Here is a 72,089-nt window from a genome sequence, read left to right on the forward strand (position 1 = left end):
TTCAATAAGAACGCATTACCATAAGTCAAATTGAGAAAAATTAAGATAATTGCTTGTAATTAAGATTCTGTGACAATGATTTATTTTCTGGTTACTACGATTATTCTTATACATATTATAATAATTAATCGGCTATAATTTATAATAAAAATTAAAAAATTATTTTTTATAAATAAATTAAAATAATATAAATATTAATATAACTATAACTAATAATTATTATAAACTTATTATACCAAGTGAAATTAATTTCTATTGTTATTAGTTTTAAATTTATGAGAATTAAAGTTTATAAAATTTGAAATTTATAAGTGGATGGTAATTTTATAATTAAATTTAAATTTATAGTGAATGATAAATTAATTTAACATTAATAAGAAAATTTTAATTCAGATTTATATATAAATACTGAAAATTTAAATTTATTTTTTAAAAAAAGTTAAATTTATAGCATAAAATTATTAAAATAATATATTTAAATATTAAATAATATTAAAAGAATAAAATATAATATATAAAATTTTTAAATAATAATAATTATATATAAAATAAATATATATTTATAAATATAATTTGCATAGAATTAACTCTCTCTCTATATAAATATATAATTATAAATATAATTCGCTCATATTATAAATTTGATCTATTAAATAAAAAAAATCTAAATATTTATCACTTTTCGTATTTATATTTTAATTTTTATTATTTTTCATATTTACATTCTAACCTTCAAATTTTGAATAATAAAATTAATTTTTTCATATTAATTTAATTTTAGTTATATATTTTAATCAATTTTGACAAAAAAAAAAAAAATAGTTCATATATGATGCTATATAGGATTATTTCTTGAAAAACCTATTGGATAAAAAAATTTAAATATTTACATTAATTCATATTCATATCCAAAATTTTAATATAATAAAATTAAATTTTTTTCAATTTATTACAATTATAATTAAAAAAATTAAATTAAATCTGAAAAGTTAATAGCAAATTATAATATAATCTCTAAAGTTTTATATTAATAAATATAAAGTCTTTTAATTTAAATTTTATATTAAAAATAAATTTACCTTATATTTAAAATATGTAATATTAAATAAACATTTATAATGTAATATTAAATAAATATTTATAACAAATAAATTTTTACTACATAAAATATCATATATAAATATTATATATTAAAGTATTTCATTAAAAATTTTATATTTATATTATAAATATATATGTTTTATATATAAAGTCATTTCTTTTATAACTTTTATAAAAATTTAAATATGTTAAACTATGTTCTTATAAATTATTTAAATTATTTAATATTTTTATTTTGCTTACTTATATAATAATTATATTTATCATATATATTAATTTATTGATTGATCCAATAAAAACAGTATTTTATATGAATAATATTAAATAAAATAAAATATTATATATTTTATATTATAATTTAAATTTTTATTAAATGACATTATGTGTATAAAAATGAAAATAAATAATGGGATTAAAAAAACAAAAATTATTGAAATAAAAATATGTATTTTAAAGATTATTTTATTAGTCAAATAAAATTTTAAGGATTATATTATAATTTTTCAATAACTTTTCATAATTGATTATAATTAAGATAAAATAAAAAAAAATTTAGTTTTATTATCTAAAATTTAAAATTTTAGATATGAATATGAATTAATATAAACATTTTGATTTTTTTTATGTAATATATCTTTTAAGAAATAATTCTAATGAATTAAAAATTTTTTTTGTTAAAATTGATTAAAATAGATGATTAAGATTGATACAAATATAAAAGGATTGATTTTATTGTTTAGAATTTTAAAATTAGCATATATATATATATAAATATAAAAAGTAGTAAATGTTTAGATTTTTTTAATAATTTTATAAAATTTTAGATAATATTAATTTTATATATAATAAATATATCCTTATAAATATAATTTATTCATATTATAATGAGTATTAAATATATGCATATTAATTAAGACTAATTTATTAAAATGTATACAAAAAGATGTTGAGTAATACATATATTTTACTGTGTGAGTGTTAAAAACTTCTCAAATTAACTAAAAATGCTATAATAAAATTTTATTTTATTAACAATAATTTTAGCACAATAATTTTTAATTTAAGTGGTTGTAAAAATTTAAAAATTTAATATTTAATTTTAAAAATATAAAAATTAATTTATTAATTATGTTAAATTTTAAAAATTAAAATAATTTATTAAATTTTTTTTTTTAAAAAAAAAAAAGAGAAGAAGAAGAAGAAAGAAAGATGGTCACGTTGAGCTCCTCTATTCTTATGCCTTCAATTATTTCAGATTCTCATTTTTCTTGATCTACTGCAGATTTTTCTCTTAAAAAGCAAAAAGTTGAGTCTGGTCCAACGCAATTATTGAGAGTACCGAATGGATAGAGGAGTGACCGCCCATGCCATAACGTCATTCCAGCTGTCGTGTACATTTTCTTTTTTTCTGGTGTTCTCAATTATTAATTTTCAAAATCTCTACTAAAACCATTGCCAGATAAGTAGAAATCTCTACTTACACGACGATAACATTATTTATTAATTAGTATAAGAAATTTAAGAACTTTAACAAATAAAGATGGGATTTACTTTCAACTAAATACAAAGTGAAGGAGAAAAGCAAACTTGCCAAAAATAAACAAGTGAAGGAGAAAGCAAACTTGCCAAAAACAAACACCTCAAAATTATTTTATGGGCTTCTTGATAATGTTAACAAAGGCTTCAGGCATGTTGTCCGTATGTCCAGTTGTACGTCAATTGAACAAAAATCCAATCAATTGGTGGTGAAGAAATCTCTAAGGCTCTTCTTAGAGATAGGGGAAGACAAACTGGGTTATGCATGCGAGTGCTAGCTCCTTCACTTCCACTTCTTGTGATTATAATTTAGCATATATTATATTAATAAAAAAAAATCTCATACATACATCAACCACCAATCTTATCAAGTTGTTATATAGCTCCCAAGACGCAATGTGCTTGTGTGCCAGGAACAGCTTCTGAAACACAGCCATGGAAAAACAGATAGCAATCATAGGAGCTGGTCTCAGTGGCCTTCTTGCTTGCAGATACACATTCTCAAAAGGTTTCCATCCCATAGTTTTCGAAGCAACAAGCAGCATAGGAGGCGTATGGACTAAAACTGTAGAGACTACAAAGCTCCAAACTCCTAAACCATTCTACCAGTTCTCAGATTTTCCATGGCCAGATTCTGTCACAGATGATTTCCCAAACCAGCATCAAGTCTTAGATTATATTGAATCTTATGCGCAGCGTTTTGACTTGCTTAAGCACATCGAGTTCAATACTAAAGTTGTTGGAATCAACTATGAAGGGCCTTCTCAGGAAGAGATGGAGTCATGGAGTCTTTGGGGTGGCACCGGCGAGCCCTTCAGCTCCAGAGGCAAATGGAAAGTACAAGTCCAAGACACTCAAACCCTTTCAACTGAGGTAACTGTAGCAGTGTTACTCAAAAGTTTATAACCACTATCGTACACCTGTCTTTGTAGTACTATCTTTTCTCTTTTCTCATACAAAAATTGACTGTAAATGCAGGAATATCTTGTGGATTTTGTGATCCTTTGCATAGGGAGGTTCAGCGATGTTCCTAACGTTCCGGAATTTTCTCCCGGAAAAGGCCCTGAGGCATTTCATGGGGAGGTGATACACGCCGTGGACTACTTCAACATGGATTATCAAAGTGCTAGGAAGTTCTTAAAAGGGAAGAGAGTTACTGTTGTGGGTTTTCAGAAATCTGCACTGGATATTGCATCGGAGTGCGCTGAGGCAAATGGTAAGACCATACGTGATTTATTATTTTTTATTATTTATTTATAATTTATAAACAGTTGAGCTAATAATATTTTTTAAAATACAAAAAATAATTTATTTAAAAAAAAAAGAAAAAGTCATGAAAATAGTTTCAATTTCACTTTGTTCTAAAAACTATTTTTCATTTGCTAATTATTGTGAATATTTCAAATATCAAAAATGAATATTTTAAATAGAAAATATATTTTCTATAAATCAAACTTGGGGTTACATCGTGCAGATATTGCCTCTAATACTACTATAAAGAAAAATGTTGCATAATTCAAATATGGGAATCATTTTGGTCGTACATCTTGTCTTGTCTTCTCTTGCAGTTGCTAGAAATGATATTATCACATCATCTTTATTGTTTTATACATAGAATTAACATGGTTTAATTATTAATTTCAATTATTTGATTTTTTAAAAGAAATATAATACTTAATTTTATAATATAAAAAAATTAATTAATTTTTTTTAAAAAATACATTAAAATATTTATCATTTTAAAAAATTTATTAATTAATAACTATTAATTTTAATAATTAAATATTATAAAAAAATGTAAAATATTTTTAATATGAAAAATTAATTAATAAATTTTTTACAAGTCAAAATTAACAGTAAAATTAATTAATAAATTTTTTAAAATATTAAAAAATTTTTGATGCATTTTTTAAAATTGAAAAAATTAATTAATAAATTTATTTATAATATAAAAAATAAAAAATAATTTTTAAATTAATTTTTCTTTTCTGATTGTGGTCGTACAAGACTGCTTGAAAATATTGACCAAGTATAATGTAGATTCAAAGTTAATATTGACTAAAATTATTGTTGTTGCGAAAGAATAATTAACTCCATCTGTTCTGATATAATAATCCTATTTTTATTTTTCCAAAATTTAAAATGGATATTTATGTTAGTTCAAATGAAAATTTTCTCTTATGTTTCACCTGTAGGACTATATTAATAACAATATATTTATTTTTTTTTGCAATTAAATACAAAATATAAAGGAGTAAATTCTTCATAAAAACTTCTCATATTTCTATAAAATTATGGAGATAAAACTAATTTTTTTAAAAATTTAGAAAAAACATTTATATAGTTTTTTAATATTCTAGAAAAATTTTAAAAATATACATATTTTAAAAATTAAAAATCGAAAATGAGACTGTTATATTTTGAAATGTTGAAAAAGGAAAGGTGAATTATCACGTTGAGACTAATGGAGAAAAATTATTTGGATTCTTATGATGTTGGTCTTACAACTCATTAATATCTTCACACCATCATTCATAGAGCCTTATGGGGAAGGGTGCAAAAGACTAAGATATTTTTTAAAAAATATCTCCAAAAAATTAATAAAGGAAAAAAAATATTATTTAAATAAAAAATTAAACCATTTGAAAATAAAGAATGTTATATATAAATTATTAATTCCTTTTAACTTTGAAATTATAATAACAATAAAAATAAATTATTTTATCAAAAATATTTTACATATGAAAATCTTGTTATGCTACCACAAATGAAGAGTTTAAGGTAAGTTTATTTTATAAAAAATATTTTTTAAAAAACAATTTATATATTTTTTGATGTTTAAAATATTCAAAAAATTTAATTAATAAAAATATTTTTATAATTAAAAAAATATTTTAATAAAAATGACATCATCTTTTAAAAATAAAAAGTATTTTTTATATAATGATATATTCATTAAGATTTTTTTATATAAATTTATTTTTTATATTAAAATTGAATAATGAAAAAAAGTTATTTTGTTAAAAAATATTTTTCATAAAAAATTTTTTAAATATAAATTATTTTTTATAAATAAATAAAATTTAAGATTCTACTTATTTTTCAACGTTAATCTATATAAAAAATATATTTTAAAAAATAATTAATTTTCAATTATTTAATTATAATATTAAAATGTAAATACCTTGATGTGTATTAATAGGATTCTCTGAAAGTTTAAAAAAAAAAAAGTTTTCCTTCACAAGAAATTTTATTTTGATTAAAAAAATTTATATTAATAATTTTTTAAATATTTTAGATGTTAAAAATATGGAAAAAGATATTTTCAATGAAACTAACAGTAGCACCTGAAGCAAGTAAAAAAGTAAATGATTAATCTTAATAATGGCGGACAACCGTTCGTTTTATCATCTTTACGACTTTCAGGAATTTGATGATCAACTGGATTTGATCTGATTTGACCAAATAAAGTCATGAAGATGATGTAATGAACATCCCGGTAACTATTAAATTTAATCATTTAGAATTTTTTACTTGATATAATATATTTAAATAGATATAATAAAAAAATATATTTTTTAATATATATAAAAATAAAATGATTAAAAATTATGAAATGAATGGATTATATCATTAAAATTAAAAAAATTATTTATTTTTTTAAAAAATTTGTTAATTTATTTTAATTTCAAAATACATAATATAGCACTTCTTTATCAGAAGAGAAGAGATTGAATTATGCAACTGAAAAGTACGGAACAGAAAGCAATAAGCGTGGCGGTAGATTTGTGGTCCATCCACGTAAAAGATGAGGCAGCCTGCATGCTATAGAAACCCAATGAGCTGGGCGATAGCATGTCATGTCTTAGTCCTGCACTGACAAACACCACCAACTCAACCCCAACTGTATGTCCTGTAGTATTTGCATGGCTCGCCCAAGGGGACCGCGCAATCCACTTAGATTTTTTTTTTTTATAAATTAAAATAAATATAATTAAAATTTATAAATGGCTTTTATAAAATTAAAACCATTATTTTATTTTATATATCTCTCGCCTCTTATTATCACTGGCATATATATATATATCAAATTAAATTTTTATAGATTTAATTAATGGACTTTTTTATTTTATTTATTTTAATTAGTCTTTTAATAATAATTTAAGGGTAAATTTTAAACTAAAATATAAAATTTAGTAATTTTTGATTCTACTATATAATTTTCGGATAAATTTCGCAATTTTGCGAATGAAAAAACCTCATCTATTACAATATATCATCTTGCACTTGCAGGGGTTGAACATCCATGCAGAGTTTTATACAGAACTGAACATTGGACTGTCCCTGACTACCTTCCATGGGGGGTGTCTTTAGCATATTTCTATCTCAATCGCTTCGCAGAACTCCTTGTTCATAAGCCTGGTGAAGGTTTCCTTCTCAGTCTTCTGCCAACAATTCTCTCTCCTTTGGTAACCTAATTTCTTCTATTTTCCTTCCATTTCCTCCAATGAGATTTCAGAAAGTTGCTAATCTAGCTTAATTTCCAGAGATGGGCATTCGCCAAATTTATGGAAACACACTGCAAGAATAAGCTTCCATTGGCAAAGTTTGGAATGGTTCCCAAGCACAGTTTCCTTCAAGAAATTAATTCTTGTACACTCTCAACAGTTCCAGACAAATTTTATGACAAAGTTGAAGAGGGAAGCATCTTGCTGAAGAAAGCTCCAAGTTTCAGCTTCTGCAAAGAAGGAATTAAAGTCGATGGTGAGGACCAACTCCTAGAGACTGATCTGGTCATATTGGCTACAGGATTTAGAGGTGATGAGAAGCTTAGGGACATCTTTCTGTCTAAATTCTTTCAAGAATGCATCGTTGGGTCCCCTACTTCAGCAATTCCCCTCTACAGGTTAGCCTGGTTATTTATAAATATCACATTCCAGTAGGGAACTTTATTCTTGTTTGTTTGGAAAGCCTAGAAACAAATAAAATAATTCATTTCAATTTTTAAATATTTTTTAAAATATAAAAAAATTATTATTTAATCCATACAATATATAAAAATTCATTAATTGAGATAATTTTGTTGTTCAGGGAATGCATTCATCCACAAATACCACAGCTAGCAGTGCTAGGGTTTTCAGAAAGTATTTCCAACTTGTTCACATCAGAGATGAGAAGCCGATGGGTAGCAGAGCTTCTCGATGGCACATTCAAGATGCCAAGCATAAAGGAGATGGAAGAAGATGTGAAAAAATGGGATCAATATAAGAAGAGATATTCAAGATCATACTACAGAAGATCATGCATTGGAGCTCTTCATATTTGGTACAATGATCAACTCTGCAAAGACATGGGATGGAACCCTAAGAGAAAGAAAGGATTCTTTGCTGAACTCTTCGAGCCTTATGGACCCATGGATTACGTTTCTCCTTCCTGAAGTAGCCATCGTTGTAGTTTTGATGTGTGTGTGCTTTACTTGTAATATGTGAAATAAGGAGATTGTTACTTAAGCAGAGACGGTGGTGTAAATTTTATGAGGCAATAAGTGAAACAATCTGCAGAAACAAGATCATGCCTATATATATCAAAATTTACTTTGATTAAAACAATAAAGGTAATTTACAGGGACATCCCTAAGATTTGGCAAAACTCACAAATTTATTCCTCATTAAATTTTGTATAACAAATTCTGACTTTTTTTCCCTCAAATAAAATTTTGTATAACAAACTCTGACCAATGAATATGTAATTTTTATCGGTGAAAATACTCTCTAAGTGGCAGGAAGGAGCAAATGCTTCCCAAAAAATACCCATGCTATATATAATTTATTAATTTCAATCTAAATATATTTTCAGCTTATGACTTTTACAATAAAAATTACAATTTAACGTTTCAAATTAAAACTTTTTGTCTCTGCCCCCTCTCTTCTCTCTCTCCCTCTCTCCCCACCTGCGGGCTTGACTCATATCCTATTCCTTCCAAGAAACGTATCTGATTGATCTGTTTGAAAGTTATTCTTTTAGTTAATTTGCACATCATCTACATGTTTTGATCTTTCTCTCCACTTCCTTCTCTCCAAACAGAATTTTGATTCCCATACTTTACTTTGAATGCACATAAGCTATTTGGCTTTGAATACGATTTTAATTCGACTCTTACAGGTTCTACTAGTAAGACTTAACTTGTTAATGCGGCTGGACTTGAAGAAAGGCATGAGGGATTTCTTTCTCGATTTTGAATATTTAGCTGAAGGACTCTGCAGGTATTTGTTGGAAGCTTTTAACTTTGCTGTTAAAGAATTTATTACTTTTTGCCTAATTTTCATATCTTCTATTGAGGGATTTATTGGGTTTCTGTTCTTCCAAATCTTGGTCTCCTAGATTCTTGTCTTATGCGCTTCTGCTGGTTGATATTGATATGAAACCTGGTAGAAAAGAGGAATTAGAAAGTTTAGTTCTTTAGTGTTGTGTAGATAAATTATTGATGTGAAACTTTCTAAACTAGTATTAGCAAGATGGATTCAATTCAGAATACTGTTCATTATTGTTGTGTATATAAGGGTAAACAGACCATATATGTGGGTATAGTGGGGGTAATCATGAGATTGAGAATTTGGTGGCATTGTCTTTGGAAAGAATTCCTGCATATGATAAGTGGTATTTTGAGACAATTGGTAAGAGCTCTGACTTTTGAGTTTTTGAGACAATTGCTCCACAAACTTAGATCCATGCTTGACCCATTTGTAATCCAGAATTGCTTTCAGTTCCACAGGATGTCTCGGTCAGCACATAGTGAAGGCAGCTCGTGAGATGCTACGGTGGTCTCACCCAGTTTTCACTTCAATAAGGATACATGGAATATGAGGTGGATGCAAGAACCAAGTGGTAGTGTGACATGAGATTTTTTCTGCAATAGGATATGGCCTGTAATATCTGCTTGCAAGCTTATGATAGGCACGTTTGAAAATAGTGCATTGGCAATGGAGCTTCAGGACCACCAAGTCACTGATTTGGAATTCAAGGTCCCGCCGTTTTGAATCCGCGAGTTGCTTCATATGATTATTGGCTGCATGAAGATTGATATTGAGCTCTTATAAGAGGTTGTCCTACGAAAAGAGGTTGCAATCTACCTCGTTAACTGGACAATTCCCTTCAACATAATGAGGAAGGACAGGAGGAGGTCATCCATAAAGAGCTTGGAATAGTGTCATCCAGGTGGAGGCATGGTAAGTTGTTTTATACCAGTATTCTATCCATGTAAATAAAAGTGCCACTTTCAGGGATTTTGATAGAAAAAGCTACAGAGGTACTGTTCTAGGCATCGATTGACTACCTCTGTTTGTCTGTCAATTTATGGATGGTGTGTAGAGCTTTTCTTTAATTGTGTTTCAGACCGTTTAAAAAATTCATGCCAAAAATGGTTGATAAAAATGGAATCTCTATCAGAAATAATGGACTTGAGTATTCTATGAAGCTTTATAATTCCTTCAATGAATTTCTTGGCCACCACTTTTGTTGTGTACGGATGAGTTAATAGCATAAAATGTGCGAATTTTCTCAGTCTGTCGACCACAACCATTATAGAATTCTTTCCACTGGAGGTTGGCAATCTATTGATGAAATCTAACGTGATATCATCCCACAGTTGATGAGGAACAAGTAATGGCTAGAGTAGTTCGACAGGTGACAATGTTTCCACATTTGTCTGTTAGCAGACTTCACAAGGAGCAACATGATTTTTCACTGTTTTATGCATGGAAGGCCAATAAAACTACTGAGCTAGGCACTTATAGGTTTGAAGAACACCCGAATGGCCCCCAATAGGTGAATCATGGAATTCTTTGAGTAGTTGAGTAATAATATATGACTTGGGAGGTACCACTACCTGATTCTTGTAACAGACTAAGCCATTATGCCAACTGTATGGTTAGCCAGGATTTTCAGTCGCTAACCTGCCAGATTCTGCATGTATGGATCACTACTTGTTGCAGCCTTGATTCATCGCATATTCCATATTGGGACACGAAAACTACTTCCAAAATTGGGCTACTTGCACTCGCAATAATGCATAAGCAGTCATATTATCGTGGCTTGGTTTATAACGAATTTCATAATCATAACCGAGTAATTTGGTTACCCATTTATGTTGCTTTGGCTTGACAATTTGTTGTTCCAGCAGATGTTTCAGGCTACGTTGATCAGTGTAGAATTTTCTTCTTAGTAAATAAGGCTGCCAAACTTGAATAGTGTGAGCAATTGCTAGCATCTCCTTCGCATATCCTTCGCATAAACAAACCATGATTGTTTGGTAACACGTAAGGCTCAGCTCATGAAGGCAATGGTCTGCCTTTTTGGGTTAATACTACTCCAATTCCACCCTCAGATGCATTGATGTCTATGATAAATGGCTCCTGAAAATTAGGGATAACCAAAATTGGTATAGTGTTTATAGTTGTTTTCAATGCTTTGAAGGCATTTTTGGCTTCTTCTGTCCTCCCAAATTATCCCTTTTTTAAAAGGTTGGTTAAAAGGTGAGCAATCAATCCATAGTTGTGAACAAACTTGCAATAATAACTTGTAAAGCCCAAAAAACCACGCAATTCATAAATGCCAGTAGGTCGTGGCCCATTTAACATGGCAATAATTTTGCCTTGGTCCACCTTAACATCCTCAGCAGCAACAATGTGCCCAAATATTCAAACTCTTGTAATCCAAAAGCACATTTGATAATTTCACATGGAATTGATGTTGCCTTAAAATTTAAAAAGCCTGTTTGACATGCTCAAGATGTTGAGACCAATTGGGGCTATGGATTAGAATATCATAAAAAAAAAAAAATGAATTGGTAAAAATAAAGACGAAATAAGGAGTTCATTCTTACTTAAAATGTGAAAAGAGCATTGCAAAGTCCGAGAGGCATGACTAAATATTTATAGTGACCATTATGAGTGCAAAAATCTGTTTTGTAAATTGTCAGGAGGGTGTATGCATATCAAATGATAACTTTCTTGCAGGTCTAGCTTAGTAAAATAGATAGCTCCCTGGAGTTCAGGGAGTATGTTATCTTTTTTTTTTTCAACCACTAAAACATGAGAATAAAAAGGACTTATGCTAAATTGAATTAGCCCGCTATTGTAATATAGCTTGAACTTATTTTTCATTTTAACTTTTTGAAAATAGGCATACATATATGATCGTGTATAGGTTCAGTGCCTTCCTTCAAAGTAATATGGTGGTCTATTGCTCGTGGTGATGGAAATTGTGTATATTCTTGAAATAAGTCTTATAATTTTTTCGAATAGGTTAGTCATCTTAGCAGGAATCTCGATATAGATGGTTGTGGCTTGTAGACAAATTGCAAATAAGGAACTGCCTTGCTTGGCATCCTTGGATATAATGGCAAGTGGTACCGACTGGATGGCAGGTGCCTGGGTAGCTTTCAACTTGTATAATATATCACACCACCTAAACTCCATGGTCAAGTTAGACTAATGACAAGTCACCTGCCCCAATTATGCCAGCCATTGAATTCTGAGAACTACATCCAACTCGGTAATAAGTAAATCATAAAAGGTGAGAATAAAATTGATATCTTATATATGGATTTTTAACATCTTCAAACAACTCTTAGCACTTCAGAGTTGTGCCATTTGCTACTTTGACATTGAAGGACTCTGCAAGCGTCACCAGTAGCTAGAGTGCATTTTGCAAGTTTCTTACTAATGAAATTATGGGTGAATCTACTATTTATGAGAGCCACTGCTTTAAGAGTTACAAAATCTGCCAATACCCACATTGTCTCAGGAATTGTCCATCCCGTAATTGATTGAAGCTATATCTCAGTTTGGCAGGAATGGTGGTTTTTGACATCCTCTCCTTCATACCCTTCCAGTAACTTGAGGTCTCTTGCACTAATGGCCTAGTAAGAACTTTTTATCAAAATTAAAACATAATCCTTATGAACGTTGCCGCTACATTTTTAGTGATAGACTCGGATTGGTGATAGAATCGAATCAGTGGTTGGCCTTCCACTTGAACGAAATAACTTTTGTTGCCTTATTAACTACTCATCCCTCATGTGGGCAAAGCTAATTGCCTCTTTCACAGTTTTGGCTTAAAAATATATATGCCTTCAGCAATGTCGAGCCTGAGTCCTCCAATGAAAGTCCCAACTAAAGCCTTTTGGGACCACCCATGCACTTTATTACACAAACGTTTCAAACTCCTATTGATAATCCCATAATGAACTGAGCTGTCAGATCTTAGAAAAAGCTTCATCGAATTCTACACGCTCTGTTGGACCAAACCTTGCCCATAGTTCTTCTTGGAACAACTCCCGCGTTATCTCCTGGTGATCGGCCTGACACATGCAGTGTAGCCATTGCCACCACTGATTTGCTTCTCCCTCCAAATGAAAAGAAGCCAATGGAATTTTCTTAGCCTCTATTGTATGTTAGTACTCAAAGAATTATTCGACCTTCATAAGCCACGCTGTTGGATCTCTCCCAGAAAAAATTCAAGTTTAGCCAATTTGGATAAAGACCATGGTCACCCGCCCTCGGTTTGAGTTTGTGATGTAGGCTAGGAGAGGGAGCGATTGGTTCAGTAGTGAAGGAAGTCACATGATGTGAAACTAATAAATATGAAAATTTGCTAATTAACGCTTCTAGCTAGTGCAACTTATTTGTCACTCCTTCCAATCGAGTAAGGCTGGATTGCAATCCTCTAAAACTAACCTCCAAATTTTCGATTCATTTTTTGTTGGTAGTAATAACTTTGATACCAATAATAGGTTCAGTCAAAGTTAATCGGATTTGCTTGAATAAAGTATTCTACTCAGGGTGGAATACCACACGTTTGTTATGAATTGTTCTATTCTTTATTAATAAAGCTTTGGTATTTAAATACAAAAAGAATTCCTTAACTCTAGAGCAGAAACATGAATGCAACTACGTAAAGCAAATAACAAAAACATGTAACCCATAAAGCCCTATTCTTCCACTATTGACATCGCATTTCACCTGCATGGCCATCACCCCACATTAAATGCATATTTTCTTTTACCACTTGGTTCAGCCATCACATTTGGGATTTGGTTTGGAAACTCATGTGGTCCTATGTGGCGTATCAATCATGGTCTTGGAACTATGGCATTGAGTTGCTACACTATAAGAAATTAGATTTGAGCCTCCATTAATAATTTAATCTTTTGACATGATGGTAAGTACTTGATCCTACATATTCTCCGCAACAACTAACCAACCATGAGATGATCCTCTAAACACCTTAAATTGAGCCTTACCCAAATCAAGGTATTACATTTTCTTTTCTATTATGTTGAATAATTCATGTGATGCTTAGGTGTTGCTTGGATCATTCGCATGCCAATGGAGCCAACAACTATGGAATTTCAAAAAATTCATAATTTATCTATATAAAGATAGATATTCGCGACTTTCATATATAATGAATCGATCCATGTTCAGTATAATTAATTTGTGTAACTTTACAATTCTAAATTTAATACTATTATTAATTGTTAAATTTGCTAAAAATTAAACATCATTTCCATTAAATTGTTAATCCGAAGAAGAGAATTAGGAACCCTAAACTTCGTGAGATTAGTAAACTTTCTCACAGCTAGTGATGGAAATCTTCACAGCACAAAAAGAATAGAGTCTTAGCGGTTAGCCCTCTCTATATAAAATAAAAAGCAATAAATCCTTACCATTCTCATTCGAAGTTCCGTAATTAATGTCTCCTGTCATGTCACACAACTACAGTATTCATATCTCTATAATCTATGTGTTCAAGGCAAAACATCTGTATTTCAACCCGTTACTAAGATGTTCTATATCCAATTGATTAGTTGTAGTTTGACATTATTTTTCATATATTTTAAATATTTAAATACATTATTTAAAGGCTATTATTTATTTTTAGTGTTAATTTAATTAAAACTCAAGTAAAAATAAAATTTATGAAACTATATTATTATGTAAATAAAAGTATAATGTAGTTATAATTATGAGGTTTCTATTGCATGTAAGTAATGTCTCTGAAATATTTTTCATCAATGTTCTTATCACAATTGGACAATGATGTTATTGAGACTAGTACATATTATATTCTTTTCTTTTAGAGAAAGCAACTGATCTCATAGGTTAAAATATGTGATATATCTATAATTAATATGTATGTGCTTATTTTATAAATAAATACAGTAAATTTAATCTATATGGAGAATAACCTATGTATGTGAATTACTCAAGTGATGATTGTATATGTAATTTTTTAACTTAAAATCAATAAATAGTCTTGTATAGGGACTCTTATATTTTAATTCATGTTACACGTTACTTAGTTCATGAGTAACCAATGGAAATGTATTAGATATATTAGAAACTATATGAAGCGTTTATGTGATTGAGATATGATTCATCACACTAGCTTAAATTTGGGAATGACCCATTTGTTCTCTATTAGCATTGATCATGAAATTCTTGCGCAAGATGAAATAAAATTAGCAAATGAGATTTGAAATTTCATAACTAATATTTAACGTTGCAAACATACTCTATGTATTAATTACACTGAGATATCATGCGCTGAAAAGTTAAGTTAAACCACTTTTAATATTATGAATATTTGGGTGGTTTTAACATGTTGCTAGATAATATTCTTGACTTTTAAATTAATTAAGTAGTTAGTTATATTTGTTACTAATATATTAGGAATCTAATGGCTCACACATAAATAATTAAATGAGAAAATAAAATAAAAAATTAAATAAGTAAGACTTAACTGCATATAAATTGGTATTGAAATAAAATTGTAATTTAAAAAAATTATGATTTTTACCTAATTAATTACTGAAGTAGAGACTTAATTAAAATTATTTAAAATTTATATATTCTGTTTATCAAAATTTTAGTTTATAATTATAATTTATTTATTTAACTTAAATAAATAAATATTGTATATACTGAAGCTCTAGAGTTTTTATATAAAAAAATCTCTTATTAAATTTAAAAGAGACTTTTGAGAGCTTTTAGAACTTTTAGAAAAAACAAAGTGTGAACTAGCATCTATAATTAGATATTAAACACTTTTTCTGGTTTGCGATAATTTAATTAATTAGAATAATTTTATATTTTTCGGCAAAGAAATTAAAATGTATTTATTTTATTTTTAATATTATTATATTTTTATTTAAACGTCATGTATATAAATAAAAAAAATTTAATTTTTTATTTTTTTCAGCATTTAATCCGATTGAAATTTAACATTAATACTAGAATCCATTTAAACTGTTAAATTATAATAGGTAATTATATTTATTATTAAGTTAATTGAATTAAATTTTGTGTGCTTGATAAAATTTGATGTTCTTCAAAATCCTTCCAGATTTATTATTGTGAAATTGATCTTATCAAGAAATTAAACAGTTTTCATCTTCTGATTAAATTAATTTTAATAATTTTTTTCTTTGCGACAGTGTTCATGAAGAACACCGTCGCGGGCCATCTGCGGCGGGCAATGCGAAGAGTGTCTCCGCTGCTACCGGCGAAGAGCGACTGGTCCTTCAACCATTGCGAGACTGGCCGGTATTTGCTGCCTTGACCGCAGAGGCCATGAGAAGGTCGTGGAGGATGTTGCACTGTGGAGATCGAAGCCCGAGATAGTCTCAGTTCGAGGTCCCCTCGCGACCTTCAAGGCACGCTGCCGCCTGGCCCGCCTCGTGCACTTGTTGCGCAATGGCGGAAGGCGAAGTCTCGCATGGCATGGCCGCCATGCGTAGGGCCGTCGCGCATCGGTGGGTGTCTCAGTTTTTCTCCTTCTCGCGAATTTATCGCGAGAAAGAAGGCCACCCCGACACCAGCGATCCCGTCGCTGCAGGCTGGCCAACTGGAGTGCGGTCAGTGTGTCGTGCTGGTGGCCTGCGCCAGCGGCTGGACTGGCGATGGCTACTGTGGGGACTCCTCATGCAGCGGCTAAGGCTTCTTCCTAAGGAAGAAGATGACTTTTGCAAATTACAGTTCAGTTCCTGTTTTTTTTGAAAGTTTTCAAAAAAAGTCCTTTTGGGTTGAAAAATTATTTAAAAATATTTTATCTATAAATTAAATAGTTATTTAATTTAAAATAGTTTTTATTGATTTGGGCCATTTAAATATTTTGACAGTAATTAAAAATTAATTTTAATTTATTCTCTAATTTGATTAAAAATATAAATAAAGTTATTTATTCATGAAATTAATTTTAAAAATTAATGGCATTAATTTAATTTTATAATTTACTTTTAAAATTAATTTTCTAATAGGATTAGAGGTTGAATAAACTTTTTTAAGATAATTATAAAAAATTACTTTATACTTGAGTAATGTCCTATATTTTAATTTGTAATAAATAAGATCTTATACTTTTATGTTGTCAGCAAAGCGAGATTTTCTCAAAAATACCGTTAGATATGACTATTAAATTATAATTTAATTTTTGATATTTAATATAAATTATATTTTAATCTTTATATTTTTAAATTTAATCCATTAAATTTTATTTAATTAATAAAATAATTTTTTAATTTAAATTTTATATTTTTAATTGAAATTAATCCCTTTATTTTTATAAATCAGTCCCTAAATATTCTAATCACTAATAATTCTTTATATTTATAAATTAATCTTTATGTTTATTAAATTTTAATATTTTTCCTATAAAAAATAATAAAATAAAAAATTTTATATTTCATTTTTGTCCTAATTAATAAAAAAAATCATTAAGAAGGAAAAAGTTAGACTAGAAGAATTTTTTAAACTTAAATTTATATGCATATTGTGTTAATATTCTTGATTTAATTTTTATTTATTAATTTATTTTAAGATATAAAATTTAATAAATATGATATTAATTTAAAAAAATTTAAGTAATTATTTATAAATAATTATAATATCTAGGGACTAATTTGTAAGAATGTAGAGAACTATTTTTCATTATAAAACAAAATTTTATAATTAAATTTATAAATATCGAAATTAAATTATATGTTTTATAAAAATTTAAAAATTAAAATATAATTTATTCTAAATAAAAATTATTTTTAAATGCCATATCAACATTTATTAATGGTGTTAAACAAAAAAATCTTACTTTATTAAGCGAGTGAAATCACAAAATTATTTTTGTCATAAATTAAATTACAGAATTCTACTTGAAAAAGTTATACATGATAGTTTTTTTGTAATTAGTTTAAAAATTTTTATTCACGATTTATTTTTCATTGACATGAAAATTAAAATATTAAAATTATTTAATTTTTAATTTTAATATACAAAACCAATAATAAATATAAAATAAATTAATGATTAATTTATATGTATTTAATATAATTTATTTGCATAACGGATAGTTATAGATAAATTTTAGTAATTTTTAAATAGAATTTACATGACATGCCTTTCCTTCTTATTCTAGATAGTAAAATTATCTTTTCATCTAACTCTTAAGATTTCCTTTCAAAAGTTATGTAATTATTATGTAATTAGAATATGTAGATAACATTAATGCGGTGCATTGAGGAACACTTTTTTACTTTTAAAGATTAAAGAAGTTGCTATCTATATTTTTAAACTATCAAGTTGCTTTTATGGTTTAAGGGAATTGTTTTTAAAATTTTCATAATCATCCAATTAGGATGGCATATTAGGAGTGAATGTTTATGTATGTGATATGTATGCTATACAACAACAATGTCTATGCACAAAACCTTAATAGAAATTTTAGAATTAAAATCCCTAGTTAAAATTTTAAGTACATGTTAAGAATTTAATGACTTATCACCTATTGTTATAGCATAAAATTAGAGTTTAATTTTTATTAAATTGTTGGGCAAATTCAAGATTAATTTCACCCGAGTATGTTTCATGCTATGAAATATTTGATTTTTTTAAACAATAATTCTACTTAACTAAATTACTTGATTTTGATAACTCATCATAATATAAGTTTAATATAAGAGTTAGACATAACATATAACATATGATAAAGATAAAAAGTTGTCACTTAACTGATTTAGGAATCATGTAAAGATGCGATTGATAAATTAGATTATCTACCAAATTTAATTTGTAATAATTTGTTGGGTAAATCCAAGATTATTTAAATTAAATGGAATCTTAGTCTACTAGAAAATCTACTACTGAATTTTTCAAATTAATAGATAGGACTATTAATTTGAATAAAATAATGAAAGACTAATTAAAAATAAAAGACCTTATTTAATAATATAAAAAAATACATTATACTAGTGATTATTATTTCTGCATTTATAGATTTTTATCCACCATAAGTAATAACCTATTCCTGCATAGGATACTTGATGATAACAAATAAATTAGACTGAACTTCTTATACTGGTATCGTAATTTGAAAATTATTCTCAACCATAAAGGAATGAAAAGTTTGGACAGATGGAACTGGCAGAGCTACAGGTTCTGGAATAGGGATATTATTACAGTCTCAAACTGGTATAAAGCTTCGGTATGCGGCAAAACTCATTTTCAATGCCACAAACAATGTGGTCGAGTACGAGGCTGTGATAATAGCTCTGAGAATCATCAAGAGTTACTTCACATACTGTGGGTATATAGAATCACTCTCAAAACAACTACAGGAAAAATGTCCTTTTTCCTTATATATGGGGCCGAGACAGTCATCCTCGTGGAAATCTAGGTAAACAACTTCATCATGCAACACCAAGAGATTTCAGGAGATCCCGAAGAGATACAATTCAGTTTGGACCAAGCCGAGTTTCTACAAGAAAAGGCCGCAATCAAAATGGCGCTTTACAAAAATAAAATGTCCATAATGTTCAACAGCAAAGTCAGGCCACAAGCTTTTAATGTGGGTGACTTGAACATATATAACAAGTGGCAATGCCAAGCCTAGTAAGTTGGGCAAGAACTGGAAAGTATTGTTTAGGGTCCCGAAGATTATTTATCCTGGATCATATGAGCTGACCAAGCTAGATGGACAACTCATTCCCCATGCATGAAATATTTGTAATTTGAGAAAGTTTTATCAATAACAAATTATCATGGTATTTCTTTCACGTGTTTGTATTCTTCAGTGATAAGGAATGATGGGATTGCCTTCTCGAAAAATTTTAAGACAATAAGAGGTCATAAGGCAGGTTCTACCAGGCTAGATCACAAGACAGGTTCCATTAGACCATCCAGGTGTTGGTCCCACTAAACAAGGCCACAAGGCGGGTTCAGTCAGGTCAGGTCATAAGGCAGGTTTCGCCAAACCATCCGGGCATTGATCCCACTAAATAAGGCTACAAGGTGGGTTTCGCCAGACCATTCGGGTGTTAATCCCACTAAATAATGCCACAATGCAGGTTCTGCCAGGCCAGGTCACAATGCGGATTCGACAAACCATTCGGGCGTATGTCCCACTAAACGAGGCTACAAGGCGAGTTCCAGTGGATCACAATCCAAGTGTTGGTCCTTGTAAACAGGTCATCTATGACAGACAGCCACGAGGCCGGTATACCAAATTCCCAAAAAATGAAGGTGCCAATTAAAAGAATAATGTCGATGAAGTGAGTCTTATAGCCAAGAAGCAAGATGAGTAACTGAGTAAAAGTCCCTTATTACAAAATCACCTTAAGGCGTCTTATGGAGGAAAGGCAGGAGTCCACCAGGCCATAGGCCCAAATATTAATTCTATTTTGTAGAAATTCAATAATTTATTTTATATCTGTTAAACTGGACATTAAGTCCCGCGTAGTGAATATGCTTTAGTCCCATTCTTTGCACAAAAAAAAATTAAAAAAAAGGGTCACCGAATTTGTAGTTTAAGACATAGGCCCCCGATTAAATCGTTGGTAGTGACAATACACCCAAGAAAAGATATATAAAATATGCATTTTTCATTATAAAAAATAACAAGGAGATAAAGTGGACTTGGACAAATCTCTACTACATCAGAATCTTCTAAAAATATTTTAGCAAAGACCCAGTTGAAGGAGTTTTCCTTAGCTTCTCGATCTCATCCTCCGGAAAGATGTCACCTAACTAGAGAAAGCCACATGAAGGACTGCTTTTCTAACTACATTCTTGGCCTGACCCTCGGAATCAATTTTTGTGCAATCCAACTCATCTCCCTGGGATCATATCGCTAAAAAACCGTTATAGTTAGATTGGTTGCAATCCTCAGAGCCTGAAGACTCACCTTCAGCTGCTCTTCGTAAACCACAATAATATTCTCCTTACAGATGTGGTCATTCTTAGAAAAAGAAAATGACCTATTCATGTCCTCCATAGACGGCAGTTGTAAATTAAAAGAAGAGAAAAAAGGGTTCTTATATAGTGGCAAAATCGACAAAACTTTAAATGTGGTTCAAAAAATAAAGTGACCATTATAACCAAAGAAATAAACTGTCACTTTCGAATATAAAGAATAGAAGACCAGCGGGGGACCTCTGATGCTACACAACAATAGCTTAAAGTAAGTCATGAGCTGTCACTACGAGATAGGTCTACGTTGCAAGGATCTAGTAAATGAGAAATGTGGTCCAGCCCAAGGAAAATAAGATCCGGACACCTTAACACACGGTGCATCATTAAGACTCACTCTTTTCTCGATAGAGCAAGTCTCGGCATGAAGTTACCATTAGTAGGAACGGTCCAGCGTATTCTCATTACATCTAAAATCGCAGGATTTCCCACCTATTAGCTAAGGATAACCCTTACCAAGTAGTCGACAACATCATTGTTGTTCATCCCCATCTTCTTACAATATAAAAGGAGAAGAATCACAGAGACAGAGGTACTGCTATTCTTGAACATTACTCAAGTTTTAAGTAATTCAGTGTAATCTCTTTATTTTTTAGCATACTGATTTGAACGTCGGAGTGGCTGTTCCATCTTACCTTATCTTCCTTGCAGAACTAGCTTAAAATATCCAACTTACTGCGACTTAATAACATCTGCAATTTAGCCCCCTCACTTAAATTTTATACCTTTTTTTAACACAAATCATTCTTTAATCCTTAAATATTATAATTATTTACAAATATATCTTACAATTTTACTAAATGACCTCTAAAATTATGCTTACAAATAAATTTTTATATTATTACAAATTAACCCCCTAAATATTAAAATTATTTACAAATAGTCGCTTATATTGTACAAATTGGTCCTTATGTACTATAATTATTTGTAAATAACTCTTATGTTTTAATGAACTAATTCTTAAATATTATAATTATTTACAAACAAGATTTTATTCTGCAAATTAATTTGTAAACAATAATTACAAATTGATCCTAAATATTGTGATTTATACAAATATAATATTAGGGATCAATTTGTTAAAATATAAGCCTTAGTTGTAAGCAATTCTAATATTTAAGGTCAATTTATAAATCTAATTTATAAATTTAAGAATTAAATTATAATTTATCCTATAGTAATTTATCTCGTACGTTCTGCACCTTATATTAGCTCAAGCCTAGTGACAGCCTGACTAATGAGACTGAATTGTGACATAAATCGATTAATGATAATTAGAATTGAATATCTAATATAGTATACTAATTATAATAAAACTCTAATCATTTTATTTATGTATATTAATTTTCTTTCTAAAAAAATAGTAATGTAATTTATTAGAATAACAATGTTAATTAGGTTGTAAGTTTCATTGAAAGAAACCATAATCATAATTTATTTTATTAATGTTAATCAATATTTAGAAACATATTAATTTTTAATAGGCGATTATTATTGAACTATACTGTAAAGTTAGTTATATATTTGTGGGGTTGGATATAGATGGGCTAAGCTCCTATATTTTTTATTAAAGATAAAAAAAAAAAAAATAAGACTATGGGACGGTACACTGAATTATTTTTAAAATGAAATCAATTTTAATAAAGTTTTTTTATTTAGGAGTAAATATTTGATGAGATTGATTTAAAATTAAATTAAATCAGATAAATTAAAAATTAAAATTTTAATATTTATGAAAATTAAATTAAATCAATTTTAAACAGAAATCAATTTGAATTAAATTATTTTTTTATCATTTTTTATTTGATGAATATATTTTTTTATTTTTACACCTTATTTTTAATATTTTTAAATTTAATTAAAATATATTTTAATCATAATTTAATCACCCTATATTATTTATAAAAAAATATAATATTATTCGCTAATAAATTTCATTTAATTTTACTAATTTTTTCTAATTAATATCAAACTAAATTGAAATAATAAACATTTTTAAAATTAAAAATCTAAACACTAAAAAAATAAAAAAATCAAACCACATTTTTAAATTAATTTAATTCAATTAATTTTTTTATTTGAATCAAATATTCACACTAATATTCAATTACATTTTAAATTTTTCATCAGTTAAACTCATTATTATAATTAAAAAAATAGAAAAAGAAAAAACTCCCTGTTGTGATTTTTCAAGATTGTAAGCGAGCTAATCACCTCACTAAAAAAGTCCCTTTTTTGTCAAACCAAATTAAACTAACTAATTTTTCAACATTTAAACCTAAAAGTCAAATCAAATTTTTAAATAAATTTAATTCAATTCAATCGATTATTTTGTTTTGAATTGAATATTACTCGCCTTTTATTTTGAAAGGAATATTACTCACCTTCACTAAAGAATAAAGTGTTATATTACCTATCTTCACTAATGAGTAAAGTACTTCCAATATTAGATTAAAGAACCAAATCCTTTGACATCTTTAATCGAATGTCCAACCACTCATTTTTATCACTTAATTGGTATTTATTACCAGACTTTTGTAGTCCTAGATTGTACCATAATTTTCCACCTTTTCCACAATTATGCAAGTTTTATTGTAAAAATATTTCTACATGCTCACAAGCCCCTTTTTCTTTTAAATTCTGGAGTTTATTCATATTTAGATCTAGAGTTTTGTAATTTAAAAAAGTTAAAATTCTATTCCTCTCCTATCTTGTCATATTTGATTTGCATTATAAAAGAACTTCGACAAAAGAGGCACCATAAACAAACGCATAATGAAAAGCCATAAGTATATAGCTTATATCTAAAACAATATTCTTAGATAAAAATCAATAATCAAAAGATATCAACTAATTAAAAGATGGCTTTTTCAAAAAAAAAAAAGAAAAAAAATGGAAGAATTCTTTCGACATCGTTCAATTATGCTGAGGATGTAGTCAAAACAAAAAATAAATGGAGGAATTCTTTCACCATCCTTGAATTATGCCAAGGATAATAGTCAAAATCGTTGACCAATCAATGAGGATGATACTCAAAGCTTTACCAACCTGAGAGTATTACCTGACAGTCTATCAATTGATTGTAGCGTTTAAATCTCTTCCTACAAGCTGGAAAAATAGTATATAAATAAATAATGAGATTTGAAATTATAGTATAAATTGAAAATGCTAAATTCTCAAAATTGGCAAGTTGAAAATCGACTAACTTGAGCACTGTGCAAGTCTTTGTGCAGGAACCACCATGGACCAGATTTTGAAAGTAGTCTGAAAAATATGAATAAACAAGAGTTAACAGAGAAGAAAACTGAACAAACAGTGTCTACTCTTTCTATCCATTAGTTCAAGATCATGAAAGCAATCTGTTTATGTGCGTAAACTCAATTAGGTACAATAATAATACTACATCATCAACTAGCAGAATAAGCAGAACATGCTTTCACATCACTTTTATATTGAAATAACAATACCATTCTACTATTCTAAGCACAGGAAATAGGTTCTTCAAGAAAAAGCACGAACACGAACAAAGACAAATAGTTTCTTTTAACAAGATTTCCTTGTTTTCAACCTATAACGAGATCTTATTCAAGGGAACAAAATAGTTGAAAATAAGGAAACTCACATTGAGATTGAATTACTTGCAACCAAAAGAACCTAAGGGGCTCTAATACCAAATTAATATATAATCAATAGAACACAAAGGAAAAGAGAAACAAATCCTCAGAACTTTAATAGTTCTTGATATCAATAATAATCATAATAATAGTGTACTCTGTACAGATATGGAGAGTTAATTATTTATCTTGTTACTGTTGTAAAGAGTAGTTGAGGTAGCTTTGCTTTACTGTTTTCAACTGTGACTATAAATACTGTCTTCTTGGCTTGTATTACTCTTTTCTGAGATGAAATAAAGCTTAATTTTTCTAGCAGTTTTTAGAATTCTCTTTCTTGATTTCTACATGGTATTAGAGCATGTTAGGGTTTGATTACCAGTTACTAGATATCTGCTTTTCATTTGTCATCAACGGAGTGAATCTGTGCAAGTAGTTGAGAAAGAGAAAGAATGGTGGAGTCGTCCACACAAGCAGGGTGTTCTCAAGGAGATATGAACAGAAATAGTGATCGCAATGCTTGCGAAGATCTGATGGATGGAGATCCGATGAAGCTAAAAAGCTACAATCATCCAGGTATAATCCTAGTGTCTACATGTCTTGTTGGAACAAACTATCGTTCCTAGTCGAGAGCCATGAGGATCGCGGTAGGGGCGAAACAGAAGCTAGGGTTTGTGGATGGTAAAATAAACTTACCAGAAGCTGAATCTGAGGGTTATAAGGTCTGAAAACGATGTGATTACATGGTCATATTGTGGATAGTGGATACTGAATACAATATCCAAGGAGTTGGTAGAAGGGTTCATCTATACACATCAGCTAGAGATTTGTAGTAAAAAATTGCTGAGTGCTGTGGTGAGTGCAATGGGCCCTTAATCTATCAACTTCAAAGAAGAGTTTCTTCTATCTCGCGAGAAAATGCTTCTGTGTCTCTCTGTGCATTTTACCATACTAAAGCAACTGTGGGATGAGTTAAACGCTATTGAGGTTTTGCCATACCGTACCTGCGGGTCTCAAAAATAATAAAGGGAATGTATAATAGGCAAAGGGTAATGCGATTTCTAATGGGACTAAATGATGCTTATGAGCCCATACAAGAAGTGCTAATGATGGATCCACTGCCATCAGTTAGCAAAGCCTATTCTATGGTGATGAAATTTGAGGCTTAGAAACAAGTCCTGTCTACTTTTTCTGAGGATTCTGAGTCGGTGCCTTAGTTTAATAAAACACGGTCACAGTTTCAAGGAAACAAAAGGGAAAACAGGAAATATAACTCCAGAAAGGGTTGTTGTACTCATTGCAACATGGATTGTCACACTAGAGAGAGGTTGTTTTAAGTTGATGGGGTATCTTGATTGGTGTAAGTCCAAAAACAAAATCCAAGGGCAAAATCTGGGTAATAAGCAAAGCGGCCAGGGTGCACCAGTGGCAAGCTAGCTGCTGTAGCAGAGACAGTGTGTGAAACACCTCTTGAATTCTCTGAAGAGTAGGGTACTATGCTGAATACTCTTCAGTTTGAGCTTAATAAGTTGATCAAAGGCAAAGGACCTGCTGGAGTGGGATCTATTCAAGGGTAGAATTCTCAGAACCTAGCTGGTTTTGCTGGTAATTCTCACATGGCTAATGTTCTTGCTGCCAAAGTTTATGATATTAGTTCATGGATAGTATTGGTGCCATAGATCACACGTCACCAAATAAACACTGTGTTGGTCCTCAACTTTCCCGACAACCCCTGTTATAGTTCATCTGCCAAATGGTATAACCACCACTGTTTCTCAAATTGGAAATGTTGTCCTGAATTCAAATCTCATACTATATGATGTCTTGCATATCCCAAGTTTTCAGTAGCTGAGTAAGCTCTTGACAAATACACAAATCAAACTCACTTTTTATCCAACATGTTTTGTCTTCCAAGATCAACAGATTGACACTGTTACCGCAGTTGGAAGGGAGGAAGCTGGTCTTTACAGATTGGATAAGTTGAGTTTCTTACTTTTTTATAAATCAAAGTTTACAGAATTTACAAAATATGTATGTTGCTCAATCTTTACATCCTCCTTCTATACCATTTGTAAATACCATGCTTTCTAGTCCTCATTTTGCCCGAAGCACAATCTGTTTCCAAGCTTCAATTTTCTGTTTTACATGATAGGTTGTTACATGTGCCAGGAGTAAATGTTGATGTGGAGAATGATTTTAAATGCATGACTTGTCCATTAGCTGAGCATCACATATTACCTTTTTCCTCTTCTCAAACTCATACTAATACACCATTTGCTCTCATTCATATGGACGGACATATGGGGATCATATCTAGTGCAATCAATTACTAGTGCTAAGTATTTCTCAACTGTGGGCGATGATTATACTAAAGCCACTTGGATTTTTATGATGCAACAAAAATCTCTATGTCCCAATTACATAACTAAGTTCCTGTCTATGGTTGTTAACTCAATTTGGAATGAATGTTAAGGTGATTAGAAGTGACAATGGTAGGGAATTCCTCAATAAGCAGTTTGAGAACTTAATTGCAAAGAAAGGGAAATTTCATCAAACCATTAGTCTCTATACTCCACAACAAAATCTAGTGAAAAGAAAAAATAGACACCTTTTAGAGGCTGCTAGAGCTTCCGGAATTCATGCTCACTTGCCAAAGAAGTTTTGGTCTGAATGTGTGTTAGCTGCCGCACATATAGTCAATAGGCTACCTGTTCAGAGCCTCAAATGGTTAACTTCCAATGAGCTATTGTATGGTAGAAAACCAACTTACAATCATTTAAGGGTGATTGGATGTTTACCCTTTGCTTATAATGTTGCTCCTAGAAGGGAAAAAATGGAAACTATGGCTATAAAATCTGTGTTGTTGGGGTATTCAGATTCTCAAAAAGGTTATAGATTGTATAATTTGGTTACTAGGAAGTTGTTTGTGAGTAGAGATGTGAAGTTCTTTTAGGATACTTTTCCCTTTTAATCAATTGAGAATGTTTCTTATTCTAAACCTTCATTGCCTTAGTTTCCTACTTCATCTGAATTTTCGGAAACAGATTCTTTCTCACATTCCAGTTCCTGATTCTACTCCATCCTCTGCTTCAAAGTATACTGAATCTTCCTGTTCCTCTCCTCCTCCTTTATTTTGGCTTAAGGATTTTGTGCATCAAGCTACTTTTATACCAGTGCCTCCCTCACATTCTTCGACCTTCACACCTGCAAACCAGTCTTTTGTGCCGCTTGTATCTAATATCCATGAGCCTACAAGATATACTAAAGCAGCTTGAGATACTAATTGGATCATGATAATGCAGCAGGAGTTGCAAGCTCTGGAGGACAATAATACTTGGGTTTTGATCACTTTACCCAAGGGTAAAAAGGCTAGGCTCAAAATGAGTGTATAAAATGAAATATAAGCCCACAGGAGAAGTAAAAAGTTTTAAGGCAAGGTTGTGTTACGTATTATAGGAGAAATAAGAGAAATGTAAAGGAGAGAAATATGTAATTAGACTTGAGGGTAAATTGGGTATAAATTCATAAAGTAGTTCGACAGCTGGAAGGTTGTTATCCAGCTAGATTTTCTGTTAAAAAAAACATTATATATGTGTGCAGCTTATTGCAGAGAGGCTATCCAATTCCAAACACATTAATACAAAATGCTACTCTCCTTGCCTCTCTAATTTCTGTTTCTCATCTATTTCTTTTCCTTCTCTACTCATAATTCTTCTTCTTTCTCTCCCTTAATTCCTTCTTCAGTACTGTTTGGCAAATTGTTATAGCACAGTTGGTATCAGAGCTATATTTCGAAATAGGCAGTAAACAATTCTGAGTGGCAATATGACCAGATTTATAGTTGTGGGTGTTGATGTTGTTAGATTGGATGGATTAGAGGAACAAATTGGGGTATACAAGAATAATCTAGGAGAAATATGAAATTGCTGAGAGAAGAGATGAAACAAAATGCTGCTGAGACAAAAAATTCTATTATAGAGGAATTTCAATCCCTTCCCACTGGAATTATGAATGTTAAGGGAAAAGGGATAATTAATAAAGAGAGTGCGACTACGGGAGACACTAGGAAAATCAGGGGAAGAGGGATTTCACCCACACCTGAGGAGAATATGAACCAAAAACAAGATTCAGGATCAAGCAATGATAGTGTTGGGGGAGTGTTTGGGTCAATAATGGATCCTGAGGGATTGCAAAAATATCTCCCTACAATTGAGTTAATAGCTTTTGATGGGAAGAAACCTAGAGTGTGGATAAGAAAATGCATTAAATATTTTGAAGTTTACAAAGTTCCAAATGGGAAGAAGGTAGAAATTGCTAGCTCATTTTTTATTCATATAGCTGATTCTTCGTATCACAATTGGATTAAGGGTAGATGGTCCTCACTTTTGGGAGGACTTTGAGAGGGAACGTGTGTGAGGTTTGGGGATCAAGGCATAGAAGATATAATGGAAGAATTTATGACGATGAGGCAGAAGGGAGTGTAGAGGAGTAACAAGTTTGAAGATATGAAGATTAGAATGGAAAGTGTAATGCCTCAATTAGAGAAAGACTTATGGATTTATTGAAGGACTAAAAGATGAAATTAGGCCAATGGTTAGAATGTTAAACCCACAGATCTTGCACATGACTTTGAGATTGCTAGATTCCAAGAGCAACTATTGAGCTGTGCTAAGAAAACCACTTATTTTTCTAAAACCAATCAGTTTTATTCCAATCAAACAGTTATACCAAAATTCTTCTCCATACAAATTCAGCCAAACAACCCATACTTCTCCTTACCTACCAAAACCACACAATTTAGAAGCTACAACTCCTTCCAAAACACCTCCTATAGCCACCAAATCTCAGCTCAACAGTAGCCAAACACCAACCAACCAAACACCAAACAAAGTCACCTTAGATCCAAACCGGGGATGAGACAACTAAAGCCCTACTATAAATGTGGGGAAAAGTATTTTACTGGATATCAATGCAAACTGAAACTCTCATGGCCTTGCAAGGTGAAGAGGGAGATGCAAGAGAAGGAGATGAAGAGTGGGATGATGTGATGGAAGGGGAAGAAGAAAAGAATTTGGCAGAAACTCTATCCTTAAATGCTATAGAAGGCAGTGAAGGAGTTGCTACTACAAGGGTGTTGGGAAAATACCAGATAGGCAACTAGTAATTCTTGTAGACAGTGGCAGTACCTGTAGCTTTATTGATGCAAAAGTGGCAACCGAGCTTAAATTGTCATTACTAGAGGTCCCTGAGATGACTGTTACTACAGCAGATGGCAGAAAGCTAACCAATATTCATGTCTATCCAAGATTTACATGGTGGATTCAACACCACAAGTTCACATTTAATCTCAAAATTTTGGAGATGGAGTTTTGATATTATATTGGGAGTAAACTAGATGCAGGTGTTTGATCTTGTTTTGTTTGACTTCCATAATGCCATAGTGACTCTTAGGCAATAGGGGATACATGTGGTTTTGCAAGGCAATAGCTTCCAATTCTAAGCTATTACCTTGCAACAGCTCCAAGCCCTTGATGCAAACGAAGGGAATGGATTTCCAATGTCCTCTGACCTGCATTTATGTCTCACCCACTGAGGAGAATCAAGTCCTTTCTGTGGAGGATGATCACTGACTGGCAGCTGCAAATTCAGATAATAATTGTGCTGAATTAGAGCTTTTGTTAGACAAATACTACAGTGTTACTTCCTTACCCCTTTTAGAAATTATAATCATTTTATTCCTTTGATACCTAATGTCCAACCTTTCAGCATAAGACCATATAGATATCCTTATTTTCTAAAGAATGAGATTGAAAATCTACTCACTAAGATAGTAAGATGTTGGAGACCTCTATAATACAGCCTAGCACCAACCCATTTGCCTCTCCAGTGATATTAGTTAACAAAAATGATGGCTCATAGAGGTTTTGTGTGGATTATAAAATATCAAATCACCTTACTGTCAAAGATAAATTCCCTATCACAATCATAGTTGACCTTTCGGATAAATTATAAAGGGCAATTGTTTTCTCTAAAATTGACATTACAGCTGGGTATCAGCAAATTAGGATGGACCCTCCAGACATACTCAAAACTGCTTTTACAACTCACTACGACCATTTTGAGTTTAAAGTGATGCCATTTAGGCTCAAATGCCCCTGCCACCTTCAAAGCTCTCATGAATAGCTTATTTCAACCTTATCTCAAAAAATTTGTACTAGTATTTTTTGATAACATACTAATTTATAGTTGCAATTGGCAAAAAAATTTGCAGCACCTAACTACTGTTTTTGAAGTTCTGAAACAACAACAACAACTGTTTGCCAAATTCAGTAAATATATTTTTGGCAAATCAAAAATTGAGTACCTAGACCATATTATTACTGGAGGAGTAGCCACTAACTCTGCTAAGATTAAATTAATGAGTACGTGGCATGTACCTAAGTTTGTGAAAGAACTCAAAAGTTTTTTGGGCTTAACTAGTTATTATAAGAAGTTTGTGCATTATTATGGTATTATTTGTTGACCTCTTACTGTTTTGATAAAAAATGATGCATTCTAATGGGGTGAAATCCCAAAGGTTGCTTTTGAAGCATTTATAACAGTCATGACACAAGCACCAGCCTTAGCTCTCCCAGATTTTAATCAACCTTTCATAATAGAGATTGATGCATGCAATGCTAGTATGTGGGCTATTTTGCAGCAAAAGGGCTACTCTATTGTCTATGTTTCTAAAGCTTCCGGGGCTAAAGGCCAAGGGTTATCAATTTATGAGAAAGAGCTGTTAGCAATTACGTTTATTGTTACTAAATGGAGGCACCACTTCGAGTAGAGTCTATTTTATATCAAAATTGATCATAAGAGTATAAAACATTTACTAGAGCAAAGATTGCACACCAACCTACAAATGAAAGCATTTCTAAATTATTGGGATTAAATTACAACATTCTCTATAAAAAGGGGATTGAGAACATGGTAGCTGATGCTCTTTCAAGAAAACCTTAGGAGGAGGAATGTTTAACTATGCAGGCTACTTCTCAATTGCAACCCACCTGGATGTCATCTCTAATTGCCAACTACGAAGGAGATGATTTCGCTAGCGCTCTCTTGTCCCAATTTGCTTTGGATAATCAAGCTCATGCAGGGTATTGTATTAAGAGTAAACTGCAGTTTAATCCCTCTGGTCTAATGAAATGTCAATTTTAGTCTTTGTATTTTTAAAAAGCTACAATTTAATCCTTCACATTTGAAAAAAAAAAAATTAGTCTCTACTGTAAAAAATCAGTTAACTTGCCATTTATGTTAATAAAAATAACTAAAATACTCTTTAGTATATATTTTCATTCTAAAGCAATAAAGTCCTTGAGGTTTAATTAGACATACAATAAAGTCCCTACAATTTTTTAAATTGATAGTCCCTCAAGAAAGGAGGAGGAGGAGGAGGAGGAGGAGGAGGAGGAGGAGAAAGAAGAAGAAGAAAGAAGAAGAAGGAGGAGAAGAAAGAAGAAGAACGGGAAAGGAGAAGAAAAGAAGAAGAAGAACGGGAAAGGAGAAGAAGGAGATATGTTTGGTTGGGTTTTTTTAATTAAAGGGCATTTTGACCATTTTTTTAAAAACGGTAATTCTAATTTTAACAATGGGGACTAAATTGTAGTTTTTTTAAATATAAAGAATTAAATTGTAGGTTTTTAAAAACACATAGATTAATTAAAGTAGATATTTCATTAAACCAAAGGGACTAAACTGCAGTTTACCCTTGTATTAAGAAAGGGCTGTTGTATCATAAGGAGTGGCTGTATGTGGGTTGTATAGGCACTTTCGACTCAATTGCTTGCTTTATATCATGACTCTTACCTTGGGGAACATTCTGGGGTTCAAACAGCCTATCCAAGATTTAAAAGACATTTTTATGGTCAAACATGTTTAAAGCTGTATTACAGTGGATCAAAAGATGTGATGTTTATGCCAGATGCAAGCCTGAGCACTGTGCATCACCTAACTTGCTGTAACCTTTGCATGTGTACTCTCAAGCATGGCAGCACATCACCATGGATTTTGGATTTTGTTGAGCAGTTGCCTAAGTCTAGAGGAAAAGATACTATTCTGGTGGTCATTTGCAAATTCTCCAAGTACGCACATTTCATCTCTTTAACCCACCCTTTCTCTGCTACTAAAGTTGCTAAGTTTTTCCTAGACTCCATTATTAAGTTGCATGGGTTCCTCTCTCTATAGTTACTGATGGAGACAAAGTTTTTACCAGCATTTTTTGGAATTAATTATTTAAATTGCTAGGCACTTCTCTCTGTTATAATGCTTATCACTCACATAGTAATGGCCAATCTGAAAGGCTGATCAATGTTTAGAGACTTAAGGAGCATGACTTTTACAGCTCCATCTAAATGGAGTAAGTGATTGTCACATGCAGAATGGTGTTATAACACCAACCACCACAATGCAATAGGCATGTGATACGGTCCCTAGCGTAGGATCTGGTTATGGGTCTTTGGAACAAAGGGTCAGGTTTAGAAGATGAAGGAGAAGAAGGGGTGTTTTTTCTTCTGCCTATGTTTACAGACTTAAGGAGAATCTGAAATCCTTGAGTTTTAAGTACTCAAAACTTTTGATTAATTTCCTGATATCTTTATTCAATATGAGCTGTTTGTTTAAATACAACAAGTTTAACAATAATCTCCTAAAAATAATGAAAAATATACTCCCACTAACAAAATAAAAAATCACAACTGAAATAAAAAGATTCCTAAAAATCCGAGAAAAAATAGCAGCAGCTTATTGACCAAGACTAAGTCAGTCTTGTAACTTCCTCAAGCCATGACTGTATCTCTTGTATACTTTTAATTGTTGTTGGTTGCTATCATTACTCCCCCCCATTTTTACGTGCTTGTCCTCAAGCACAGTGGCTGGAACTGAAGTAGCAAAGTACTGGTATGGAATGGTTTGAGCTTCGAAACATGAAAGACTGGATGCACTTGAGTATCGGAAGGAAGGTCTAATTTGTATGCCACCGGACCGATGCGCTGGAGAACAGTATACGGACCAGAATATTTGGGAAGAAGCTTCTGATGACGTCTAGCAGTAAGTGATTTTTGACGATAAGGCTGCAGTTTAAGCAAAACCTTGTCTCCTTCCTTGTACTGAACATCACGATGCCGAGCGTCATAGAATAACTTCATTTTCTGCTGGGCACCTAACAAGTTAGTGCGCAAAGAAGAAAGCAGATCATCACGAGACTGTAGAGCAACGTCTAAGTCATCCAAACTGGAACTTCCAGGAGAATAAGAAAGCAAACGCGGGGGCGGCCTGCCATAAACAACTTCAAATGGGGTAGCCTTCAAAGAAGAATGGTAGCTGGTATTATAGCAGTATTCAGCCCAAGCTAACCAATCCATCCATTTGGTGGGACGATCACTTGTAAAGCAGCGAAGATACAATTCAATAGTACGATTAACTACCTCAGTCTGGCCATCAGATTGGGGATGATAAGCCAAACTAAAGGATAGTTTAGTGCCGCACAAGGTGTCCAAAAAGCACTTGTAAAAAGCACATCACGATCACTGACTATACTTTCTGGAAGCCCATGCAATTTAAAAATGCAATCAAAGAAGAGTCGGGCAACACTCACTGCTGTGTAAGGATGTGATAGAGGCAAAAAATGAGCCTGTTTAGAAAATCTATCCACCACCACTAATAAAACGTTTTTGCCCCTAGATGTAGGCAAACCTTCAATAAAATCTAAAGAGACATCAGCCCAGATTTGAGTTGGAATAGGCAAGGGTTGCATAAGACCCGCAGGATGAAGATTGTTGGATTTATGGCGCTGGCAAACAGAGCAAGCACGAACAAATTCTTTAACATCTTTTTTAATGCCCACCCAATGGAAATCTCTAGTGATGCGATACAAAGTTTTCTGATAACCTTCATGGCCTTAATTATGTACAGCAGACAGCACAGCCTGAATTGAAGAGCAAGAGCTGGGCAAAAAAGCGCGGCCTTTGTAGAGCAAAAGTCCCTGCTTAAAACTCCATGGTAATGCTGCAGTTCCATTATTAACATTAGTGATCAAGTGCTGAATTTCAGAATTCTGCAATTGCTCTCGACGGATTTCGTCAAATAAATTCAGATGAGGAACTGAAATTGCCATAAGAGCCGTAACATTTTCATGGCAACGAGAGAGTGAATCCGCCACTGTATTATATTTGCCAGCTTTGTACTCCACTGAAAAAGGAAAAACCCATTAGTTTGCTAAACCAGCGCTGTTGGAAGGGAGAAAGTACCTTTTGCTCCAACAGGTATTTCAAGCTGTAGTGATCAGTCCGAACAACAAATTTGCACCCCCAAAGATAAGTCTTCCATTGTTTGACTGCCTTCACAAGACCAATTAATTCCTTCTCATAAGCAGGCAAATTCCTGTGTCTGAGTGGCATTGGTCGACTGAAATATGCCACTGGCCTGTTGTTTTGGAGGAGGACAGCCCCAATGCCCGCATCAGATGCATCACATTCTACCGTGAAAGGTTGAGAAAAATCAGGCAAGACAAGTACTGGAGTTGTTGCCATAGCTTGCTTCAGTGCCTCAAAGGCTGTTCGAGAGTTTTCAGTCCATTGAAAGGAATTTTCTTGAGCAAGGCTGTTAAAGGGGCTGCTATGATTCCATAGAAAGGAACAAATTTCCGATAGTACCCTGTAAGGCCAAGGAACCCACGAAGACCCCGAATAGAGGAAGGTTGAGGCCAATCTAGCATAGCTGAAATTTTTGAACGATCAGCTTGAACCCCTGTAGCAGAGATGACATGTCCCAAATATGCTACCTGTGTTTGAGCAAAAGAACACTTGGATTTTTTAAGGAATAGCTGATGTTGAGCAAGGAGCTGGAAAACAATTTGTAAGTGTTGGAGGTGCTCTTCCCAGGTCCTGCTGAAAACCAAGATATCGTCAAAAAATACTAAAATGAATTTCCGTAGATATGGCCCAAATACCTCATTCATAAGAGCTTGAAAAGTGGAGGGAGCATTGGTGAGGCCGAATGGCATCACTAGAAATTCAAAATGTCCATGGTGTGTGCGGAAAGCTGTTTTAGTAATATCCATGGGAAACATTCGAACTTGAAAATAACCAGATCTTAGATCAAGCTTCGTGAAGAACTTAGCTCCCCCTAATTCCTCCAATAATTCATCAATCACCGGTATTGGAAATTTGTCTTTGATAGTCTTGGAGTTCAATGCCCGGTAATCCACACAAAGACGCCATGACCCATCAGCCTTGGGAACCAAAATAACCGGGGAAGAAAACGGTGATCGACTTGGACGAATGATGCCCTGCTGTAACATGGCCGAACACTGCTTCTCAATCTCTTCTTTTTGGATATGAGGATAACGATATGGACGCACCACAATTGGCTTAGTATTTGGTTCCAAGATAATGCGATGGTCGCAATACCGACGTGGAGGCAGTGTGGTGGGTTCATCAAAAAGAGATGAGTATTCTGCCAGTAACTGAAGCAAGTGCTCATCTTGATCAAGTTGGATGGAAGCTAATGTGATTGGAGAAGGCTGAATTCCCTGCAACTGAAACTTATGATGGTGTTTAAAAAATAACATTGTCATGTGCGAAAAGTCCCATAAAATAGGTCCCAGAGTCTTGAGCCAATTAACTCCAAGAACCACATCAAATCCAGTTAAGGGCAGAATTAATAAATCAATATTGAAGGAGTAGTTCCCCAGTGTAAGAGGAACATTTTGACAGGTACCTGGGCTCTGTAACTGTTCTCCATTAGCCACCGTCACCCGCAAGTTTGATCGTAGCTCTGTTTTGTTCTTAATCGTTGCTGCTGATTCAGAAGAAATAAAACTATGAGTGCTTCCCGAATCGATCAGAATTAGGATTTTCTGACCATTCCAATTGACCTCCAACCTCATAGATTGTGGGGCACCAATTCCTGTGATAGCATTGAGAGAAATTGCAGGGGCTGAACCCGGTGGCGAATCGGTGCTAAGTTCCATGTCATCTTCGTCCTCCATCAAATCCAACCAGAAAAGCCTTTTACACTGATGGCCCCGGACAAAAGGTTCCTCGCAATTGAAGCAGAGTCCCTTTTGTCGGCGTTCCTCCATTTCTGTCCGTGACAACCGTTTAATCGTCCTGGCAGGTACTGAATTTGGGGTGTAATTCCGGCGGGCATCGGACGACCATGCAGGTTTCAAAGCAATTGCCTCTTCTCATATAAACGGGACATGCTCATAGCGGTTGCCAAATCGGTGGGGTTATGTATTTCGACCTCCGCGGCGATGTACTCCTGTAACCCGCTGATATATAACTGAATTTTTTGCATGCGAGTTAAACTTCCAGCCCTAGCAATAAGAATTTCAAACCGGTTTTGGTAATCTGCCACCGACCCAGTTTGCTTCAGTTTGGCCAATTCACCCAGCTTATTGGACTGAACTGTAGGCCCAAACCTTAGATTGCATTGATCTTTGAACTCAGCCCATGTTGGATCAGGATAGTCATCCAGGAACTGCATAAACCAAGGTTGTGCAACGCCAATCAAGTTATAAGAAGCTAATTCGAGCTTTTCCTCTTCCGGAGTGTGTTGATGGCGAAAGAAATGCTCACATCGACTTAACCACCCAATCGGGTCTTCAAGGCCATTGTACTTGGGAAAGTCTAATTTCGTGACTTTAGGAACAATGGTTTTCCCAGAAGAAGCCTCAGAACCAGTGGAATTGGCTGGTTCCTTGCCTGTTATTGCTTGCCTCTGTGCGCTACTTCTAGTGGAAGTAGTAGCTTCCTTAACACTCGCCAAATCAAGGGTAAGCGCTTCTAATTTGTTGTTTAATTCGTCCTGGCGTGCCTTATTGGCAGCCTGTTCATCAAGGAACATTTTCATCATTGTCTCAAGTGTTGGCTTAGGATCCCCCATAACGCCTGGCTCTGATACCAAAATGATACGGTCCCTAGCGTAGGATCTGGTTATGGGTCTTTGGAACAAAGGGTCAGGTTTAGAAGATGAAGGAGAAGAAGGGGTGTTTTTTCTTCTGCCTATGTTTACAGACTTAAGGAGAATCTGAAATCCTTGAGTTTTAAGTACTCAAAACTTTTGATTAATTTCCTGATATCTTTATTCAATATGAGCTGTTTGTTTAAATACAGCAAGTTTAACAATAATCTCCTAAAAATAATGAAAAATATACTCCCACTAACAAAATAAAAAATCACAACTGAAATAAAAAGATTCCTAAAAATCCGAGAAAAAATAGCAGCAGCTTATTGACCAAGACTAAGTCAGTCTTGTAACTTCCTCAAGCCATGACTGTATCTCTTGTATACTTTTAATTGTTGTTGGTTGCTATCAGCATGTCTCCCTTTGAAGCTCTTTATGAATACTCTCCAGCCTCATTGACATTTTTGCCCACTACTGAGACATCTGTGACTACTGTTTTTGAGTTTTTCCAAAAAAGACAGCATATATCTCAGTTGCTTAAAGAATATTTGCAGGATGCTCAAGTCAGAATGAAGCAGCAAGCTAAGATTGGAGACTGGGTGTTTCTTAAGCTGCAACCTTATAAACAGACCTCCTTAGCTGTCAGGAACTCTCCTTAAAACTTTCAACTAAGTACTATGGGCCATCTCAAATTATTGCCAATATTGGGCAGGTTCTAAAAGTGATGTCTTTTCTTGTTTTCAATCTTTTCATAAGATGGTTTGTACTCAATTTGATACTAATGTGAAAATTTTGAGAACTGACAATGGAAGAAAATACATGGATAGTACATTTTCTGCTTATTTGGAGAGTAATGGGATAGTACACCAAACTAGTTGTCCTTATACTAGTACTCAAAATGGCATTGCTAAGAGAAAAAATAGGTATCTATTGGAGGTAGCTCGATCTCTTATGTTCACCATGAATCTACCCAAAGCATATTGGGGAGATACAATCCTTGTATCTGCTTACCTTATAAATAGAATGCCTCTCAAGACCTTTAACTTTATGAGTCCTTTGGTGGTTCTACAAGGGAAGAATTCATGTGTTGTTTCACCAAAAGTATTTGAGTGTGTTTGTTTTGTCCATACTAGGACAGCAGGGAAATTAGACCCCAAGGCCCTTAAATGTGTGTTTGTTGAGTATTCTCCGACACAGAAGGGATATAGGTATTATCACCCTCCCTCTACAAAATACTTGGTTAGTATGGATGTTACCTTTCGAGAAACTGAACCCTACTTCAATACCACCCACTCACCTTTTCAGGGGGAGAATAATGAGCAAGAAGAGATGATCCTGAATTGTGTGATTCTGGATAATATGGTTCAACTAGAGAGTTTCAGTTCTAATCGACAGGGGGAGATGTCCAATCAGGGAGAAAGAATTGGTCGTTTGGACAAACCAGATTTGAGAAGGTATTCAAGGAGAAACAAGGCAGAAGAAGCCATTATGCAGTCTACTCAGAGTCAAGAATCTTCTTCTAGTGAGTTACTCACAACTCTTGAATGCTTCAATGATTTAGATAAACCGATTGCACAAAGAAAAGGAGTCAGATCTTGTACTAAACATCCTATTTCTAACTTTGTTTCTTATGAATCCTTGTTTCCTTCCTATAGAGCCTTTGCCTTGTCTATTTCCTCTGTGTCTATTCCACAAGATTGGAAGAAAGCTCTTGCAGAACCTAAATGGAAGGAAGCAATGATTGAAGAGATGAAAGCATTAGCTAAAAATGAGACCTGGGAGCTTGTCATTCTTCCACCTGGAAAGAAACTCGTTGGCTGTAAGTGGGTGTTCACAGTGAAACACAAAGCTGATGGTACAATCAGACGATTTAAGGCCAGATTGATTGCTAAAGGTTTCACCCAAGCCTATTGAGTGGATTATCAAGAGACATTTGCCCCAGTTTCAAAAGTGAATTCAATCAGAGATCTGTTATCTTGCGCGGCCAACTTGGACTGGGACTTACAACAGTTTGATGTGAAGAATGCTTTCCTCCATGGAGATTTAGAGAAAGAAGTATTCATGGAAATTCCTCCTGAGTTCGCTGATGAGAGGACACAAGAAAAGGTGTGCAAGTTAAAAAAGGCTTTGTATGGGCTAAAACAATCTCCCAGAGCTTGGTCTGACAGGCTTAGCAGAGCCATGATGTCCTTTGGTTACCAACAAAGCAATGATGATCACACTCTGTTTATCAAACATCATAAGGGTAAGATCACCTTTCTTATTGTGTATGTTGATGATATAGTGGTGACAGGTGATGACAAAGAAGAAATGGCTCAACTAAAGAAGTTGTTGGCTCAGGAATTTGAAATCAAAGATCTGGGAAAACTGCAATATTTTCTAGGTATCGAAGTGACTAGATCAGAAAAAGGAATTTTCATCTCCCAAAGAAAGTACATTCTGGATCTTTTGGAAGAAACAGGTATGATGGGGTGTAAACTAGCAGAATCTCCCATTGAAAGTAATCACAAGCTGAAAGCAGGAACTGGTGAGTCCGTGGATATTGGAAGATATCAGAGATTGATAGGAAGGTTGATTTATCTCTCACACACTCGACCGGATATAGCTTATGCTGTTAGCTTAGTCAGCCAATTCATGCATGACCCTCGCGAGACTCATATGCAAGTTGTAATTCGCCTCTTGAGATACCTAAAGTCTGCACCAGGAAAAGGACTTCTTTACTCCAAACATGGTCCCCTCCGAATTGAAACTTTTACAGATGCAGATTGAGCAGGATCTCTCGATGACAGGAGATCCACCTCTAGTTACTGCACAGTTGTGGGGGGGAACCTTGTCACTTGGAGGAGAAAAAAACAAAGTGTTGTTGCTTGGTCAAGTGTGGAAGCAGAATACAGAGCAATGGCCGAAGGAGTGTGTGAACTCTTATAGTTGCAGAAGTTATTGGAAGAGTTGAGATTGTCCGAGAGAGACAAGATAACCTTGTATTGTGACAATAAAGCTGCTATAAGTATAGTACAAAATTCAGTCCAACATGACCGAACGAAGCACATTGAAATTGATCGACACTTCATTAAAGAAAAATTAACAGATGGTGTCTTGAACTTAATTCATGTGACTTCTACTGAGCAACTTGCGGATGTGTTTACTAAAGGGCTTAACAACAAGATCTACCATAATCTGATTTGCAAGTTGGGCATGTGTGACATCTTTGCACCAACTTGAAGGGGAGTGTTGACTTATTTACTAATCCTAGCTGATTCTAGGGATTTGATTTGATCTGATTAGGATCCTTAATTATCTCTGTAATTATTATTTGATTATTTGCTTCCTGTTTAGATATGATTCTTTGTATATAAATAGTCATGTAGACCAATTATAAAAATTAAGAGTGAAATACAAAAATACTCAAAATTTTTCCTAAATTCTTCATGTCTGAGGATAATTTTGTGGTAGCTCTAGAAAGTATCCTCCAAAGCAGAACTATTTTGAGGAATGGTCAGAGAGTTCAACAAGGTTTCATCAAATGGGTCAACTTCTTGAAGATGCCACTTGGGAGGACCAAACTTTCTTCTCAGCTCAGTTCCTTGATTTTACACCTTTTTGGGACAAAAAGGTTCTCATGGGGGTAGTGTTATGTATTATAGAAAAAAATAAGAGAAATGTAAAAGAGGAAAATATGTAATTAGACTTGAGAGTAAATTGGGATAGATTCATAAAATAGTTAGATAACTGGAAGGTAGTTATCCAGCTAGATTTTCTGTTAGAAAAACAATATATATGCGTGCAGCTTATTGTAAAGAGGCTATCCATTCCAAACACGTTAATACAGAATATTATTTTCCTTACCTCTCTAATTTCTCTTTCTCACCTATTTCTTCTCCTATTCTCCTTACCTCTCTAATTTCTCTTCCTCACCTATATCTTCTCCTTCTCTGCTCATAATTCTTCTTCTTTCTCTCCCTTAATTCCTTCTTCAGTGCTAATTGACAAATTGCGACAATACAGGTTGGTTGCTAAAGAGTATAACCACATTGAGGGAATAGATTTAAAGATCATTTTTCTCCTGTGGCTAAGCTAACCACAGTCAGAATTTTCTTGTTACCCCTTCCACAGTTGCAAAACCAGGAATCAGCGCTTCCAATTAAATGCAATTTTCATCTCCTCCATGGAATTTTCCACAGATTTGACTGAATACTTGGTTTCTTGCAATTCTCTCGTCATCCTGTCCATATTTTGCTTCACTCCCAGTTGCAGGTTCTTGACATCAGATTTCAAGGCTTCCACATCCTTTCTTGACCCATGAAACTCTGACTGAAAGGCTCGGCACTGTTCCTCTATTTCCACCAATCTTACAGCTTCATTGCTCACCATAGTGGATCTCGCTGTCATCTTGAGTACTTCCACAGCTCAGTCTCAACACAAGCTCTGATACCAATTGTTATGAATGAAATTCCTAACAGAAATTGAAAGAAATAGAAGAGACGAGGATCAGGGAAAGGAGAGAAAGGGCGAGAAGGAAGAGAAAAAATTTAGGGAGAGAAAGAGATTGTATTCATTCTGAACTCTTCGATGAGTATACAATCTGTTAGAGAAAGAACCACAAGGCTGTCGTTTCATAATTGTTTTAAGGAATTTCCCTCCAGAACTCAGCTAACCTTTGTTGACTTTACAACATTCCTTTCACACTACTCATTCTTATACTTTCTTCTATAATATGTGACATATTTTAACATGTAATTCTAAATTTAAAAGGAATCCATTTCTTTTAACACCCATATTACACAAATTCTCATCAACAAATGAAATAGCCATTAATCCACATGATGGCCTATAAGTGTTGTGAACAATCACAGACTTTGCTTATGAAATATGCTGTTCAATGTACCTGATAAATCCTGCTGCAGTACGCAAGCCCATAAAGAGAGCCAAACCATACCAAACCCCACGAATGCCGATAATTGGTGGAGCATATAGCAAAAAGATGGAAGATAGTGCTCCAACCAACATCTGCACATCATTTACAAATATACTGACCAAAAATAAGGACATTGAAGAAAATAAAAGAAGTTACTGAAAAATGAAGACAGTTTAGGTTTCAGCTTACCATAGAACATGCTGCATATGGGAAGTCAGAAACACCATAATGAAGGCCATCAAAAATAAATGCCAGAGCATTCATAGGTTGACTAACACTAACAAACTGAAACAATTTTAGATCGCTTCTTTAAGAAAATATGGAGTATTCCGAAAAAATAAAACTATACATAAATTGAAAGAAACACATGCTAACCAATACTCCCATTCTGACAATTCCTAATACTTCATCATCTTTGGTGAACAGGGTGGCTATGGAACCAAAAGATACACCCAGAATTGCAGCCAAGCAAGCACCAGTGAGCAGACCAATCTAAAATAGCAAGCACATCAAGCTGTGAGCAAATTCTAATATTATAAGAATAGATTTCCTAGCATGATGGAAACATGAGACCAACTACTGAAATAAAAATACCAGAAGAAGAAGAAAAAAGACAAAAAAAGGCTACCTTCAACACAAAGTTTGCAACTTCTTTCACATTTTTGTAGTCTCCTTTTGACAAATAACTCGCAGTTAGAGCCTACAAGACAGATAGAATGTTGGCCATCAACTAGACACCAATTTATGTGCAGCCGCATGCAACATATGACGTGATAATGAACCATATATAAAGAGCTTTACTCAAATAGAAACCAGGGAGCTTTCTTGAAAGAGTTTACATTACATGCCAAATCCACTGATTAAATATTAGCATTAAAAAAATCCTTAGATGTAAGAATATCTTTCCTGCCATTGTACTACTGTTTAAACTATCAAAACACTGGTTGAGGTTATCCACATGAGCTTACTCTTGCTTTAAACAACAATTTATATCTGGTTGACTTAAATTATGAGAAACCCAAATTTATTCATCCACATTTTTAGAATTTAAAGGAGAAAGTAGAAAAAGGATAATATAAGGGGAAAAAATAAGTTATGGTGATCTGTTAACAAGATTAATTAAATTAAATAAACAATAAAACCAATTGCACCCAAGTAAAGTAATTCATTACTGTTTTTACTTTTTGGAAGCCCTAGAACAAAATGATAAACTAAAAATGTCAAAAATTTCAAATCTTTCAACTTTTCTTCTAATTTCTATACACTTTCTCCACCAAATTCACCTACAATTCCACGTTGCTCAAAGTCCACATTTCAAGCAATCAGAACAAGATAAATTAAATGGAGAACTCTGTACCTGACCCGATGCTGCCAGTGCATCTGTAAGAAGAGATACAGCCAACCACACTTGCATGCATATTTGATGTGCAGCCATGGCTAGAGGACCTTGGCGAGCAGCCATTGAAGTTGCTAATGTCATTGTTGTTAATACAGCAAGAGTTCTTCCAATAAGAAAACCACCTATAAGATTTCACCAATTATAAGTAAACAAAACAACAATGCCAAGAATCTCAACAAAACAATTAAAACCTATACATTAATTAGTTAAAGGACATAACAAGTGCAATAATATGCTATTGAGCTCAGTACAATGCCACAGTATGACTATCACAATGGAATAGGATTGCAGGTGTTATTTAGTTTCAGTTTCCTTTTTAGATGAAGTAAAGAAATTACCAGATTTCAAATAGACACCAAATTGCAAGGATCCCATCTTTGGAGGCAATAATACAACCCTCTTATTTAGATTCCAAATCATTAGGAAGGCGACTATATATCTACAAGAAAAAATTTTAGCGTGATGACTGGTGAAAAATAAATAAAATAAAATGCCCAGAGAAGGAATAAATGCATAGAGAACATACTGGGACACGACAGTGGAAATTGCAGCTCCAGTTACACCCAACTTAAAGTAATACATCAGTATGGGAAATAAAAATATGGCTGATAAATTACCCAAAGCTGCATAGAAAGATCTAAGTCAATTAGTTGGAACAAAAATACAGTAAGGAAGCTATCAAAAAAATTAAGGGAAAAAAATAACAATAGCTATGCTAAACAATTTGCCTCGAGAGAAAGGCAGGAAGTAGAGCAAGAGGGAGCAAGAGATAAAATCACAAACAACAAAACAATATTATTATTTTTCTTGATTTCTTCAAAATAAAATTCTTGAGAGCATTGGACAACCAAGTTCCAAAATCCAACATCAACTTCTTGCCAGTTCAATACCAAAAACTTAGTATAAAATAACATCTACCAAGATTAACAACTGAATGATATTTCATTACAGCTTGTTTCCCTTTGCAATGACTGCATCTTTAATTTTCATATAAGCATTAAGCAATAAGTAATTGGCTAAAAGGCTAAATTTATCCCTGAACTATAATACAAGGACCAAAGATGTTAAATTTCATTTTTCTGTCCAAATTTGTCCCTGAACTACCATTAAAAAGCCATACAAGACCATCACTTGTGAGAATTTAAAAATATAAGTTGCGCTCTCCTCTTGTCAATTTGGCCTTATTTGGCCTTTTAATGACAGTTCAAGGGCGAATTTGCATCAAAAGATGAATTTTGACTTTTTTGCACCTATTGTATGGTTTAGGGGGCCAATTTGACCTTTTTGCCATAAGTAATTCATCTGTATATTCATAATTCTAGTCTTCAAAACAATAGTCAACAACATAAAATATTTGTAAGATCTTGAGTTCAAGTTCCAATTGGAGGCAAATAAATGAAAAAAAAGGTACCCATCATTTGTCAAATCCTTTAACAAGGAAATCTTAAAGCTTGTGCATAAATATGGACCAAAAAAGATGGCTCCTTACCCTAGAATGCACTCTGACTCATGGTTGTTAATTTCAAAATATTTAACTAAATATTGAATAATTGCTCATGGGAAACAAACTATAATGAAAGGACAAATAGAAAAATTTGGGACCTGCAAAAAAAAAACACACACAAAAAAACTAAACATAAACACAAGCATCAAATGTTATAAAAACATTGACTTTTAATGAGAGAAAACAACAACATGATGAAGGTTGCATACCCAAATGTATACATTCAAAAATTAAACCGAACACTTGCCTAAACAGTAGACAGGAGATTTTGTATCTTTGAAGCCCCGGAAAATCCCTTGAAGAGCCAAAGACACTACAACTGCAGGAGCACCAACAGCCCGTAGTAAAAGAAAACGTTCTGCAGGTACGCGCATTGGTGAATCCTGTTCAGAAAATGGGGCCAGGAAAACCTTTTCCACATGAATCATACACCTCATAAGGTAGGATATATTGAGAATGTTATTTTCATGAGCTGCAGTTAGACATTTACTTCATGCACCTAGATCTCCAAATTCCAATCCAAAAGAAGCTGCCTTTTATATTCTTTGTATTATATGTGTATTTATTTTTGGCTTTTGGCATTTAAAGCTGTAGCTGAAATGCTGAATTCACTAACTCATACATAATTTCTGAAATTGGGTTTCAAATTTCAACTAGCTTTTTGAAGAGATAGGCACAAATCTATAGAGGGTCACACAAACTTAGTAAACACAAAACTCACCAACTTTATTCCCATCAAGTTAAGAAATGGTCCACATCCCAAAGACAGGGCCACTGCCTCAAAGATGCCAATACCAACAGCTAACAATAAAGCTGTGGAGACAGAGGATAGTTGCTTTCTTTCAGCTACATCAGCAGTAGGTTTGCCATTGGTAATGTTCTCCTGGACATTCTGTTCTGCATAAGAAGCAACTCGATTAAATTTGTAACCAAAAATGCTGGTCATTCATTTTCATACTTGCAACGAAAACCTAGAATAAAAAATTCTTGAAAAAAATAAACATGCTCAAGAAGATGGCTATCAGAACACCCACCACAGGAAGAATTATTACTTATCGCAATGCACCAATGTCAGAAAAATATCAGATCCTTGAATGCATATGCCACTTTGATATAATCTTCCAACCATAGGAAAAACAATTACACACATTCATATTGGAAATAAATATGCATCTGACACTTCCACCCGAATCAAACAACGGAGGTTTAAATTTACCAGAAGGAGAATCTTTTATTTCATTCCTGGAAATGTCTTCAGCAACGAAAGAAGTTGCGACACTAAGAAGAGGAATATTGAACAACTTTGATATATTGTTAAAGATTGTAATGGAAACACCAGCTGAACCCAGCTCCACAGGACCTACAAAAGCAAGAGATAAGCATAAGTATACAGAATGCCCAGAAAACCTATTGCAAATTCCATACACATGAACATAGTAACAATTGAATTACTAATCCAAGCAATAAGCATCGGCCAAATGGCAGAACTTATTAATGCAGGGTAATTATATTGTTAAATGTTAATCACCCAGACTGCAGGTTGAGTTTGCATTTTAACTTTAATTTGCAACCTTAATCCTACAATTTGTCACCATTATTGGAAGTTGGACACCATTCACATTACAGCAAGTCAGTGGAAATCCAATGTGACAGCATAACTGGCATTGGAATGCTGAATACTTGTAAAAAAATCAATGGTTAATGGGATAAAGAAAGGAAAAATTGCAAAATTATACAACTATTGGCTAAAAGTGAAGCTGGTGATTTGGATTTCCATTCATTTCCTGTTATGGGATTGATAGAATTCAGGTCACACTGACTAAATTGTGGATGAAACTGGAATGCATTCAAGTTTAGCAACCAAACTAAAATTGTAATCAACAATGTGATTTACCTGCTTAATTCAGGTTGAACAGACATAAACACCGCTGACAATTCTATTGTATGGATCTGCATGACTTGAAGCAATAAAAATAAAAGCAACTCATGCATTTTGCCTTAAATTGACTCCAGAGAAATGAAATTTAGCAATTCACAGAGAAGTTCTACCTAGGAACTCAAACCGAAGGAAAAAAGAACATGAATAATGACTTCAATAAACGTAATCAGCAACCATATACAGGAAGGTTCAATTCCAAAACATATACATAATCTTCTTACAATTTCAAGGATGTCTTGCAAATCTCTTAAAGAGCTCATAAAAAAGAAGAGGATACATGGATGAACCTAAAATACAGCCAAAGAGTAGGGATGGGAGGTAAAAATAAATTCAGTATCAAGAAGAAAATAAAGAAATTATCACTAGGAACAAAAGAAATGGAAAAGAAAAAGCACAATGTATATTATCAACAAATCAACAAACAAAATATTAAAGATAGCAAATGTCCTGATATGTGAATACATTTTTTCAATATATACATGCAGTATGAAAATCAAGATTTCAGTATATCTAACCCAGATTTTAGAAAGTGTTGAGATTATTTCTGTAAATAGCCTAGATTTGTACTGATAATTAGGGATATGATTGTGTGATATGATTAGGCTATAATTAGGGAATTAAGTTATTGTCTTACCTAGTATGTACCCTTGTAAGTAGTATATATACCTCAATTGGCTTGAGAGGAATAGTCAAGTATTTTCTCTCAAAACTTCTGCTCTCTTTTTCTTCTTTTCATCAAAGGTTTCATGGAATCAAAGCCAAGAAACTTAGTTCACCTTTGAGTAGCAGATCTGCCACCTTGCTTTGGTGATTTTCTGGAAATCAGTTAGTCTCACCACCCAGTCCATTCTCCATGCTGGCTTCCGATCTGTTTTCCAGTGAAGCACCGTCTCCAGATCCGGCCCCACGCACCACCCAAAGCAGCCTGTCTCGGGCCACACGCAACCCATTCTCCACGCCGGCTTCCGATCTGCTTTCCGGTGAAGCACCGCCTCCAGATTCGGCCCCACACACCACCCTAAGCAGCCTGTCTCCGACCACGCGCCGGCGCATGCACCATCTTCCGATGACCGTTTCACACTGGCGATTCTTCCTCCAGCATCGCCCGACGCCAGCGACTCCAGCCCAGTAGGTCCGATCGCCTGTTCAGCCCATCTTCACACGCCCTCCGGCCATGCGCGGACGCGTGCACCATCTTTCGGCGTCCGTTTCATGCCGGCGACGCTTCCTCCAGCATTGCCTAGCACCGGCGATCTAGCCCAGTAGATCTGATCGCTTGCCCAACCCGTCTAACGTTGGATTTACTGTTCACAGACGCAGATACTTCTTTTTTGGCAGATTCAAATTCAGTCTCCATGGCCTAATCAAATATTGCCCATTCTAGTAATTCTTTTACTTATCTAACCAAGTCTTTACCCATTGGATCATGGATCCTCGACTCTGGTGCTTCTGATGGTAATTCCTCTCTTTTCTCTACTCTTGTTTTACCTTCCACCACATCTAAAGTCACATTAGCTAATGGTTCACAAACTCAAGTTAAGGGGATCGGTAACGTATATCTCATTCCTTCTATCCCCTTGACTCATGTTTTATTTACCCCTGATTGTCCATACAATCTAATCTCTGTTAGCAAATTGACTAAAAATCTTCATTGTTCAGTCATCTTTACTACTGAATCTGTGGTTGTGCAGGACCGGAGTACTGGAAAGATGATTGGAGCAAGATATGAGTCAGAAGGATTGTACTATTTTTCCACTTCTAACTCTCCAATTGCTTTTGTGTCTCCCACCTCTGCTGAACTCATTCATAGTCATTGGGGACATCCAAGTCTGAACAAGTTACAAAAACTGGTTCCTAACTTCTCTTCCTTGTCTTCTTTAGAATGTGAGTCTTGTCAACTCGGAAAGCAAACTCGAGCTTCTTTTCGCAAGCGAATCAATAATAAGGCTAGTTCTATGTTTGACATTGTTCATTTAGATATTTGGAGTCCAAGTCGGGTTAGTACAACTATGAGATTTCAATATTTTATTACCTTTATTGATGACTATTCTCGTTGCACTTGGCTTTTTCTGATGAAGAATCGTTATGATTTGTTCCCTATTTTTCAAAAGTTTTATGCTGAAATCCATAATCAATTTGGTGTTCGCATTAAGATACTGCGAAGTGATAATGCAAAAGAATATTTGTCTTCCTCATTCACTCATTTTTTGTCTACTTAGGGTATTACTCACCAAACTTCTTGCTCTTATACCTCACAACAAAATGGAGTTGCCGAGCGGAAAAAACGGCATTTAATTGAAATAGCCCGCACTTTACTCCTACATCACAGTTTTTGGGGGGAAGCTGTCCTCACCGCCTGTTACTTGATTAACCGAATGCCTTCCTCTGTTTTGCAATATCAAAGTCTTCATTTTGTCCTATTTCCTAACCAGAATGCCACCCAGTTGTCTCTACGTGTTTTCGGATGTATATGCTTTGTTCATGATCATACTCCTGGTAAAGACAAACTCTTGCCCAAATCAGTTAAATGTGTCTTTCTCGGCTATTCACGGCTTCAAAAAGGTTATACATGCTATGATCCTACTACTAACAGATATTGTGTATGCAGATGTCAACTTTTTTGAAACCTCTCCTTACTTTTCTTCTAGTCTAACACACAAAACTTTTGTCCCTAGTGCTTTGCCTGTACCTCCGACTCCTATTTCTTCTTTGCCGCAAGTGTGTCCATCTCCCACTCCTATGCCACCTCTTCAAGTCTATACACGTCGGTCTCACCCATCTGCTAAAAACAATGACATTTCTCTCCCTAATGCAGGTACTTCTAGTGACTCACCTCCCATTCCGTCATCACCTACTTCGGTCATGCCTTCAACAACAGCAGCTACTCCTCCTCTTGCTCTTTGAAAAGGTATTCGCTCTTCCCAAAATCCTCATCCCATTTATAATTTTGTGAGTTACCATCGTTTGTCTCCTTCCTATTATACTTTTGTCTTTGTTGTGTCTGTTGTCTCTATACCCAAGACAGTTAGAGAAGCATTGGATCATCCTGGTTGGTGTAATACTATGGTTGAGGAAATGACTGCTCTGCATAACAATGGAACTTGAGAACTGGTATCCTTACTAGGTAAGTCTATTGTTGGTTGTCAATGGGTTTACACAGTTAAGGTGGGACCTGATGGCAAAATTGATCGCCTTAAAGCTCGCCTTGTAGCTAAAGGTTACACACAGATTTTTGGGCTTGATTACAGTGATACTTTCTCTCGCGTAGCCAAAATAACTTCTGTTCGCCTCCTTATCTCATTGGCTGCAATTAATCACTGGACCTTGCATCAATTGGACATTAAAAATGCCTTTCTTCATGGAGAGCTCCCTGAAGAAGATTATATGGAGCAACCTCCAGGGTTTGTTGCTCAGAGGGATCAGGCTTAGTATGTAGTCTTCGGTGATCTTTGTATGGGCTAAAACAGTCTCCAAGAGCATGGTTTGGACGATTTAGCACTGGAGTTCAGCAGTTTGGAATGTCTCGAAGTAATTCTGATCATTTCGTATTTTTTCGTTATAATGGTGATAGATGCATCTACTTGGTGGTCTGTTGATGATATTGTCATTACAGGAAATGATCATAATGAAATTTCTCAGCTTAAGCAATATTTGTTCAGTCATTTCTAAACTAAAGATCTAGGGAAACTAAAATATTTCTTGGGAATCGAAGTGGCACAGTCTAAAACAGGTATTGCAATTTCTCAACGGAAATATGCTTTGGATATATTGGAAGAAACAAGCATGTTAGACTATAGACATGTGGACACTCCCATGGATCCCAATGTTAAGCTTGTTCCTGAACAGGGGGAGCCGCTTAAAGATCCTGCTAGATACAGAAGATTAGTCGACAAGCTCAATTATCTCACTATCACACGACCAAATATTTCCTTTGCTGTAAGTGTGGTTAGTCAATTTCTTCAAACTCCACACAGTAGTCACTCGGATGCAGTCATTCGCATTCTTAGACATATCAAAGGAGCTCCAGGACAAGGTCTACTCTATGAGGACAAGGGTCACTCACAAATTGTTGGCTATTCTGATGCAGATTGGGCAAGTTCCCCTTCAGATAGACAATCTACTTTAGGATATTGTATTATGATTGGAGGGAATCTCATATCCTGGAAAAGTAAAAAATAAAGTGTGGTTGCAAGATTAAGTGCAGAAGCAGAATATCGAGCTATGGCTTTAGCAACATGCGAACTCATCTGGTTGAAGCAACTCCTTCAGGAATTGAAATATAGCGATACTGGACAAATAAAGTTGATATGTGATAATCAAGCTGCCCTCCATATTGCATCAAATCCAATTTTTCATAAAAGGACGAAGCATATAGAGGTGGATTGCCATTTTATTAGGCAAAAGATTGAGTCCAAATCCATTTCTATTAGCTTTGTCAACTCAAATGATCAGCTAGCTGATGTTTTCACAAAATCACTTTGAGGACCACGAATCGAGTATATTTGTAACAAACTTGGAGCATATGATATGTATGCTCCAACTTGAGGGGGCGTGTTGAGATTATTTCTGTAAATAGCCTAGATTTGTACTGATAATTAGGGATATGATTGTGTGATATGATTAGGCTATAATTAGGGAATTAATTTATTTTCTTACCTAGTATGTACTCTTGTAAGTAGTATATATACCCCAATTGGCTTGAGGGGAATAATCAAGTATTTTCTCTCAAATCTTCTGCTCTCTTTTTCTTCTTTTCATCAAAGGTTTCAGAAAGGAATCAGTTTAAGTACATTATGCAAGTTGATTTTTTTACCCTGCCTATTCCTACAAAAAGTAGTTTAAGCATATTAGGAACACAATTAGTTAGTTTAAGATCACTATGAACCTAACTAACAAGAAAAGCACCTAAAAACCAGACATTATTTATGGAACAAAATATTAAAGAATTAATTATTTTAATTCAGAAATAACAAAGAACCAGGAGGAATTAAACTCCTTGAAACCACCAAAAGAAAATTACAACTGAAAATTTCTCATTTATCTAAAACTTAAATGAAAAAGGAAAAAAAAATGTGTATATATATATATATATATATATATCAAATTGAGCTTATTACCCAAAGAGTCCAGAGATAAAAATCAAAGTTGCAAGCACAAATTACAGGAATAAATCTATTAACCACCAGCAATGAAAATATCAAACTGAAAAAACAATAACAAAAAGAAAATCATGGATGAAAATACGGAAAGAAACAACCAAATAAGCATCAGAAATAAATGTAAGAGCAAAAATGAAAAACTCGAAACCTTTGAAAACAAGATAAAGGTGAAAAATAGGTAATACCTAGTCTACCAATATAAGCAGTCTCCATCAGCTGTGATAAGGGATCAATAGCCTGTCCAGCAATTGCAGGCAAAGAAAGCATTATAAGCTCACGCTTGACATCTGAAGAATGTGATTGATCAATTGGAACCCCAGTTGAGTCACTGCAAACAAAATTAAGAAAATTAAAGAATGTAAGAAAAATTATAACATAGGTGCCAATTCCTCTGAGCAAACATGGGAGAAGAAAAATATTCTTATGAAGAAGTACAATCTCAGGTCTGTACAAAAATGTATTTTTCAATTAACAAGCATCTTCTTGTACCACACATACTGTAGCACATAACTATAATTGTCTTATCAAGTTTATACTACCAACAAATAATTTAGTACAAGTAAATATAAGGTTTTTGGTCTTACAGGTGTTCATCTCTTGAATTAATGAGGGAATACTCTTCTTCTAAACTTGATCTTTCTTCCACATTGGCGGATTCCACACCATAACCAGAACTTAACTGATTAAAAGCTACCCCTAATCGGGGCTTTTTTCGACGAGTCACAGATGGTGATAAAACTTTTCTGTAGTCTGCAGACAAGCAACAATTGGACGCAACATCTCTACGGCCTAATCCTTTGACAACCTCACTTGGACATCCTAAAGAAAACCGCCTCGTCCCCTTTGCTGCTTCATTATGTACGCTACTTTTCCTAGCCAATCCTCTAGAAAGATTACTACCACTGAATTGTCTAGTGGTCATTATCAGTATTACTCCTTTGAACCTTCAAAATCAGATAACAGGAAAGTCAAGGCATGATCGGTAAATCAAATTAGAAAAAAGAGAGGCGATTGCTTTACAGTTGTAAATTCCGAACCAGAATTATTCAAATTTCCAGCATCAAATGAACTTATACATAGAATGAACGCTTCAAAATCACTCTGTCAAGTTAATAACCATTTATGGACTTCCAATATGGAATTCAGCGCACATTTTGATAAACAAATCAAGGAAAAAAACTAAAGAAAACAATATTTATATGTTTCTTTTCCTATAATTATGAGATGAAGGCCAAAACAAAAGAAACAGAGTATAACAACAGAATGATGGAATGATCGCGACTGAAACAGAGCCCAATTGCATAACAGAAAGACAATTTCAGCATAAAATTCCGGGAAATGAAATGAAAAATGGGGAAAAGAAAGAGCGAGAAACCAGACAGTCAATAAAAACCAAACCAGAAAAGAGGATGAAAAAGAGAATTGGCCAAAGACGAGAGTAAAGCGGGAGAAAGACCTTGCTCTTACGAGTATAAATTTCGTGTGGGTTGAGATTTGAGACTGTTAGGGTTTAAGATTTCTCTGGAAAAGTCGGAGGTGAAAAACAAAGAGAAGGCATAGTCACGGAGATTATAAGAGGTTTATCGCCATGACGGGCACAAAGCGTGCGCCTGGTGTTCGTAAACTCGCACTGAAGGCGGCTTCAAGTTTCGAGTTGGGAGTTTTTTTTTTTTTTTTTGAAATTTTATAATTTAGTACCTAGTTTTGTCCCTAATCATAATTTAGACTATTTAATTCTTTAGTTTGTCGGGGAGGATTGGAAATAACGAGAGAAGAATAGTTTTTATTTTTGAAAAAATAAGAGGAAAATCATTTTTTTAAAAAAGTGAAGAAGTGGAATGAAAATAATATTTTTTAAAAATTGCTACCTTATCTTTTTTTTTTAAAATAAAGTTAAAAATTAAAAAGGCATGAATGTTATTTTAAATTAAAAAATGATATAGTCTCCCAATGTTATTTTTAAAATTTTATTAATATCTCTAAATATTATATAGATAAATTCATAAATATCTTTTTGACGTGACAATTAAATTAGAAAACATTCTATATATTTTTTATGAAAGTATTTTTACCATAAATAAACAAAACTTTAATATAAAATACATTTTTATGATTATTTTTTAAGATAATAATAAAAAAAAATACAATCTTAAGAGAGAATTATTTTTATAGTTTTATAGTTTGATCTAATTAATTAAAATATTTTTATAATTTATTAATTATATTAAAAACTTTCAATAATTTATTTTTATCAATAAAAAATTATAATTATCCATTTTACACCCACCCAGAAAAGTATAAAATAACAATATAATTTACTAATTTAATTATAGAAACAGTATGATTTAAAGTAAGTTGTCGATTTTTATTGATTATTAATTATTAATTATTAATTAATAAAATTTTATAGCTATTTTTTAATTTTTTTATATTAATTTATTGTGTCATTACTCTATATAAAAAAATTAAAACTCTTCGTCTTTATTTGATATGCAATTTTTCTAATATAGAATTTAATTTATTTATATTTAAAAAAAATTAAAATTAATTTAAAAATAATAGAATTCAATTGAACATTTTTATATTAGATAAATTAATAATAAAATTTAAATTAAATTAATTAATTTATCATTCTTATTATTTTTAAACAAAATATAAATATTTATTTTATAAATTACAATCATTTTTATACATTCATTGAAAAATTATTATTAATATTTTTATAATATTTAAAATCTAAATTTTATATAATTTTTATTATTAAAAATATAAAAATTATTTTTTTAATATTAATTATAAATGTATTAAATATTAATAGTTACTATTAAATTAAAATAATTTTTATAAAGAGTAATTACTAATTAAAAAATAAGAGTATAAATTTAAAATTAAAAATAAAAAAAATAAAAAAAAAATTAATGGTTAATTAAGTAATTTTAACGTAAATAATCTTAAATAAAATTATTTCTTATAAAATTTTAATAATTTTGGTAAAATTTATATTTAATTCAAAATCAATTCTCATAATAATTTAAGGGAATTAAATTCTTATATTATTGATTTTATCAAACACAAAAATTTAAACAAAAAAATTATTTCTTTTAAATTCTTTTAAAATTTGACATTTCAAACAACTTTTAAGGATGTCCTTAGTAGAATTTTAATGTAAAAAGTAGCAAACAATTGGCGTATGTCGAAATCTATTGTTATTACTATGGGCTGCCAATAGTATCCCAGGTATGATTTAAATATTTTAAATATTCTGAAATAATTCTATATATTAATACTTGAATATAAACTGATAGACACTATAAAGATAAATTATAAAGCTATATAGTATTATTATTAATAGAGATAATATATAAAAAAGATATGAATAAAAATTTGATGTCCAATAAATAAAATTATTCATTTAAAAATTATTATTGCTTAATAGTACTTCAAGATACATAATCATAGAATTAAATAATTCTAATGTCCGTTCTACTTCTCTACAATCACAATATTCATTATGGTTGGTAGTATGGTAATCACTAATAAATCTGCCTTGTTGAATTAAACAATTTTTAAAACTTATTACTTCTTGTCTATTGGTTAAATCAATTAAACTTAAATTTTCTAATGCTGATTTTATAAACCTCATTTCTACTTAATTAATATATTCGTAATGAGTATATATAATAACATATTCTGTTCTTGTTGAAATATAATATTTAAGAATATATCCATTTGGTAATTCAATATGATCAAATAAAATAACAAACATATTTTATTAATGCAATATTTAGAGTATAATAGGGATCATATAAAAACATTTACATTTATAACAATAATATTCAATATAAAATTGGTTACAAATAGAACAATAAAATATTCCTATTTCAATTATCATGGTGAATACAATTTCTGATGTGCCAGATCAGTTTAAACTGCAAGCACAGAGCATACTTATATTGGCCAGGGTTCCTGCAACGTTATCCTGGAGTTCCCAGAAATAACTCAGATTGATGATCGAAGAGAGAGAGAAATAGTTGCCGTCAACACGGTCTTACAAAGTAACAGTTGTACAAAATACTTTGTATTAAAGATTGAAACGAAAATACAACTTACTTTGTAAATACAAATATTTAAACAAATACTGCTACTACTGGGTTGTAGTAAACTCCAGTATCCTTACAAATTGTAGTAAATAAAGCTAAAAGAAGTATGAAGTACATGGAGAGAATGTTTTGGTGCTGAGAAATTTCGATGTGTTCTTCATGGTTCAGAAGTCCCCTTTTATAGACGCGGACTTCAAATTTTTATGGAATTTGGTTGAGCGGTCCGTCCCCTGTTAGTGTTGCATTATTGATACGTGGGTCCCGCCATTACCTCTTGTCTGGTGAATCATTGGTTACTGTTTTTGTCTTTTCTTCTTTTTGCTTTTCACTTTGTCTGCCACTATCTCTTGTCTGGTTACTGTTTTTGTCTTTTCTTCTTTTTGCTTTCCACTTTGTCTGCCACTATCTCTTGTCTTATGACATCATTGCTTGCTTTAGAATTTTGTCTTTGTTGGCCACTTGTCTGCCACTTTGTTGATGCTGAGTGCTTTTATGGGTCCTACATTTCTGCTTGTGTGAAGAAATCGTCATTGTCGGTGGATAAATCCACTGGAGAGGAGACAGAACTTCTTGTTTCTTTTATTTCTTCGAGCAATTTGTCATATTCTTCTTCGGAGACACACTTGGCCATTTGGGCCATTATCTGTTGCTTCTTGGCTAAAAATGTTTCTTGTTTGGTAATCTGGATTGGGCTTAATGTTTTGACATATTGGGGTTGTGAATCAAGAAAATGCTCAACAGCTTTGGAGCAGCAATTGGCTAGATCTGTCTTAGGCCACCATTTAATCTTGTGCTTGCGAACTAAATTTGGTATTTGGAAATTGTTTAGGGTATAGTCTTTAATTTGGTATTCTGCCATGTAAATCCATGGAATGTGGAAAAGGTGAGAATAAATCAGCCACTTTGGAGATAGAAGGATATTTTCTGGTAGTTGCGTATTTTCAAAAAATTGGTCATGGGCTGATACAATTGGTTCTGGTATAATGGTCAGGTCAAGACCGAACTTATTCCACCATTGGTGGAACCAATATGGTATAGGGTAAGAAAAATCATCAGAAATGTAAAAGAAAAATGAAATTGATAATTGGTCATTTTGTTTTAGGAACGTGCGTTCCCAAGCAGTTTGATAATCATAATAATTAAATTTGGTCACTTGTCCATGAGATAAAGAAATATCTTTACTTTTATGAGGTTCTTGTCCCCAATCAGAAATGGTCAATACTCTGATTATTCTTACCTTACAATACCTGATTTTATGTTTAATATGAGGATCAAAATTATTATACATAATAATAGAATTTGTTTGAACAAGTAAGGTTTCATAAAAGGATTGGTTTTTAGCAAAATTATCAGGAATATAAAAATGAGTTTTTGGAAATATGGACTCACAAAGTTGATAAACATTAAGGTTTGGATTTTGTGACCAATATTCTGGTTCAATAGTTAAAATAACATCTTCAATGGTTTTGTAACTATATTCAGGTTGGGTTATTTGCAGTGATTGTGTTGGTGAGTATGTTGGGTTTGAGCTTTGGCCAGTAACAACTTGTTTAAAGGTCGAAGGGGTAATTAATTTTTGAGGTTGTAAAGGAGAGAATTTATTTAACAAGGTAAATTGTGAGCTGGATTGGGGAGAACTTGGTCTTGTGATAAGGGCACTAGACATTGGGCTGAGAGGCCTATTTATTATACTTGTACTACTAGTAAACATGGGCCTATGCATGTATGCATTTTGTCTAGGACTGAGTCCTGAGGATGATGAATTTAAATTTGGTCGAGGACTTTGTCCTGAAAATAAATTGACATTTATTTTTTGTGTCTCATTTGTCTTTTGTCTCAATGAAATCTTGGGTGCCTCTTCTGTTTTATCCTTGCCTTTATTCATGGTGTTCCCTGCAAAAATTCTCTTGTTAGAAAATCAGCTATGGAATTATCAGTTCCTTTAATATGTTCAATATCAAACTCAAAAATAGACAAAAATGCTTGCCATCTAGCAAATATATGTTTGGCTGCAAGATTTTTTACATCTTTGGTCAAAACATCTTTAGCTGCTTTACAATCTACTCTAATTGTAAATTTTTGGTTTAATAGATCACTTTGAAATTTTGTTACACATAAAACAATTGATAAAATTTCCTTTTTAATGGTAGAATATTTTTCTTGTGTGGGATTCCAAAATCCTGAATAATATCTAATAATATAGTCTTTGTCATTTATTTTTTGTTTAAGAATACCTCCGTATCCTTGATTAGATGCATCTGTTTCTACTATTTTAGGAAAATTAGGGTTACAAATATTTAAACATGGTAGCTTTTTAACATATTTTTTAATTTCTTGAATAATTTTAGTATGTTCTTCTGTCCATGGTTTAGGATTTGTTTTTAACCTATTATATAATGGTTTACAAAATATTCTTAAATGTGGGTAAAAATCAGAGATGTAATTTAATGATCCTAAAAATCTTTGTAGTTGGTTTTTATCTTTAATTTCATCGGGAAATTTGTCAGCAAATTCTATACTTCTTTGAATTGGTACTATTGTATTTTGATAAATTTCATGACCCAAAAATCTAATTTTTGTTTGGAATAATTTCATCTTTGGTTTGGATAATACTAAGCCATTTCTCTTTACAGCTTTATAAAAAATATTTAGATGTTTAATATGTTGATCTATGTTTTCACTAAAAATTAGAACATCATCAATGTAAGTAATTATAAAATTATAAGGATTAAATATGTCGTTCATTATTTTTTGAAATTCACTTGGTGCATTTTTTAATCCAAAAGGCATAATGTTCCATTCATATTGTCCGAATGGTACTGTGAAAGCAGTTTTATATTTGTCTTGTTCAGCTATCTGAATTTGCCAAAATCCAGATTTCATGTCAAATTTTGAAAATAGCTGTGCTTTATATAATCTGTTTAATAAATCTTGTTTATTTGGTATTGGATATCTAATCCATTGTAAAGCTTTATTCAAAGGCTTATAATTGATAACTAGTCGAGGTGCTCCTCTTTCTATTTCAGCATTTTTATTTACGTAAAAGGCTGCACATGACCATGGTGATTTACTTGGTCTTATTAAATTTTTTACTAATAGATCTTGAATTTCTTTTTTGCAGAATTCTAACATTTCTTGGTTCATCTGTATAGGTCTGGCTTTAGTTGGTATATCTTGTTCTTTAAAGTCTGGTTCGTATGGTAAAGTCACTATGTGTTGTTTTCTATTCCAAAATGCTGTTGGTAAATCTGAACATAGATCTTTTTCAAATTGCTCTTGAAGTGTTTTAATGTGTTGTTTAATGTGTGGATTTTCTAACTGTTCTTCTATTCTAATGGAATGTAAATCTTTCTTTAAAAAGTTTATTTGGTTTTCTAAATTATTAATTTTACTTATGTTTTCTTGTTGAAATAAATTAACATCATGGTAATTAATTGGTGTTAGGAATTGAAATATAATATCCTGTCCTAATACATTGGTTTCTAAACCTAATTGTGTGACTTTAAAGGGGTATAACATTTGTAAAAATGGATTTCCTAATATGATTTGTGTATTAAGATTTTTTATTAACATAAAACTTGTTTTAAAGCAAATACCATTATTACAAATATGTGCACTTGGTATTTTGTAGTCTATTTTAACTTTGGTAGAGTTTGCTGCTGATAGAGTTTGTTTAGTTTTATGAAAGTATTTACTTGGTATGATTCCTTGATCTATGCAGTTCATATCTGCACCTGAGTCTAACATTGCTATAGTTTCGAGTGTAAAGTCTTTTATTGTCAAATTTATTTTTACATACCATTTTTGGTATTTTATTCTTGTAATGTCATTAAATTTTAATGCTGTTTCTCCTTCACTTTCTGACGTTATTTCTGTTGGTTTCTGTTCTATGTTTATTTTATCTTTTCCTGAACTTTGTCCTATTTCTTCATTTTGCGTTAATTTTTGATTTTGTTCTAAATAATCACATCTTAATTTTAATTGTCGTACTTCTAATTTTAATTGTCTTATTTCAAATTGTAAATCCATAGAGGAAATTGTTGTTACGGGTTTCTTCTGTTTAAATAATTGTTCAATATCTTCGAACTTAGTTGGTGGTGCAGTTTCTTGTTTTATTTCTTCATTAATTAATTTTGTTAATTTTTTAAACATTTTTCTTTTAAGATTAGAATCTTGTACTTGTTCTATTTGTTCTAATACTTGTTGATATTCTGTTAGAACGTTTACCTTATTATTACAATTACAAATTTCTCCTTGACAATTATGGTTATTATCTGAACTACTTATTGTTTCTGCTGAATTATCACTACTATATTCATCATCTAATTCTGAAGAAGATAACTTATCTTGGTCAATTTTTTCTAACAATTGTTCTATATTATCTATTTTTAATTCTAAACCTAATTCATGTATTTTTCTTCTTGCAGGACACTCTTTTGCATAATGTCCTTTTTGGTTACACAAATAACAAGTTATATTAGTTTTATCATTAGATCTTTTAAAATTGTTTTTCCTATAATTATTTCTTTTAAAGGGTCTCTTTGTAAAAGGTTTTTTTGTAATTTGCTTATTATATTTATTATATGGCTTCCTAGGATACTTATATCGTTTATAAATTTTTTCTTTAAACGGTTTATATCTTTTATGTTTCTGTTTCTTTATGGTTCCGAATCCAAATTGTTCACACCAATTTCCTAATTCTTTACGAGATTGTCTATTTTCCATTTTTAATTTTTGTTGTAATTTCATGTCTCTACATAATCTTATGCCTGTTAAATTTACACAGGTTATTAGGTCTCCATATGTTAAGTCATCATAAGAAATGTGTCCAAATTTTTGTTCAATTGTTTCTTTTACTTTAGTTGCAAATAGTCTAGGTAGTCCTGTAAGGAATTTTTCTTTCCAATGGTATGCGTTTGGATCAGCTAATGCATATACTCGTTTTAGAAAATTGTCTTTATATCATCTAAAATTTTCTAATTTTCTACATTTTAAATTTTGTAGAATTTCACTGTTTCTTTCTGTATATAAATCTAAATCTCCAATAAAATGAGATATGATATTATAAACTAAATAAGCTAAAGTAAAAGATTGTGGTTGTCCTGTGGATGGGTCAATGACTGGTTCTCCTGTAGTACTATCTATTCTTCTTGCATTTAATATATTTGTTTTTATTTCATTACTTAATAACTTGTCCCACCATGTTCTTAATTCACCTGTAAATCCTAGTATTATATTTTCAGCGGCATCTTTTTCGGTAATACCAACTCTTTGTTTATAAATATTTCCTACTATGACCATTTCTTTGGTGATTTGTATTATTTCTGTTTCTGATAAATCATCTATATTCCATTCATAAATATTTTTTGCATTATATTACTTTTGTTTTCTATCTAATATTTTTAAATCATCTGGTCTGTTATTTTTTCTTTCTATGGTATTTATGGGAATATTTATTTCTTGGTCAGAATCTGATGCTTCTAAGGGATTATATATGGTATCTTCTTCTGATGAAGAGGTTTCATTATATTCAGTTAAAATAGTTATTTTATTTTTATCTTTGGTAGTACTTTCACTTGGTATCTTACTTTGTGTAGGTTCTTTTATTTTAATGCCTCCTGTTACACTAGGTTTTTGGACAGTACTTTGTTCACTTATAATTTTCTGCAAGTATTTTGACATGTCGTCTAATTCTGTCTTTGGCTTTAGAGTTACTACTTCTATGGGATTTTGTGATGGAGGTATCATTTTTGTAAAAGGTTTATTAATGGATTTTTTCGCTGGATCTATATCATATGGTTTTGGATTACTATATCTCTGAGATAAATAGATTGTGTTTGGTTTAGGCATTAAAGGAGATGGTGCCTGAGGTATCTCTATATGTTCGATATTTGTAATGTCTTCGTGATTTCTATCTATCTTTTCTTCTATCCTATCTAATTGTTGGCCTATGATGTGTAATGATACATTGGTCCAATTGTTTTGTAGGCTGATTTCTCTTATGTGGTTTTTTTCAATATTGTCAGTTTTTACAATTGGTTGCATTCCATGAGATATTTGGTTCTTTTTGAAAAATACTCTGTCAAGTGGTGGTTTTTCACATTCATGGACGAGATCACTAACTCCTCCTTCATTATTTACTTTGTGCCATTTATGTATTTTCTTTTCCAATACATTTAATTTCTTCTCATGAAAATATTGTAAATATGTGAAAAATGGTATAGTTGTTGCTACTTGATCACAGAATGTAAAGAATTGTTTTTTAATTAAACTTTGTTCTTTTCTGGAATAGGTTTGCAAAAATAGGTCCCTTTTCCCCCGGTTTTGATCGGACATATAGTCAGCTTGAATGAGGTCCTTATCAAGGGTGAAAGGTTGGGTTAAGGTATTGATAGTAAAATCACTATCTTCATATGGTTGACTAAATTGGCCTTGTCTATAAACACCTTCTTGTATTTTGATACCTTGAGTAGTGGGTTGTGGTTTGGTATGTTGGTCAAAAGTTTCTTCTATTGGTTTAGTCCCAGAAGTTTCACCCACAAAAGGTCCTTGATAATGTGGAAGAGGAATAGTAGAGTCTTCTGATATACTATTATCTGGTTGTATTTCTATACTATGTCTTCTACGAGATGTATCTAACGATTGTCGAGAGGGTTGGTATATATTAGGAGTTGCTTGTCTAAAGGAATTTGATCTCTTATATTTTAATTCTAATGATCCATCATCATTTTGAATAATATAGTCTATTTCTTTATTTTCCTTAAAAGGTTTGTTAGGGATTGTCTTGACTGGATATTTCCAGATTTCTGGTAAAGTTACATCTTTCCATTGGATAGTTCTGGGAATGGTTATAGTTGCTTTAGATTGATCAATTTCCCAAAATATTGTTTCTCCTTCTGTCCTTTTATGGTTTATAGCATTAGGACATAATCCTGTATTCATTATTTTATAATTTAATCTATAAAATATCTCATATATGTGAGATCCTTTTAACATATTATAATTATGAGTTAGAATCTCTAAGGTGAGAATTTTCATTATATGAGGGTCTGTTAATGATATGGTAAAATTGGGAAAACAATTTGAATAAATTGGTCCATTTGTTAGACTGGTTTCAAATAATCCTAATAGTGAATCTCTATAATTCATATGCCTACAGTCGCGTAGAGCTACATGCATACTGGTATTTAATCCTTCAACTGTTAAAGGTTTTATAGCAATTTGTACTAGTCCTATGTGCATAAATTTATAGCCTTGGTTTAAATATTTTATTATTGTTTTTTGACTTAATAAACTCATAGATTGTTTATCAGCATATAAGGGTATAACTTTTTCTTTCGTTTTAATTGCTCTAATTGATTTGAAATCTAATATACCTGTTTTATAAATTGTTTCTACTGGTGTCTTTGGAGGTTTCCAATTTGTTAATTGCTGGTCATTCCATATATTTTCTCTTGATAAAATTGTTTGATTATGATCTATATTAATATTTAAATCATTTATGAGTTCGTCGTCTGGTCTCCTAGATCTAGAAGATCTATTTCTCCTAAACATATTCATTTTAAAGGTCTAGGGTTTTCGCATACACTTTCTTCTCTACTCACACTGCAGGTCTTACCACTCTCTGCCTGACTTATGGTTTTCGTGACACAGTTCCAACCCTAAAACTTTAATTTGAATTGTTTAAGATCCATAGAGTCTTTCCAGGCTTTGATACCATTTGTACGATCCCAGGTATGATTTAAATATTTTAAATATTCTGAAATAATTCTATATATTAATACTTGAATATAAACTGATAGACACTATAAAGATAAATTATAAAGCTATATAGTATTATTATTAATAGAGATAATATATAAAAAAGATATGAATAAAAACTTGATGTCCAATAAATAAAATTATTCATTTAAAAATTATTATTGCTTAATAGTACTTCAAGATACATAATCATAGAATTAAATAATTCTAATGTCCGTTCTACTTCTCTACAATCACAATATTCATTATGGTTGGTAGTATGGTAATCACTAATAAATCTGCCTTGTTGAATTAAACAATTTTTAAAACTTATTACTTCTTGTCTATTGGTTAAATCAATTAAACTTAAATTTTCTAATGCTGATTTTATAAACCTCATTTCTACTTAATTAATATATTCGTAATGAGTATATATAATAACATATTCTGTTCTTGTTGAAATATAATATTTAAGAATATATCCATTTGGTAATTCAATATGATCAAATAAAATAACAAACATATTTTATTAATGCAATATTTAGAGTATAATAGGGATCATATAAAAACATTTACATTTATAACAATAATATTCAATATAAAATTGGTTACAAATAGAACAATAAAATATTCCTATTTCAATTATCATGGTGAATACAATTTCTGATGTGCCAGATCAGTTTAAACTGCAAGCACAAAGCATACTTATATTGGCCAGGGTTCCTGCAACGTTATCCTGGAGTTCCCAGAAATAACTCAGATTGATGATCGAAGAGAGAGAGAAATAGTTGTCGTCAACACGGTCTTACAAAGTAACAGTTGTACAAAATACTTTGTATTAAAGATTGAAACGAAAATACAACTTACTTTGTAAATACAAATATTTAAATAAATACTGCTACTACTGGGTTGTAGTAAACTCCAGTATCCTTACAAATTGTAGTAAATAAAGCTAAAAGAAGTATGAAGTACATGGAGAGAATGTTTTGATGCTGAGAAATTTCGATGTGTTCTTCATGGTTCAGAAGTCCCCTTTTATAGACGCGGACTTCAAATTTTTATGGAATTTGGTTGAGCGGTCCGTCCCCTGTTAGTGTTGCATTATTGATACGTGGGTCCCGCCATTACCTCTTGTCTGGTGAATCATTGGTTACTGTTTTTGTCTTTTCTTCTTTTTGCTTTTCACTTTGTCTGCCACTATCTCTTGTCTGGTTACTGTTTTTGTCTTTTCTTCTTTTTGCTTTCCACTTTGTCTGCCACTATCTCTTGTCTTATGACATCATTGCTTGCTTTAGAATTTTGTCTTTGTTGGCCACTTGTCTGCCACTTTGTTGATGCTGAGTGCTTTTATGGGTCCTACATTTCTGCTTGTGTGAAGAAATCGTCATTGTCGGTGGATAAATCCACTGGAGAGGAGACAGAACTTCTTGTTTCTTTTATTTCTTCGAGCAATTTGTCATATTCTTCTTCGGAGACACACTTGGCCATTTGGGCCATTATCTGTTGCTTCTTGGCTAAAAATGTTTCTTGTTTGGTAATCTGGATTGGGCTTAATGTTTTGACATATTGGGGTTGTGAATCAAGAAAATGCTCAACAGCTTTGGAGCAGCAATTGGCTAGATCAGTCTTAGGCCACCATTTAATTTTGTGTTTGCGGACTAAATTAGGTATTTGGAAATTATTTAAGGTATAGTCTTTAATTTGGTATTCTGACATATAAATCCAAGGGATGTGGAAAAGGTGAGAATAAATCAGCCATTTAGGAGATAAGAGAATGGTTTCTGGTAATTGGGTATTATCGAAGAAGTGGTCTTGGGCTGAGATAATTTGTTCTGGTATAATGGTGGAATCAATACCGAACTTATGCCACCAGTGATGGAACCAATATGGTACTGGGTAAGAAAAATCATCAGAAATATAAAAGAAAAATGAAATTGATAATTGGTCATTTTGTTTTAGGAAAGTACGTTCCCAAGCAAATTGATAATCATAATAATTAAATTTGGTTATTTGTCCATTTGGTAAAGAAATATCTTTACTTTTATGCGGTTCTTGTCCCCAATCAGAAATGGTAAATACTTTGATTATTCTTACTTTACAATACCTGATTTTATGTTTAATATGAGGATCAAAATTATTATACATAATAATAGAATTTGTTTGAACAAGTATAGTCTCATAAAAGGCTTGGTTTTTGGCAAAATTGTCAGGGATATAAAAATGGGTTTTTGGAAAAATGGACTCACAAAGTTGGTAAACATTAAGGTTTGGATTTTGTGACCAATATTCTGGTTCAATGGTTAAAATAGTATCGTCAATGGTCTTGTAACTATATTCTGGCTGGGTTATTTGTAGTGGTTGTGTTGGTGAGGATGTTGGGCTTGGACTTGAACTTTGCCCAGTGACAGCTTGTTTAAAGGTTGAAGGGGTAATTAGTTTTTGAGGTTGTAAAGGAGAGAATTTATTTAACAAGGTCAATTGTGGGCTTGGAGATCTGGATTGAGGAGAACTTGGTCTTGTGATAAGGGCACTGGACATTGGGCTAAGAGGCCTATTTATTATACTTGTACTACTAGTAAACATGGGCCGATGCATGTATGCATTTTGTCTAGGACTTTGTCCTGATGATGATAAATTGAAATTTGGTCTAGGACTTTGTCCTGAAAATAAATTTACATTTATTTTTTGTGTCTCATTGGTCTTTTGTCTTAATGAAATCTTGGGTGCCTCTTCTGATTTATCTTTGCCTTTATTCATGATGTTCCCTGCAAAAATTCTCTTGTTAGAAAATCAGCAATAGAATTGTCAGTGCTTTTAATATGTTCTATGTCGAAATCAAATATAGATAAAAAAGCTTGCCATCTAGCAAAGATGTGTTTAGCAGCTAGATTTTTGACATCTTTGGTTAATACATCTTTAGCTGCTTTACATCCCCAAAATTTGTTTCAATTATTAAAAATTAAGAAAAAATTACTATTTAATTTTTTTATGAAGAAATTTATAAATTATTAATTTTAAAAAATACATTAAATATTTTTAAAATTTACTAATTAGTTTTTCATTAATTTTAATTGTTAAATATTATAAAAAATTTAAAATACTTTTAATAAAAATGAACTAATTAATAGATTTATTATAAAATTAAAGAATTAATTAATAATTTTTTTTAAATTATATAAAATAGTTAGCGGTTAAAATTAATGAAATAATTATATAATATTTTTTTAAAAAAGATATAATATAATTATTGGAGAAAATTCGACTCAATTTATATGAATTTGAAAAATATTATGAGTCTTATCTGTTATTTTATGAAAAATCCGTTTATATATATGGGATCCACACTAGTATTTATTTAATTGTTAGTTATCATATAGATGTTAGTTATTACTAATTTACATTAATAATAAAAAATAATATTTCTATATAATATAGCACCATTTTCAAAGTAATGTTATATATTTTTCTTTTTATTATCAATTTAAAGTTATGTTTAAAAATTAGTATAATTATTTTCTAATTTGATTCGATTTAATTTATGCAAATTCGATTTTAAAATAAATTAAATTAAAAAATCTATTAAAAATAAATTTTAATATTTAGTTTCGGTTTGATCCACAATAGATCTGCGAATGGCACAAACAATTCTTTTTTCAATTTAAATTAAAATTAAAAAAATTAATTAAATTTACATTATTAACGAAAATTATATATTATACCAATTACAATGAATAAATATAAAAAAAAACATTATAATCAACAAATAAATTAATAAAATAAATTTATTAAAAACTATACAAAATAAAAAAATATCAATTATCTTCTTTCTTTAAATCAACAACATTTAAATTTTATTTAAAAATTAATATATTTTCTCTATTTACTTCTTTATTAACATTCATATTTTGATTTTTATTTTAAAAATATAAAATTAATAAATATTTTAGTTTTTTATAACAAATAATCCATGAATCCATCCGATTCAATTGGATTTCAAAATGGATGGAATAAAAGAAAATTTTATTTTAAAAATGAATTTTAAATTTTTTATTTAAATAAAAAAATATGTACAATTCCGAAACGTCCCCGGATAAAGGCGGTCTTGATAGTACTATTAAAAACCTAATCATTTAATGATGCACTTATTAAAAGATCCTTAAAAGGTATATTTCACTAAATAAATATCTTTAACGTAAATAAAGAGACCTACCGCCAAAAAATGTAGTCTTATGATATAAAAATATTCATTATTTTACTTTTTATTTTAAAAAATATATTAAAATATTTATAAAATATTTAAAAAAATTTAATTAACTATTTCATTAAATATTATACAAACCTAAAATATTTTTAATATTAAAGGATTAAAAAGTAAATATTTTTATAAAATTAAAAAATTATCTAATATATTTTTTTATATTGCAAAAATTAAATAATAAAATATTTGAATACTAAAATTAATAAAATAATTAATTAGTAAATTTTTAAAATTTCAGAAATATTTTGATATATTTTTTAAAATTGAAAATTCAATTAATAAATTTTCTTATAATATTATATTAAATAGTTAATTTTTTAAAAAATTATAATTTCTTTTCCTATTTCGCGATATATTTCAGATACTTAAAAGTTAATAAAACTTTTAAGCTGGAAGTTTTAAATAGGGAAGCAATTTTTTTTTTTTTTTTTTTTTGTGATAAACTAAGGAATACACATACACGGTTAATGGCAAGAGTGGAGTTCTCACGTGAATATAATACATATAACACAACAAAGAGGGAAAAAAATAAATTTAATGTATATTATCATATTTATTAAATTTAGGATAAATTTTCTTTCCTGAATTTTTATTAATTTTTCTATATACTCATTTTTATTCATAAAAAATAATTAGAAAACTATTATTGATGATCACTGGATTTCTTCACTCCGATTTGGGGCCAGACCCATGACAATAGCCCATCACCTGGAGACCCTCATGCCTCCCACGCAAATCAGGTTCAGTCCGCTCAAGCCTTGAGACCGGACTCCATCTGAATTTCTCAACCAGGCCGTCCCAGCCTTCATAGCCCCTCAAGCAGATTCCCTCTGGACCCCGCTTTAATCTTGTCTTCCAGCCCAGCCCGGAACCAGGAAGGAGATCAACCCATCTGTCTTGTGGGTTCATCCACACGCGCGTCCGGGGAGAATCAGAGGCTGTTACGCATGGGACAGAGATATGATATTCTTGTACGTCCGAATCAACATGGCAGGGACAGATGGCCCAATGATAGACAGTTTGTTATACGTTACTAGCAGACAAAAGAAAACAGATAAAAGGAGGATTGCCCTCCTCGAGGTCTAAGCTTTTTGCTAAGTGAACAGAACTCTTGTAAAACCCTATTTTCTGGATCTCAGATTATCAATTATAATGAAGTATAATACATTTAATTATTCAAAATTTTAAAAAATAGTTATTATATTTGCATAATTTAAAACTACAATAAAAAATTAAAAACATTTCAAAGTTTAAATTAAGTTTTATATATAATTACCAATGGTTTCAGTAATAATATTTTAAATATTAGTATTTAAATTTGAATTAACTCATGTTTCATTGATTTTTTATATCATTATCTAGATCAATAAATTAAAATTAAAAATGCAAAAAAATGAGAATATTTAAAAAAATGTTCTATAAAAATCAATTATTTTATTTAGCTTTAATTATACTTAAATTTGAGACATCATGTATAGCTACAAAAATGTCTCAAATATCTTAAATTAAATTCATTGATATCATAAGTTTATCATTTTATTAAATTGAAACACATAATTCATCAAAAATTTAATTTGATAATAAAATGGGCCACAAAGATCATGGAATAATAAATTTAATTGGAATAAAAATAATAAAAACAAACTTTAAAAGAAAGCATGTAGGTATGAAGATGAAAGTTAAAAAAAAAAAAAGAAAAGAGTTAATATTTTATATATTAACATAATAAATTGATAAAGTTAGTGATATAGTAAAAAATACTCTTTATGTGAGTCGGTAATCTAAAAAAAAAAAATAGAGTGAGGTGGTCGACACATGTGAGGCAACCACTCTGACACTCAATTAGTAAATATTTTAAATAAGCTAGTTAAATGAGAATTGCAAATAACTTAAATTAGTTAGAATTGTGTACCTTACGCTCCTCACTCTTGCTGCTTTTATACTATAAAAAGGAAATGAGTTTGTCGCTTTCCTGAAAATCTGAAATGTACTGGATAAAGGATCTTGTAGCCATAGGGATTCTGATGGTTGCAATATAACAAATGTTAATGGCAATGAGATGGAGAGTTACACTCTACTTAGTATGTGTCGAGCCTTAAAGTTTTAGATGATCGAGGGAGAGTCACGAGAGGCCAAGCCCATACATCTAGTCATTCCAGTCACGGACCTATCACCACTCGGGTCCATTGAGAGAGAGCCAGAGTGTAAAGTATATTGGGTGGATATTGAGCTATATTAGAAGTCTCTCTCCCTTGGAGTCTTTGATTCTTCATATTCAAAGGCCTGCACACGTGGCAATCTTGAAAATTTGTCACTTTATTTCTACCTTTTCAAGTGTTAGAGATACTTCACCTTTCGAGGCCCATTTAATGTTGGTCGTCATTTGCTTCCACAAATCCATAATTTTTGCTTCTGTAACCACTTTATTCTCTAGCACTTTTCCTTCTTCTTGCTTTAAGTCTACCATTTCTTACTTTCATCTTCACCGGGGTTATTCCTTTAACAAAGATAATTCCTCTCTACATCTTCTCCTCACTTTCCACAATGAACCAAAGCTTTTCTTCTACTTTCGAAGACAACTCTTCCAGGAGCTGTTCTACGTGCAGCCCCATTCATGTCCCAACCCCAATCGTGTCTTCAGGGGTCATCCAAGACAATGAATCTCCGCTGATATTGACATTAGATCAATTATGATAGAAAATGATGTGAACCGCCTTTACAACCTTTATTAGATTTCGTAAGATATATTTGAGATTTCTGCCCTTAGGCCCAATGTTCATGCCGACGGCCATATTCCTAATGAAGACACGGTTGTACGAGGAGTAGCTGAAGGCACGCCTCAGATTTCCTATTGACCTATTCTATGTTGAGGTCTTGGCCTTTCACGAGCTTTCTATTACTCAACTAAACCTTAATATCAGGCGAATCCTGGTAGCCTTTAAATTCCTCTGTTTTAATAATATTAATCCAAGTGTGTCCCTCTTTCCCAATTCTACCAACTTGGCACCCGGGTCAATGAAGAATACTGGTTTTTTAGTGGGAGAAAACACGCCACTCTTTTCGAATGGCTCCCTTCATCCCTAAAGTGTTGAAAAAATAATTTTTTTATAATTAGACACCGCATGTTTTGGGGGTTTGAAAACCTTCGAATAAAGTAAAACCTATATGTGGAGCTAAGGAAAGAGGGGTTAAGGCTGAGTCGGGGAGAAGAGGAGGCTTCATCCCTTCTCCAGAAAATGGTCATAGGGAGGAAAATAGATATAACCGTTACCGTAAAGAATGCCATCTATTCCTGGTAGAGCCAATTCTAGGCCGAGCAAGTGAGAGATCTTAGGATGAGCACTCGATTGGCAATGCAAGCTAATCCACCTCAACCATCAAAATAGGGTACCAGACCTAAAACTTTATCCTTAATCTGCTATACTTAATCATTTTTCTGTGCAAATGTAGCTAGTAAGGGCAAATGGGTCGAGGTTGCAAGAGCTTCCAGGAAAGGAAAAGTATCTGCCTCGAGGTCTAAAGCCCTAGCAATAAAATGTCCTCGCTGCTAAGAGATATTTGTCGCACCACCTACAAC

At 32.1% G+C, this 72,089-nt stretch overlaps 2 protein-coding genes across 5 annotated transcripts; one reads left to right on the forward strand and one right to left on the reverse strand.

The window, feature by feature from the left end:
- The first annotated feature begins 2,721 nt into the window (after window positions 1–2,721).
- On the forward strand, window positions 2,722–8,204 carry LOC110616176 (probable flavin-containing monooxygenase 1). Its single transcript, XM_021758523.2, has 5 exons — window positions 2,722–3,510; window positions 3,616–3,853; window positions 6,931–7,106; window positions 7,185–7,543; window positions 7,729–8,204. Exons 1-5 carry the CDS (start codon window positions 3,073–3,075, stop codon window positions 8,072–8,074), a joined length of 1,557 nt encoding a protein of 518 aa, XP_021614215.1. The 5' UTR covers window positions 2,722–3,072; the 3' UTR covers window positions 8,075–8,204.
- A 15,510-nt stretch (window positions 8,205–23,714) lies between these two features.
- Window positions 23,715–54,096, reverse strand: LOC110614113 (protein DETOXIFICATION 45, chloroplastic). Of its 4 annotated transcripts, none has more exons than XM_043956191.1 (15): window positions 53,882–54,096; window positions 52,999–53,358; window positions 52,600–52,742; window positions 46,533–46,676; window positions 46,038–46,213; window positions 45,564–45,699; window positions 44,339–44,435; window positions 44,151–44,251; window positions 43,771–43,934; window positions 43,042–43,113; window positions 42,789–42,905; window positions 42,603–42,698; window positions 42,384–42,505; window positions 24,143–24,200; window positions 23,715–24,044 (listed from the first exon to the last, which is right to left on the reverse strand). In XM_043956191.1, exons 2-15 carry the CDS (start codon window positions 53,334–53,336, stop codon window positions 24,009–24,011), a joined length of 1,800 nt encoding a protein of 599 aa, XP_043812126.1. In that variant the 5' UTR covers window positions 53,337–53,358; window positions 53,882–54,096; the 3' UTR covers window positions 23,715–24,008. The 4 variants fall into 4 exon arrangements, with proteins under 4 accessions (XP_043812126.1, XP_043812125.1, XP_021611284.1 ...); XM_043956190.1 differs by having other exon boundaries at window positions 53,871–54,095; XM_021755592.2 differs by lacking the exons at window positions 23,715–24,044; window positions 24,143–24,200 and adding an exon at window positions 40,802–41,951 and having other exon boundaries at window positions 53,871–54,096.
- Window positions 54,097–72,089: the final 17,993 nt, after the last annotated feature.

The sequence above is a fragment of the Manihot esculenta genome, chromosome 4, assembly GCF_001659605.2.
Source record: "Manihot esculenta cultivar AM560-2 chromosome 4, M.esculenta_v8, whole genome shotgun sequence".
Classification (NCBI taxonomy): domain Eukaryota; kingdom Viridiplantae; phylum Streptophyta; class Magnoliopsida; order Malpighiales; family Euphorbiaceae; genus Manihot; species Manihot esculenta.

Coding starts and splice junctions, on each gene's coding strand:
- LOC110616176 (XM_021758523.2), top strand. CDS start 3,073: ATGGAAAAACAGATAGCAATCATAGGAGCTGGTCTCAGTGGCCTTCTT. Junction 3,511..3,615: donor CTCAAACCCTTTCAACTGAG/GTAACTGTAGCA, acceptor CTGTAAATGCAG/GAATATCTTGTGGATTTTGT. Junction 3,854..6,930: donor GGAGTGCGCTGAGGCAAATG/GTAAGACCATAC, acceptor TTGCACTTGCAG/GGGTTGAACATCCATGCAGA.
- LOC110614113 (XM_043956191.1), bottom strand. CDS start 53,336: ATGACCACTAGACAATTCAGTGGTAGTAATCTTTCTAGAGGATTGGCT. Junction 42,506..42,602: donor CATATGCAGCATGTTCTATG/GTAAGCTGAAAC, acceptor AATGATGTGCAG/ATGTTGGTTGGAGCACTATC. Junction 24,045..24,142: donor AAGACTTGCACAGTGCTCAA/GTTAGTCGATTT, acceptor CTATTTTTCCAG/CTTGTAGGAAGAGATTTAAA.